The 72,089-nt window shown below is 38.6% G+C and overlaps 1 protein-coding gene and 2 non-coding genes across 3 annotated transcripts; all 3 read right to left on the minus strand.

Annotated features, from left to right (window-relative positions):
• Positions 1-684: 684 nt before the first annotated feature.
• Positions 685-7,826, minus strand: LOC100776831 (basic leucine zipper 9). Its single transcript, XM_006600975.4, has 6 exons — positions 7,619-7,826; positions 4,481-4,604; positions 3,417-3,579; positions 3,194-3,269; positions 2,288-2,413; positions 685-1,654 (listed from the first exon to the last, which is right to left on the minus strand). Exons 1-6 carry the CDS (start codon positions 7,772-7,774, stop codon positions 1,340-1,342), a joined length of 960 nt encoding a protein of 319 aa, XP_006601038.1. The 5' UTR covers positions 7,775-7,826; the 3' UTR covers positions 685-1,339.
• A 52,190-nt stretch (positions 7,827-60,016) lies between these two features.
• On the minus strand, positions 60,017-60,123 carry LOC113000049 (small nucleolar RNA R71). Its single transcript, XR_003265320.1, has one exon. It is a non-coding gene; the product is annotated as a small nucleolar RNA R71 (small nucleolar RNA).
• Positions 60,124-64,233: 4,110 nt separating this feature from the next.
• Positions 64,234-64,340, minus strand: LOC113000069 (small nucleolar RNA R71). Its single transcript, XR_003265341.1, has one exon. It is a non-coding gene; the product is annotated as a small nucleolar RNA R71 (small nucleolar RNA).
• Positions 64,341-72,089: the final 7,749 nt, after the last annotated feature.

Below are 72,089 nucleotides of genomic sequence, written 5' to 3' on the forward strand. Positions count from 1 at the left end.
TTTACCAGGACTTGGGAAATGTTCTAGATGTTGTCCTTGGTCTTCTATGCATTTTGGGCATTGGAAACAATGATACAGCCACACAATATAATCATAAAAAAATTATTGACATCAATTTTCTCAAGAAACCCATTTTAGAAGCTAGTGTTATCTAACACGATTTTCTCGTAAAAATTGTCTTAGAAAACACTAGATTTTAAGATGGTTTTTATAGGAAAATCGTAAGCTAGAGTTTTGTAAGATGATTTTCGCGAAAAATCATCTTTAAACACTGACTTCTTTAATATTATTTAAGGAAAAAATTTAACATTCTAAGACATTTTTTATGAGAAAAACGTCTTAAAAAATTGCATTTAAAGACGATTTTCGCGTAAAAATTGTCCTTAAATGTTGAATTTTTTTAATATTATTTTAAATAAAAATTAAAGATATGAAGACGATTTGTTATGAAACTAATGTAGAATCTGACCTTCTAAGACGGTTTACAAACTATCATGAAAAGTATTGAATTTTCATGACATTGATTACAAAGATAGTTCAAAATCATCGTCGAATGTGTCCAATAACCATTGTGGAAAATATTTTTTTAGTAGTACATGCAAATTAAGCAAAAAAAAAAAAAAAAGAAAAAGAAAGAAACTATTTAACACAAACCATGCTAAGTATTCTAGACGGGATCTGACATGTAGAAAGCCCTTTGTTATTTTCCACAATATAACCTAAATACAAATCTAATAAATTAAGGCATACATAATATTATATCTAACTGGACACTACTACAAGATGAGGTGTAATAAAAATTGGGTGATGCTAGGTGCAACCAGCATTATTGCTGGTGCACCCAACACTTAAGGGAAAAAGACTGAAATACCCCTGACATATTTTTAAAAATATTAGTGCACCCAGCACTTTTTCTTCCTTACGCACCTTGTCTCTTTCGTTTCGTTTTCCATCCGCGACTGCCCTTTGTCTTCTTTTGCGCGTTCTTCTTCAACATTATTGGCAGCATGGTGGTGGTGGTCTTCACCTCGACTTTGCGTATTCTTCTTCTGTTGGTGCTGCACCGTTGAAATTTTCTATAAGCTTACGGATCAAGTTGATCCGTAAGGCTTTTACGGATCAAGTTAATCTGTATGCTTAATATCAAGATATGGATCAACTTGATCCGTATCAACCTTGTGGATCAACTTGATTCGTACGAAAGAAACACTGCGCTAACATTTTTGCACACACAAAAAAAAACAGCTTTTAAAAGAAGAAGATAGCGGAGGGCAGTTTTGACATTTTCAAAAAATACTGAGTGCACCTAACATCACCCATAAAAATTACGTCAAGTTAATTAAGGCCACATGCTAGTCATAGAGCTCACAGCATTATCGCTATTGACTCCACTATTGAAATCGCTGCATGGAATATTATCCAAGTTTCCAAGCCCACCAAGCGGTGAATTTTGTCCACTAACTGTGATTCCACCACCATATGAAGCAGTAGCATCATTCCCATGGACGGTGAAGGTTGGCGAAACATATCCCATGCGGCGTAAATTATTCGTGTTGAGTTGAGGTGGGGTGTTTAGTGGACTCTGATTTTGAAGAATCTGGTTGTTGGTAGGGGTGAGTGTGCCACGAGTGATCATATCCTCAGCTAATTTCACCTAATTAAATGAAGGAAACAACTTCTTTAATTAGAAAGTGAATTGAAATCATTGATTTCACTGTTATTTTTTTATCGATAAATATTAATTTATTAATTTTTATTAAAAATATCAGTTACAAAGAGTTGAATCCGTGACTTTCCTCATCCTTTCTTTCTTCACGTTTTTTCTATCTCATTTTTTAGCTACCTTATTATAAGTTCCTCTAACTAAAAAATAAAATATTACATACATTGATAAACCACTATCATCTAATTAATCATAAATTTTCATATATAATAAATTGGTCAATTTTTACATTAAATAACTTAACCGTCATATCTATCCCTAGCTAACAAATTGTTTAGAGTAACTCCTGTAAATATTAATTATTAATAAAATCAATAAATACTTTATACCAATAATATAATAACAAAAAAATATCATATCTTTTGGAATTTATTTATTGCTTAATGGTGTAATTTTTTTTACTAACAATATATAAGAATTAAACTCTAAAAATGTGATCGAGATTAGCATGCTTTAATTAATTCTTTATTAAAAGGACTGACTCATTAAAAATGTTATTTTTCTTTCATGTGCTACTAGTCTTCCCTATACCATGTTGCTCATGTACACTAAAGGACTTTATACCTTAGCTCTCAAAGCTTCGACATCTGATTTTAGGACTCGATTATTTGTATCAGCTTCACGAAATTGTTGGCTGGCATCTGTAAGCTGCTTAAATAGGTTTGCGTTTTCAAGTCTCAACCGTTCGACCTGAGAAAGAAAATTAAAAAATTCCCAATGGAAATTGAATTACTATACCAAAAAAAAATGGTTACCAGTGCCATTATCAAAGATCTACATGATTAAATTTCTAAAATAAAAATGACGGGTCTATAAGGAAGACAGAAAAAAAAAACTTTAATGTACATTATTCTTTTAATAAATTATAATGATATATTATTTATATAAGAAATTAGAGTAAACGCATATAAGTTTTTTTTTTTTAATAAAAAACATTGAGAAAGAAGGGCAAGGACTAGCTTACCCCCTTCTACATCTGTTCTACCTGAAGAAAGAGAAGTACAATATTTAGATAAAGGGAAAAAATGCTTGACATCTTTTAGAAGGTGCTAGTAACATTTTTTTTCTTATACATTCTTTTTACTTTTTAATATACTCTAGCTCTAATCTCTATTGTATTAAGTAAAGCTTATAAATCATAAATGAAGATTATCATATAAGAAGTAATATCTACAAAATATTGCTAAATAAATTTCAATTAATAACATAGAGTGTTTAAAATAGTGTAATCGAATATGTTTAGCATTTCTCTTTTGATCAGGTTATATATATATATACCTAATGGAGAAAAGAGATAAGAGAGGGAAGAGAGAGCGCGTGAGAAATGTGTGGATTTTTGTTTTTTGTTTTTTCTTTTGGACAGACAGAAAGTGATGAATGAAGTGATAAGAGAAAAAGAAGTAAGAAAATAAGGCTGTAAAAGGAGGAAGTGTGAAAACAAAGAAAAGAGTTGTTAGCTAGATAAATTACTTGCCACTCCAGGTCAGCCAAATGGGCTTGTTTTCTCCTCCTGGACCTCCTTGCAGACTCTCGATTAGAAACCTTCCTGAAAAATCATGATATATATAATCACTTAAATCATCAGCATAAAGATTTATATATATATGATGCTCATTATAATAAAATATTCAACACTTTCTTATTATTAATCATTAGCTTCAAATGCTTAAGATATAGATATAAATATATGTACCTTCTTAGGCGCTTCACATCAATAGCGTTTGTGCTTTGTTCACAAGGACCTGCTTCATCATCCTCATCAGATGGCTCACGTGAGGAACCACTTGTAGTGGTGGTGGCCCCTTTTACTTGATTATCTCTCGCGTTTGGTTTATTAGCAGACAATGGGCTCCCAACTGCAAATTAAGCAATTCAATCATTAATGTTCAACTATATATATATATATATATATATATATATATATATATATATATATATATATATATATATATATATATATATTCATAAACTATGTTTTCTATGACCTATAATAATAATAATAATAATAATAATAATAATATATGCTTCCATTATTTTGTACCAAAAACACTCCCCAAAAATACAGCACGTGTTCCATTATTTCAACTTCAAATAATTGATCATACTGTAGAACAGGAGACAGATTTTATATGTAAAATAGAAAAGGGCACAATAATTATGTAACCCACAACAATGCTATTTAACATGAATGAGTTTTAATTAGGAACAATTTTTTAGGCTCATATGTTACATGTTTTTATTTAAGAATAATTCTATTTTAAAAATAATCACCTTTTTAATTTTTAATATGTTTATTTCAACTTTTTAAAATAACCAGAAGCTGAAATTTTTTAAACTTTAATTAATTAAATCATAAGCTATTTTAATAGTTTCTGACTGTTTCTTTTTAAATTAATTTTTATTATTACAAGTAAACATAAATTTATTAGCTTATATTTTTAAAAGAAATCTCTAAAAAATAATCACTAAATTATTTTTATATATCATATTTTTTTGAACCTGTAACTAGCTGACCCTCTATGCAATCAAGAGAAAAAAATACCAGCGAAAAATTAGTGTCATAGCTTAAATAAAAATTATAAAATCTATTTTAATTCGATTCAGTTTTATTTCCCCTAATGGTGTTGACACTATCAAAATTTTGTGTAGGTGATGAAAACTTTGTATGCATACTAAATAAAGTATTAAGTGTGATTAATTCGAATGGAGTGATTACGATTATTGTTAATAAAAAAAAAAATAGGGTATTACGGTTACCACAAATGGAAGACAGAGAATCAATAGTTGCAGAGATAGTGGATTGAATGGGAGTGAGGTTTTGGGAGTGGACAAGGGTATCTTCTGTTACTCCACCACATGTTGAAGATGCGGTTACTGCCTCCTGCATGCAATTATCAATGCCTACATAAGCTCCATGTTTTATTTTGTCACATCAATTTAATTCTATAAAGTTATTTAGCACTAGTAGCTTCTTGAAGGCTTCCCTTCATTGCCACACCATCTTTTACCCTTTCTATCCTTAACTCTAATTAATAGATTTTTCTTATAAGAAATATTGTTATTTGTATAACATTTTACAACAAATTATACAATAAGTGAGAGAGAAGAAATAAATTGTTAAATAAATTATTGTGTGCATTTGTGTATGAATATTGTTTGTTGTTTTTAACATGCAAAAGGTATAAACCAAAGATTGGCTAAACAAGGAAGAAACAAAACACTCCACCTCCACCACCCAAAAGCCTTATCAAGGGACCCATTTAGATCGTGGGCTATCAGGATGACTAAATAAATGTGTTATTCTCTCAGAAGCAATTGGCAAAGCACCTAGTGGATACAATTCGTGGAGGAAATAAATATAAGTATTTTATTTTCAAAAATTATTTTTAGTTTTTAAAATGCAACTAAAGACAGTTGCTTAGTGGAGAGTGGTACAATTATATAGAAGAGTGTAGAATTCAGGGAAAGGTTCAACAAGATAAAATAAAATAAGATAATCTGTAATTTCCGTTTTTTGGTTTTTATAACACTTGTTTAATTTTTTTAAAAAAATAAGTAGATTTAGGATGAGAATTTAATTGTCATGTAGTTTGAAATTATTTTAGAAAACAATTTTCAAAAATAAAAAGTGAGAAGAAAATTAAAGCAAGCCATAAAATATCTTATTTTTACACTCATTTTACATTTATCTTTATTTCTTTATTTTCAATATCACATCACTCATTATATTTATTAATTTGTTTCTTCTCTCTTTTTTCTTCAAACGGCGTATACATCAGTGTCAAAATGGATATCTATGTCGACGTCTATCTAGTATGTATCTATAATAGCAAGGAAGGTTTAATGCTTTCTAGCTATTTAACCAGTTGGAAAATTTCATATTTACAAGTACAAGTATGAAAAGCTATTAAAGGTTCGAGATTTTATTTATGAAACGATAAAGGAAAGACGCATATCGCTTTGTTTTATTCTTTTCCTCTTTAGCGGATAGAGAAAGAGAAACCGAAATTTTCTGTATCTGAAATATGTTATTAGAAAAGTGGATCAAAGTTAATCTATAGAACTTATAGAGAAATTATCCTTAAATCATTCGTGATATGTGCTCTTGTATTTAGTGAAATTAATTGGCAATATCACCATTAGTCAAATTCGATCTTTCGTCATATTTGTTATGTTTCTTTTAAACCATCTCTCTAGTTATTTTCTTGAAAATAGTCATTCGTGAATTTATAAATATTTTTTTTACTGAGAAAAGCAACTCAAATACATGAATAACATTTCAATATTATTATTTGTTATATGCGATGAACTAATCATAATTTTGTACCTACCATAATTTTCTACCACCAAATCAAACACACTAGTTTTGTGCCAATCATAATTTTGTATCCAATTTAAAAATTAACTAAGGGCTAAACATAAAATTAAAAAGACAATGACCAATATTGTGCTGAACTCTCTAGATAGAGAGATAAATAAAAGTACAATTCTTGTAAAAGTGAATAAATAGATAAAATAAAACAAAATAAAGACACGGGACTAACAGTTCTTCGTTTCAATTTTCAATTAACGGGTCCATACTCCATCCATATTGCAGCGTGCCAAATTAAAATATTGAAAATACATAAAGGAAAAAAAAATGCGTAGACCTAGATAGACCCTGAACTGAACTGAAGTACTGCGTTCCCACGAGTTCTGAAAGAAAAGCTAATAATAATAATAATAATAATAATAATAATAATAATAATGATGATGATGAAGCAGCATGTCTTGTGTTCACAAAACAACTCCCGCTGACGTGGCCTTTACCATTTTGATTTGACTTTTTTTTTAATCCTTCTGTTTATTAAAGAAAATAAATTTTGATTAATCTAAAGTTTAACAAAAAAGTAAATATAATTTGATTAATAATTATTTTTAATAAAAATTAAACTCAAATAATATTCAAATAATTTAACTTTAATTTCAACACATTAATGTTTGAGTCAAATTAATTGATTTTTTCATTTTGCCTTTTAGTTGAGCCAATTTCCCAAACGTTATAAGTTCCGCTACACGGACAGCGTCTATAAATTTTCTTTTTCAGTGTTAAATTTTGAGTACACAAAATAATAATTCATACTCCTCGTCGTACCAGGTTTCATGTCCTTTCATCAACATCGTTTCTTTTCACAAAAATTAAAGACTATTTTCTCAATTAGTTAGCTACAGAAAAGAAAATCAAGGGGGAAATATTTATAGGTACAACTTAGATCCAATTCTATATATATTTTTAACGTTATTGATTCCAGTTTGTATCAAATTTGAAGATAGATTATTAAGATGAAATTTCAGTTTTTGATTCAAGAATTATGAACGAAGTTTGAGATTGTTGATAGATAATTGAATTTTTTATGTTTTATTTATTTATCATGTATATAAAAAAAATACTTTGTTAAAAGAGAACAAAATATTTATTTTGATAATTTCTACGTATTGACTAAATTAGTCTCTCTGACAAATGATTTCAGAATATTTTTAGTGTAAGAAAAAACTATATCTAAATTTTGTCCAATAATTATTAATAATAATAGTTAATAATTATTGTTAGAATTTATTTTTTATCTATTAAATTTTTTTACTCCATAAAAACAATAAAAAAATCATCTTTAATTAATTAATATAAAAAAACCATTTAAGCTATGCAAGCACTACTTATTCTTTTTGTTTGTTATTTAAGGAAGCGTTGTGTACAAGCTGTGCTATTAGGGCAAAGTGCTTAACCAAATAAACAGCGATATTGGAAGAAGAACAAAGGTTACAACTTAAAACAACAACAACGTGAGCGAAGAAGAAGAAGAATAGTAGTTTCTGTATGTGTTGGTGTGTGAGAGTGAGAGAGCGTGCACTACTAACCAGGTTTTGGAAAGCTTCGTCGGTGAAAGGATCGAGCTTGCATGGCTTGACGTTGTCGTTTGCAACGTCGGGATAGAACATGGAGGCGATCCACTTGAAGTCGTCGAAGTTTGCCGCTATGATGCTGGTGGCGGCGGCGCCCCACTTGGACTCCATGGCCGAAAAATGAGAAAGAGGTGGGGAGAGTAGAGGGAGAGAGAAAAGGGAATAAGAGAAGCTGTTTGATGGGTATAAATAGAAAAAAAGAAAGTTCCTAAGCATGACAAGTGCATTGTGCCTTTGGCAACTCAGAAGATTTTCTTGATTAAAAAAATTAATAGTGTGATTCAATTATATATTATTATAAATTTCTTAATATGATAATTATTTTAAAATTATATATTAAATTATTTTCATTCATTAATAGTATGAAATTTTTTCTTACCATACATGAAAAATAATTAATTCTTAATATTTAGACTTGCATTTTTCTTGCTCACATCTTTTACAAAATAGTTTTATAACTTAAATTTGAATTTAATTCCTGAAAATATATAGCTAGTGTAAACAATTTAATTTATATGATCGATTAGTCAAAAATTATTGTTGACATGATTTTAAAATTAGTTATTCTGAAGAAAAATTATAATATATGGCAGTTCATGATTGAATAAAAGTTTAAAATCTTCTACGTTGTTAATGTATATACTATTTATTCTCTATACTTTCCACCAAATTATTTTTTATATATTTATTGTTTTTTTCTATTAGTTATAAAAAAATTGTGTAAGTGATTTTATAAATAGAATTTTCTTATGAAATTTTTTGTGATTTTTATTTCATTATTTTTTTAATTTAAAAATAATCTTTAAATAAAAAAGATTTCAATTTTCATACACTATTAATGTATAATATTTTTAATTTAATTTTTTTTTATACTATCAACTAATGATAAATTATTTTAAGTGATTCTCAACTTATTTACATACACAACAATATTTCGCAAGTTAAGAAAGAATAACTTCTTAATTTTTTATTTTGTAAATATGTTTGTTTTTATTTCTAAAAACAGTAAAAGAACAGAGACAAATGAGAAATAATTTGATTCCAGACTTCCAGCATTAATCTTTTAAAGAAAAAGGAATCAAACAATAAAACTGGACGGCACATGATGTCAAAACGTAGTAGCATGAAATTCGCAAAATGGTCCAGATTTGTCACGTGTGTTGAGCCCTTGAGAAAGTGGGAAGAATGCAGATTCCAGTCTACTGAGAATCATGCGTTTTTTGTATCTTTATTATTTACAAAAATATATTCTAATTTATGTAAATGTATGAATTGAAGATTTACGTGTAAAAGAAATATTCATGGGCCAAAATTATTTATCATAAAATACTAAGAAATTAATTACTTTATTTTTTATCTAAATAAAAAAGTCAATATATAATAGTTAGAAGTGTGGTTTAAAGCAATGGACAACCTGCCATGATAGTACGTACTATATAGAAATATGAATTAGGAGAAAACTTAGGTTACTTTTAGACCAAGTACACATCATGCTATGTTAAATTTTTGGCAATATATACTTTGTATAAAATCACATATATTGTTTACGAAACACAATCTTATTTGAACCAAAATCGTAAATAAAATTATTATAAACGTTAAAATTATTTATTCGAGTATTTGACATAATTATATATTAAAACTTTAATTATTTACATTTGAAAATCAATAATTAAATTTTTCATAACATATAATATTTTTTGTAAGATTACATTTTGTTTATGAAAGATAATCTTACTTGAATAAGATAGATCAAACTACTATAATGAGTAAAATTATCTTTCTAAGTATTTACGCATAACTATATATTTAAAATTTAAACTCGTGTCCCTTAACTAAGCAGAACAATTTTGTGTACCGGTTGATCCAAATGTTCCATGGCAACTCGTAATGAATTCAAATGACCAAAGTAGGCTAACATAAATAAATAATTAAAAAAAAAAGAGATACACAAGTAAGAAGCACATGCTTTATCTTTAGTTTTCCCTCTTTTGGAACATATGGCATGTCAAGAAATTATAAAGCAATATTTAATGAAGCATTTTGGTGCCAAGATCCATTAGGAGCCATATTTACCACAGTTGGCAATCAAAAGCTCAATCATGCAAAAGTTCACCCGCTTGTTGTGTGATAACAAAGTGAGAGTGGGGAAGCAACAACATACAATGGGTACAAATCTAAGAAAGTGTCGTGCCACTAAATTACAGCAGCCACCCAACAAACAAAGATGTGCAAACTTTTACTTTTGGAAAAGCATTAAAGGCATTTTGCTGCACCTTCATGTGACTTATGCAGCAATGGAATGTATCAAGGGCAAAGATACAACTAGGGTTTGAGCAAATTAAAATGATTAAGTTCTGGTTAAAGTAATGGGGATTGATTGGGACAAGCACCGACCCTAAACAAAAAAAAAGTAGGTAACGTAGTCGTGTTTAAAAAAGCCGGTTTACTCGTCTCAACTCTCACCCCCAAAAGTATGACTGGCAAGTTTGCTTTCTTTTTTTATTATTAATTATTATTCTAACTTCATCTTTTTTCCTGTTATCATATCACTCAATATTCTGAGCTAGATCGTATTCTTTCGCGTTAAAACCACAACTCAAATAGTTTATGCCGTCGTTGTCTTAATTTGTGCTATAAATTAAACTAGTGCAATATATATATATATATATATATATATATATATATATATATATATATAAACTAGTGGGGACAAATCACAAGGTGATGTGAGGCTGCTAATAAAATTAGAGGTACTGTAATAGTGTTTTTCATTTATCATAACTTTTGAAAAGTATGGCTTAGACCAAAAGAATTAAAGCTATTATTCTTTCATATACACAATAACTTTTTTTTAATTATAGTATGACCACATGATTTTTAGATATTGCATGCCCATGTGGAGCTAGCCTTATTAGGTTACGAATCAAGTTAAGTTGCAAAGCGTATTTTGCAATTATATGAGGATATTCACGTGTTATTGAAGGGTAATGGCAGAGAGATGGTTTTGTTTGGAGGGAGTCACAAATGTTGAGATAAGGAAAATAGTTAAAGGGTGTATGGTAATATTTTTGGCACAGGTGGTATATCTGAGGTTTGTCCATGCTCCTATTCTTGTTAAAGGATGGTTTCACCTGGGAAAACTGGGAAAGCAAAAATCACAATATGTTGGCATTGGTTTTTATTAATTTAATTAGCTGCTGGTCCACGCATTATGAGTTTTTATGCGGCAGGGGAAGTTATGTTGCGTTAGGGATTCAATTATTCTTGTTCACCAAAAAAAAGAAGACAGAATTATTCTTATGGAAATTAATGAGCATTTTTTTTATTTATGAAATTTTAGGCTTATAAAAAATTAAATGCTAAATCATATTATATGAGTTATTTTCTCCGGATTTAAATATAAGAAGAAAAAAAATATATATTTAATTTTAAATTTAAATATAAATAAATTTCAATTAATTTCACTTCATTGTGTTTATCTCTAAAATATATTTTATTTAATAAGGATTTTTAATTCTAATAACTTATTTTTAGTTGGGATTAGTGTCATTAATTATTGGTAATCAACCTATTTTTAATTAGTGTGAAATAAATTTTCTAATAATCGAATCCAAAGTAGTTTTGTTTTAGATGCCTTATGCCTCCATCTTCAAAGTAAACACGCTATTCCAAATGTAAGTAATTATTAAGGATAAACCAATTCAATCCCATAAAGTGAATCACCATGCACTTGATGCAGAATGGTACTCAATATACTTGCTATGCATTGGGTACAAATTAAAAAAAAAAAAAAACTCCTAACGAGGGCTAGAGAATCATGGAGGTCAATGCAAACAGAATTCATGCATTCAAATAAATGACACCATCCAAGTAACCAAAAATCAACGATAAAAGGCTAGCATAAAAGCACAAGATATCATTACTAGAAAAAAATACTTTTAATATGGGTTACTTTGGACATTCAATATCAATTTTGAATCGATGTTAAAACTATCGACATTAAAAATATAAACGTTAACATCAGTTATGAAAAAATCAATGTTAAAATATACAATACGATATCAGTTTTTATGAAAACTAATGTTGTATAGTAAGAAATATACAAAAAATTTAAAAACAACATCGATTTTTATGAGAATCAATGTTTTTGTATTTTTTAAAAAATATTTTGTCTATTTTCTTAATTAACCCATACCTGCAAATTGAAAAAGAAATCAATTCAGACAGTATAAAATATTATATTCAAATTATTATTGAATAATTACTATCAAATAAAAGAAATGGCTTAAAGTAATGAAACAATAATCTCAATACATAAAATCATCTATAACCTAAGCTAATTAAACATAACTCTACAATTTTAAAATTCCCTAAACATCTAGTGCTTCATTTTAACTCTTAAAAAATATCTTGTCCATGATAAGTGTCATATTTAAGTTATTTTTTAGATTAAAATGTTAGCACTTATCTTTCGATTGTAATAGTTTTCTTATAAACTACCATTAAATCTAGTTGTTTTATATATATTGTACATTTACTAATGTTTTTTTGTTTAAATATGAAAGATTTATCCATGATTTTGTAGGTTTTGATGGTTGTTTGTTAGATCCAGAAACAAAGTCAAAAGGAAGGACAAAATTGTCATTTTTTCAAGATTTAAGACATCCACTCGCTCAAGCTAGCATCCAGCTCACCTGGGCTAATAAGATTTCTTCAGCCATAAGCAATCAACTCGCCTAGGCGAGCTACATCTTGCCTGGGCGAATTGGTGCCTTCAGCAGTAAGTCACAAATTCGCCTAGGCGAGCTACAGCTCGCTTGGGCGAATTTCTCAGCACCTCTTGGCTCTTTTCTATAAATAGCCCTGTTTAGAAAGTTAAAGATCCTTCCAACTAAAGCAAATACCAGAGAAAAACACAGAAGAAGAAGGAGAAAAGGAAAAGTGGAGCCGAGGTGCTGCAGAGTTGTGACTGTGAATCACTTCATTCGTTATTTCTCTTGTTAATCTTGTGCTCTGCGCAATGATTGGTTAGTTTTTCTTAAGGATTGGATGTAATCTTTGTACCCTTATGTATCTCTTTTAATATTATATGCGTATGAATCTTTTCTACTCATTATTGGTAATTTCACTCTACTCGTAATGCTTGATTCTATTTGATCACTAGTGTCATGAAATTGGATTTTAAGTGAGATTGGAAAGTAATTTTAGAATTTGAACTGAATGATTTTACTCTTTACGTTACATTGCTAGGAATAGAGCATAACGTTTTGATTGCAAAAAGCACGAGAATACAATTGTAATGCTGGGGTATTTACTGCATATGCGAGGGATCAATATTTAGTAAATATTCTTAGGTTCCAAGTGTGAGGGATCGACTTGGGATAACTTAATGTGTGCATCAATAATGTTGGAAAATGATTCTTAGATGTTAATCTTATCAGGATACTAAAGGTATGAATGATGAAATCCAATCCTATGTTTTATTGAGTTAATTTAAGTCATTATTATTATTTCCATAATTTATGTATTTCCGATGCACTAAATTCTGTTATTTCCATATTTCTGTTATTCCCATGATTTCGTTATTTTCACTATTTTTTTACTTTAAGTTGTCTTTAGTTAATCAAACCAAAACCAATGACATTCGATTAAATTTGTACATAACTATTTGAACTGATAACCTTTATCCGAATGAATTAAGTAAACTCGAGTCCCAGTGGAGGCGAACTCTTTTATAAATGTGAAACCTACAACGACAATTGGTACACTTGCCAAAAGTTTTAATAGTCCACTCAATACAAATTACCTTTATTCTCTTTGCACAAATCAAGTTATATGGATAATGTCAGTTGTGTCAGTAGTATACTTGCCGACACAATTGACATTAAGAAAAGTGTATGGTTCAACCTAATTTTATAATATTGTTAACATAAAAAGTAGAAACTAGAAAGCAATAATTAGGTGGATAGTGCCACAAATTATAATATGTATATATGTTTGTGGTCCTAGATCTCACGTTTCATACCTTTGTTCCATGAAAAGTTATTAAATTCGAGGCCCTTGTTATAAGTGTCCACTAAAAATGAGCCAATCACCCGTGTAGCTTCATATCCCACAGAAGAGCACCCAAGACTTGTGATGTAGCTACATGTAGAGCTTGTAGATCTTGGATCTTCTTCATCAATGAAGTCCTTTGCTTCTTGAAGATAAATGGCAGCGGAATAGAGAAGGAGGAAAGGTGATTGGAGATGCCACTTCAAGGAGAAGATGAGTCAAGAACAAGCTCACTACCGTAGGAAGCCATGGATAAGAGCTTGAAGGTAGGAGATGAGTGGAAGGAGAGGGAGAGAGGGTGGCACGAAATTTATGCCTCAAATGAGGTCTGAACTTTGAAGCCTAATTTCTCAAATGATCAAAGTTTAAAAAATGCACACATAAGACCTCTATTTATAGCCTAAGTGTCACACAAATTTGAATTTCTATTCAAATTTCAGTTGAATTTGAATTTGTGGAGGCAAATTTGGAGCCAAAATTTCACTAATTATGATTAGTGAATTTCAGCTATGGTTCAGTCCACTAATCCAAGATCAAGTTCAAGATTCTCCACTAAGTGTGCTTAGGTGTCATGAGGCATGTAAAGCATGAAGAACATGCACAAAGTGTGACTATATGATGTGACAATGAGGTGTAGCAACCAAATGCTCACCTCCCCCTTAGGATGGTCCGAAATTTAATTAGATTGGACTTCTCACAATTTAATTAAATTTCTCTCCCAACACACATATCAAATAGTGCACTTAATGCATGTGAATTTAGAAAACTACCCCTAATACAAAAATTAGTCTAGGTGTCTTAAAATACTAGGGCTGAAAAATTTTACATTACTAGGGTATCCTCCCTACACTATGGAGCCCTAAATACAAGGCCCAAAAATAATGAAACCCTAATCTAATATGTACAAAGATAAGTGGACTCATACTTAGCCCATGAGCTCAAAATCTGCCCTAAGACTCATGAGAACTCTAGGACCTTCTCCTGCATCTCTGACCCAATTTTCTTGGAGTCTTCTATCCAATGCCCTTGAGGGGTAGGATTGCATCATTCCCCCAGAAAAGTATTTGACCTCAAATCCATAGGTTCTTGAAACTTTGGGCTTCCTCCCTCAACACTTGTAAAAAGATTAAAAACATACATATTAGTGGTGTTGGGTATGTTAGAGTAGGATAAGGTCTGAAAACTCCTTTCTTGGGCATCTTCCCATGAGGGAACATGGTTCCTCACCAACTCAATGAGTGGTGCTACAAGTATAGAAAAATATGGCACAAATCTTTTGTACAAGTTTGTTAAGTCATAGAAGCCCCAAATTTCCCTTATACTCGATGGAGTGAGCCCTCAGGGATGACCTTTATTCTCTTAGGGTACGTGGGAACCCATTGATCACTATTTAAAAAAATTAAGGACAGTAATGCAATAAAACATACATTTTTCTGTATTTTCATGTTAAGTACTCCTACCAAAAAGTACGACAAACCTAAGGTGTCTCATACGAGCACGTAGGTTTGTATTGAAACCAAAAATAAGAACAAACCTACCTAATGAGTTCCTATGTATACGAACCATGAAGATGTTGGGTGCATGGGTGATTTTACAAAAGAGGGTTGCAACACTCAACACATTCATCATACCACCTATCTTAAGGATTTGGTGCCCAATAATATCTATTTTGGAGACCAACAAAGCACAAGGATTTAAGCTCTTAAGAACCAAACCTTCATCCAACAACTCCTTTACTTGAGGAAGAACCTTAGGCTCAAGAGGTATGGCAGTGCTAACAAGTGTCCTTTTACAAATGAGAAGATGCGGAGGTTGTCTAAGAAGGAAAGTTTCTTTAATGTTTGTCTTTATTGAAAAATGACTTTCCTTCTTAGCTAACCTCTTGGATTAGACACTTACCTCCTTACACTCCTCCTTAACCATTAAAGTTTATTCTTCTTTTCTTTTTCTATTCTTTTCCTCATCCTATTTGAGATTTTTTGTACTTGATCTTTAGGTACCTGTGAAGGTGTTTAAGGATGCAACACAAATTTAGTGCCAAGATGGGTGAGGGTAATCTCATTAGTTAAGTCATTGTAAATGATCTTCCTATCAAATTGCCATGGTCTTCCTAAGAGAATATGCCATGCCTCCATGGGAACTATATCACAATTAACTTCATCTTTATATGTCCCAATGGAGAAAGTTACCTTTAATTATTGGTTAGCTCTTATTTCTCCATGCTCATTGAGCCACCGAATTTTTTAAGGTTTTGGGTGGGAAATGATAGTGAGGTACAACTTGGAAACTAATCTTGTGCTATAACAATTGCAACAAGATCCACTATCCACAATGAGAGAACAAGATTTATCTAAAATTTTGCATCTTGTATGAAAGATGTTCTGTCTTTGAGATTCAGATAGATCACAAGATTGGCCTCCAATGAGCCTTCTAACCATAGGAGGCCACCTTCTTCATGGGGGTAGACTTCCTCACTAGACTCTTCACCCCTTACTTCATCTTCACTTCCACTAGAGGAAGGGGAAGAAGTAGTCTCCTCTCCACTACTATAAATGTCTTGACCCCTCATAATCATGGTTTTCTTTGCGGGGGCATTAAGAGGCAATGTGACCTCTCCCAAGACATTTGAATAATTTAATGTTGCTAGTCTTTGCTTGGGAACTAGTCTTAGGGGTGGATTTCTCTATGGTCTTACTGTTATCTTCCTTGGGTTTTGAAGGTGCAGCCCCTAAAATTCCTTGGGCTTGGTCCTTCCTTGGATAAGAGTGAAAGCCATAAGATTTTGAAGAAGACTTTCTTTTAAGTTGTTGCTCCAATCTTATACAAAGTTGGACTAGCTCATCTAGGTCCCTATATGGAAGGAGTTCAACCTTGTCCCTTACTTCCATATTAAGGCCACCAAGGAACCTAGTTATGCTTGTTCTTTCCTTCTCCCTAAGTCCAACTCTTAAAAGGAGTAGTTCCATTTGTTGTCTATATTCTTCCACACTCATACTCCCTTTTCTAAGCCTTTGGAGCTTGTCCATAAGCTCCCTTTCATAGTAGGATGGAATGTGCTTCTTCCTAAGGGCACTCTTAAGATCATTCAAATACTCTACTAGAAGATCCCCATGAATCCTTCTTTCCCTAACAAAGGAAGTCCACCAATAGAGGGAATACCCTTGAAAGCTAAGGGTAGCCAATGTAACTTTTCTCTCTTCACTAAAATGATGACAAGCAAAGAGTTATTCAACCTTTATTTCCTAATCTAGGTAGGCCTCAACATTATCTTTTCCATGGAAATATGGGAGACTAATGTTAACCTCTTGAGGCCTTCTATCCTTTTCTCTTCTTTGGGAGTGATTTTTAGTATGTGACCTATGCCACCCTTTATAATAGTCGCTAAGTTCTTCACTTAAACTCTTGCAAGAGTCATGACTATTATAGGAGGCATGTTTTTCTCTTTTCATTTCTTTCATTATTTTTCGTCTTTCTTCCCCTCTTATTTTCTCTCTTTCATCTTGACTTATTTCTTCCAGTCTTTTTTTTCCTTTTTCTTTTCTCTCTTGTTTTTCTTTCCACAATTTAAGGGATCTCAACTCATATAATACCCTATAAAAGGGCTCCTTAGAAGTAGAACCATCACCATTAACACTAGTTGAAGAATGAATACTCATGTTGGTTCCAAAATTGTGGTTCTTCCTTGTTGGGGGTTTAAAAACAAAAAGGTAAAAGAAAATATGGTTGAAACTAGCCAAAATAAACACTAAAAGAGGTGTGAAAGATAAGGTAAAAACAAATTGGTAAAAAGCAAGCTATCTAGGCGGTTTGACAATGGAAGGTAAAGAAAATTTAAGCAAGCTAGACGGTTTCCTATGTGAAGGCTTGGATGATCCTTTGGTGGTCCTAACTGGCTCTTCACTTAGTCTACATGCTTTACACTAAGCTATTACTCACAAATAGAGGTTTGGGTGGTCTCTTGGAGACTCCCAATACACTCCCGAAGAATCTCCAAATACAAGGAATTGCAATAGAAAAAAAATTTCTACACTCAATTGTTCTATTACAACAAATTTAACAAAGAAATTAAGGTCTTCAAATTTGTCTGCAATGATTGTTTGTTTTCTCAAGTGTTTCACTCAAAATTTGGTGAGGCTTTGGTTGCTTCAAATCCAATGGTGCTCCTAGGATGGTTAACCTCCAAGACTAAAAAATCTTCCTTAAAAAATCTTCCTAGGATGGTTAACCTCCAACACAAAAAAAGAAGAAGAAGACAAGCAAGAAACCAAAAGATGAAATGAAAGTTAAACCAAAAGGAAATTTAACATGACATTAATTTAATGAGATTCAAGGAAAAATAAAGTAAAAGGACAACACCACAAGCCAAGGTGGAACACAAAGGAAGTCCTAGAATGACACTAGATTAGATTGACAAATTAAAAACAAGACTCAAAGCAAAATTCTAGTTATGTCAATTTGGAAACACATCTAAAAGATTAAAAACTCCAAGAAGTCAAATAGGCTTGTAATACAACTCAAAATAATGAACAATTTTCAAGCAAATCAAGCATACACATTTTTTTTTGCTGTTCTGGACTTGTATTTTGACATTAATCTTTATCACCTTTTCTTGCTCATTTCTTTTTCATTTTTTTTTCATTTTTCTTCCATTGTTTTCATCCAGATGTCTATGTTATCCAGTTAAAATTTCAGCTCAAAACTCAAAGTATTCAAGCCATAGCGGAGTTAAGAAGACAGTGTGCCAGAACGGATAGCAATCAGAATTGCAACCTAGAAATCAAGAGTAGTGTTTATGTTGCTTAAGGCTTGGATAGTTACAATTTTTATTTTCTTATGATCAATTGTCTTGGATAACAATTCAAGAGAGCTTAAGACTTATTTTGATTCACAAATCTGGCCATAACTCAGCACCACAACTCAATTTCTTCATAGTCATCATATAAGAAACTTAGAAAACAAAAAAAAGTTCAACAACAAGACTACTTCTAGGAATTGATTTATAACATGTTATGAACTAAATAACATGCATGAATTAGACTCAAAATTCAAATGATAGGCTAAGAATTGCAAGAATACATGAACAAATGTATTTAGAATTCAATCAACAAAATCAAAATTCAACACAAACTTAGAACATAATGTGACAATTATTATGACTAAACATGACTCTAAGACAACATGAATGAAGTGATTTATACTTAGATTTTTGTGTATTTTTTCTAATCAATGTTTTTCAAGAAAATTGAGATCTAAAGGTTCAGCACAAAAAGATTATGACTGAAAAATGATAGAACCTAAAATCAACATAAAAACATGATTCAAGAGTAGATCTATAAAATTTGAACCATAGAAATGCAAGAACAACTGTAGATCTAAGATTTAATCGGTTTATTTTTTTTAATCTACTCTAAACAGCACCAAACCACAAGACAATAGAGGAGATACATGGAGAAGACGATAAAGAACAAGGAATTAAAGCAAATTGACAGAACAAAAGATAGAGGAAACAAAAGAACATCACTTAGATGAAGATGCTCTTGATTCCACATGATGTAGCTCCATGTAGAGCTTGTAGGCCTTGGATCTTATTCATCAATGGAGTCTTTTGCTTCTTGAAGACCAATGGAAGCAAAATGAAGAAGGAGGAAAGGTGATTGGAGATGCCACTTCAAGGAGAAGATGAGTCAAGAACAAGCTCACCACCATAAGAAGCCATGGATAAGAGCTTGAAGGTAGGAGATGAGTGGAGGGAGAGAGACAGAAGGGGGGGGGGGGGGGGCACGAAATTTATGCCTCAAATGAGGTTTGAACTTTGAAGTCTAAAAAATTTGGAGCCAAAATTTCACTAATTATGATTAGTGAATTTCAACTATGGTTCAGCCCACTAATCCAAGATCAAGTCCAAGATTCTCCACTAAGTGTGCTTAGGTGTCATAAGGCATGCAAAACATAAAGGACATGCTCAAAGTGTGACTATATGATGTGACAATGGGGTGTAACAAGCAAATGCTCACCTCCCCCTTAGGCTTGTTCGAAATTTAATTGGATTATCTTCTCCCAATTCAATTAAATTTCTCTTCCAACACACATATCAAATAGTGCACTTAATACATGTGTGAATTTACAAAACTACCTCTAATACAAAAACTTGTCTAGGTCTCCTAAAATACAAGGGCTGAAAAATCCTACATTACTAGGATACCCTCCCTACACTATGAAACCCTAAATACAATGCCCAAAAATAATGAAAATCCTAATATAATGTATACAAAGATAAGTGAGCTCATACTTAGTCCATGGACCCAAATCTACCCTAAGGCTCATGAGAATTCTAGAACTTTCTCCTGCATCTCTGGCTCAATCTTCTTGTAGTCTTCTATCTAATGCCCTTGCGGGATAGGATTGCATCATCTTGTAAATTTTTTAACAAAAAATAAAGGCACGTTACCACCTTATCAAAGAACATATATATAAAAAAGAAACATCAAATGAACTGGGTTTAGGGTTTTAATGAAACTTGATTTTTTCTTTTGCTTTAAAGTAAGCTTAAAATAATACTACAATTTACGTTTGAAACTTTTTCCTAAAAACAAGTTTATAATATAATTTACTATAGTTTTTTTCAAGCCAATTACACAAAAGGTTTAATTGATCACGTTTACTCAAAACATAAGCTTAGAGGCTAGATCAATTTTAGTTTGAAACAATTAAACATAATGCTGGCACATTAGTTTCAACCAATCAAACATGTTGGCACAGTAATCAAAGCACAATATATTGCATCCATTCAACCTGATACCGGGATACAAACATGTTTGCAAACATGCAAGAAACCTGACAGCTGAATTTAAACTTTTCCAAATAAGCTAAAAGTAAAAGCCACCTCACACTCTCCTTACCCTCAACCCCAAAGGAAAATGAAAGAAAATGAGCTCAAATTTTGTTCACATATAAATTTAGAATAATTTTGCATTTTTATGACATTTTTTTAGTATTTTTCTTACTTACTAGATAAATGAAATAATGATTTTTTATCTAGTAAGTAGAATTTATATGACATTTCAAGGTGGAGACAACAAGAGTAAATGAATCTAGTATTAGGCCATTAGCATACCTGGAAAACAATTCCAAATGATCCAGTTCCTACAACCCATTCTGCCATGTAGCTAATAGCTATCACGCGGGTTGAACTACTGGCATGGCTCCCCAAAGAAATAATCCTACTAGTACTGGCATAAAACTAATTTAGTGTATCAAATGAATACGGAGTTACTCAGCAGAAGTGTATGAATGAAGGTAACATTAATCAACTGAGTTGAATTAATGAACGAACAATGCATTAATTCGGTGAATATTTACAGTGAAATATTCAACTATGCGCAATAGTCTTCAAATACAGATGTACAACAATTGTTTTGTTGTAGTCCTCTATATGCATATTTGAATCTGCACTGGAATTTAGCACTTTTAGATTACAGCAAGAACGTCGCTAAACTCTGAACTGGATCGGTGTGGCTACAGAATGTTTGGTCTCAACTAGGCCCATTTATGGCTATTTTTTCTTGTGTTTGAGTTTGGAGTGTTGTTAGGTGCATCCAGCAAACTTATTTAACGCCGAAATTTCCCTGTCTTACGGATCAACGTACGGATCACCTTGATCTGTAAGAAGAAAAACAATAATTTATTAATTAGTTTGTTATATATAGAAATCTTTTTTTAGTTGAGATTCTTGTAATTGAAAACGATTATGCAATACATGAATTCAAATAGTACATTAACTTCAACATAGTCGAACGAAATTAAATTTCCATCAAATACTACAACTAACTAACTCATGCTAATTTTGCGACAAGGACAACTCGTCTTCCATTTGCGGTACAGGTTTACTGAAAACAGCTAAAATTTCTATTGGCCCAATCTTTTTCCAGTAGTTAGACTCAATGAGCACCATCATCACGTCCTCGTTGGTTTTGAGTTCAATTATTTCAAATTTTATAACTTTTTCTGAATACTCATGGTGACTTGGTTTCCGAAAAAACAATCGCCTTACCATTTTTGTTTCATCAACACCATAAGGGGGAATCCCACGAGGCGCAACTTGTTTGATCAAATCCTTCAGTTCATCCATGGTACATCCGGTGGGAATGTCAAAGTTTTTGGGATTTTTTCCTGTGAACGAGTAACCAACAAACTTATTTTGGCATGACATGTTCCACTTCCTATTGTAATATAGCAGGGCATCATGAGTAGGGGTCATAGTAGTTTCAAGTAAGTTTAAAATACCATATGGGGTTCTAGCAATGTTACATAATAACTCAATCGGACCAATAAACGAAAATTCATGATTACACATTAACATTGTGTTAACATCAGCATCATCTTTTAGTTGCATACATTGAAACCAAAATTGATTACCTGCATACGTGAAAGGCTGCCGGTAGTAAATTTTATCCAAAAATTACTTGTCGGTTAGCTTAAGGGTATTGTGTATTCTGGTTTTTAACGTTTGAAAATCACACCCGTTAGGTACTCGAATGGGAACTGGAGTGGAAGCTTGGAAGGAAATACCACTGTCGTTGTGAACAATGGATCCATTTGGAAAAATAAAACCTAATGTGAAGTTCACAACTGTCTGACTTCTTGGCCAAGGTTCGCAAGCTACTTCGAACTTCTTCAGGCATTCATCAAACTGCTGTTCTGAAGGACAATTAGTCAGAGATCCCCAGCAATCCATGACATAATGCCAAGCATTTTTTTGCGCAATTAGTGATTTACATTTAGCCTTCACATTCTTGTTTATGTGAAAGATGCACAACAAATTTGTGCATTTAGGGAATACATCTTTCACTGCATTCATCAATGCTTGGTCTCTGTCAGTGACAATAACTCCAGGGAGGGCATCACGCTTTAAAAAAGGCCTCGAAAGCGTTGTAATGCCCATACCAAATTATTAACGCGTTCACCCTCCACATATGCAAAACCGGCAGAGAATGTCATCCCAGTCGGTGTCACCCCAACAAAATCGAGCAATGGGAGTCTATACCTGTTTGTTTTGTAGGTGTTGTATATCAAAAAAACCAAATTGCATGCGTTGACTAACTTCATTGAATCAGGGTGACACCAAAAGATATCACGAACCACGTCTTCATCCTTTATTTTGTGCCAATAAATATATTGATCACGTTCAAGAAGCTTCATCAGATGTTGCATTTCAAGATCGCTTCCTCTTATGGAAGAATGGAATGCACTTCTTGCATTGTATATTTGTTTAATAGTCGTACAGCTATTGACATTGTGTTCCTTCAGAGTTAGCAAAATGTTTCTTGGCTTCACCATGGACTTCGTCATATCAACAATAAGTGTTTTTTCAGCTTTAGTCAATCGCTCCGCATATGGATGTCCAACTAATGACTTGGCCAATTCATGATTATGCACTCCACAAATCAACTTCACCATCCAGCCTTCTCCTCCAACCACTGGCTTGCAACGAAGCTTGAAGGGACACCCACATTTCCTAGTCCCAGTGTCTCTTCTGATAAATTCTTTTTTCCTACACTTATACTCGCCACTCCTTTCACAGCCAATTAACACAAACGTACTCCTTCCTCTACTACATGTGTTTGTGTCCGACCTTAAAATCATCGCCACAAATCCGTTTTCATGAGCCACGGATCGAGCCCACCGCTAAACATCCTCTCGACACTCAAACAACTACAAAATCCACATAATTTAGGTTTTCTACCAGTATTCATTTTATTAAATATGTGACAAACATTAACATTATAACCTGAGAAGTTTTGAACGCATCCGAACAATCAACATGTGGTTCATTCGCACCACATGATTATGCATTTTCATAATCCATATCCGCTCGTTCAGACATTATTTCATACATCCCTCATCTTCATCCATCTAACCAAATCAAACAAAAAATGGCCATACAAAAAAATTAGTAATTTAAAAGAAAAAAGGAAAATAAATGGAAAAACAGATGCAAAAATGCAAAAACAGCAAATACCAAAAATAATACACTTACAGATCAAGTTGATCCGTAAGCTTTTTACGGATCAACTTGATCCGGAAGTCATCCGTACGTCCGCGACGAACAAACACCATCTGCATACCTCGTTTGCCGCCACCGACCACCGCAAAGCTTGACGTCGGAAACTTTACCTTCACCGCTGCGCTCAACGTTGCTACCCCCATGAACCAGAGGCAATGCCACACGAAAAAGAGAAAACGAGAAGCAAAGCTTTTTGAAAATGGAGGTAAGAAGCTTTTCCGAAAAAAAATGGCATTTTTAAGGAAGAAAGGTGATAGGGGCAATTTTGACATTTTAAAGGTTTGCTGGGTGCACCAGCAAAAACGCTGGGTGCACCTAGTAACACTCCCTGATTTGGACTCGAAATAGTAATGATGTCTTCGGTTTCAATAATGTTGGCTTCGGACCAGTAAAATAACTAAATAAAATTACAGGGATAGCATTGCTTACTTACCTAACTGGATCATATAGGATCATCATTCAAAATGTTGGATTAAGGTAATTAAGATTCAAGATTCCATATATGTTTAAATGCTCAATAAAAAAAATGTACTACCAGCTACTTTATGTCACCCCCAATGAAGACATTATATAGCTCATTGCGGATGTGGCAAACATTATTAGACTCGTGTGACAGCATATGGTTTTGCATTTCAGAAATTATATATTATAAATAGAAAATAGATAAATAGATTTCTTGATTAAAATGAAACCAAAATTAGAGAGCCTTTATGAATTTAACTAATGTCAGAATATATTTTCTTGAAAATATTGCGATTTTCATCACACACATATAAAGGCATGAAATTAAGAGAGGAAATATAACGTAAGACAAATTAAAAAATTAAACGACAGGTATGAAATAATGTCAGGACAATAATAGTTTACTTTCTAGTTTCTATTTGTAGAAAATAATAACAGAGCACGAGCATTTCTTCTCACCTTATTAACAGAGCTTCCGAGGCAACGAATTTTCACTGTGCATATTGTTTTTATGTTTGATAGTTGTAGATCCTGTTCATATACCCAACGATAACCAAATAGTTCTTGCTTTCACTTCAAAACTTCCATCTCTTATGCCAGTTAACTGAATTTGGATCACCCTCTAAAGTCTCAAGTCAGAAAAACATACTTCAACAATATATCACTGATAGAAGCAAACTTCTCTATCTGATCAAAGTGAAAGATAAGATCTTAAACAACTTTTATACAATTTGTTAGTGAACATTTTGATTCATAATTTTTTCATAAAATCCTTTTAATGAGAATTTTGATTAGCGCAATAGGAAGACAGTATAAAACTCTTATGGAATACGCTAGTCCAAAAAATCCCAACATTCAAGATAGATAGAGGAATTCAAGTTCCTAAATACCATAAAATAGTCCAGAAGGAGCAATTAAAGCATTTTTAATTTTTCTTGATTATTATGAACCCAAATCAATGCAACAAATCATGCTAATATGAATAAATTACCAGGTCCTGGTCGAGAACATGAATGAGGGCCTTAACCCGATTTTCATCCAAGGAGTGAATGTTTTTCTCAACCCATTTTTTGAGGACCAAATCCTGTTCCAAGAACCCTCATTGTTTGCTTCTACATAATAGCCTCTTGAGAAATTAGAACAAATTAAAGAACATTAAAAAAATAAAAATTTCGCCATAGAAATCAAAAAGGGTAAAGCTCAAAAAAAAAAAAAAAAGGAAGAAGAAGAAAGAAAGAAACGAACTGGTTAAGGTTACCTTGTGGTGCATGCGTTCAATTTGAGGGAAACAGAGGGCTGGGCTTGGGCTTCTTGACAATGTCGAGAGGCTTGGAGTTGGATCAACGCGTTGCATCACAATTTTTTGCTGAGAGACTGAGAGTGAGAGTGAGAGTGAAAGACCGAGAACGGGAGTTGCAATGCCAAGAGGAGAGTGAGAGTGAAAGACCGAGAACTGGAGTTTCAACGCGACGAGGAGAGTGAGAGTGAGAGACTGCGAATGGGAGTGTGAGTGGCAGCATTGCGAGGAGGGTGAGACTAAGAGACCAAGAACGGGAGTGAGAGAGACAAAGGGTTTGGACACTAGAACTTCTTTTATAAAATACCCAACAACATCAGTTTTTAAATAAAACCAATGTTATCGACGAGAAACTCAACATCGATTTTCCAAAAAATAATGTTACTAGCATAAAATCAACATCGGTTTATGAAAAAATCAATGTTGAGGAACTAATGTTATTTACGAATATGCCACCGTGTTTTTGTTAACATTGGTTTTACCAAAAGCTGATGTTAACGTAGCGATGTTAAAATCATTATTTCTAGTAGTGTATGCACATAATCTATAATCTTATTCTGGTTAAATTATATTTTTCGTCTCTATAAAATAATTAAAGTTTGTTTTTAGTTTGTGTAAAAAAATTGTTCATTTTTAGTTCTCATAAAATTAAAATGTGTGACTTTTTGACTTAGAGCTAGACTCGGTTTTAACCGAACCTACTTGGTGGTGAGTTGCACAACGCATGTCATGGCTTTTTTCACATGTCACTCCCTTGGTGGATACTCCCTCTATTGTCACATCCAACACACACCTTCTCATCTATTCCCACCATCTTCTTCCTTGTAGCTAGGTTTTAGTGCTATTATGGTGGATCTGGTAAGCGTGGCGATTTGGGCGTGTTGCTACTGATGGAGGTTGATGGTAGTGGTATGTGATGGTCATACAACTCGGTGGATTGGTAAGTGTGGGGGTTTGGGTGCCCAAGACAACCGGCAAAATCTACCTCGATGGTTGCTTCCTCTTACTTCCTTCGCTACTACAACTATGTGTTCTTCCACTAGAGCAGGGACCCCACTTGCGACATTAGTGTCTGCCATTCGACAGGAAATCTACCTCAACAGATTTTTGCAAGGATTAAAAACTTTGAGTATTTTACAAGGACGGAAAACATATTTTAGCCTCTTATTTTTCTCTCACTATTTACAATCAATTATTGAAGCATCAGAGTCCTAGCAAGAAATCACACTTGGGCATGACTAAGAAAGCTTTATGATGACCCTATCTGAGATTATATTTTCTCCAATGAATATTCTTTTCCTCTAGACCAATGCAAAACATTTGGTATCATTTATGAGTATTATTTCATTTGTCAAATTAGTTTCGTTCTTCACCAGTTCATGTCAATCATACAAGTTCTTCACAACTATGACTAGTTTCTCTAAAGTTAGCTCCCTTAACCACAAAGTAATTACGATCTCCTAATCACAACCCAAACTAAAAAAAACTCATTTTTCTATTAAATGAGGATTCTTTCACACAACCTTGGCCTATACAAATTATGAGCGAAAATGTGGGTGTGTGGGTGTGGGTGTGGGTGTGTGTGTGTGGGTGTGTGGGTGTGGGTGTGTGTGTGGGTGGGGTGTGTGTGTGTGGGTGTGGGTGTGTGTGTGTATTACATGCTTGTCAGGAAGGGATGGAGATCTAAATGTATTACTTCTAGATTTGTAGTGGGATATGGCAGTTGGTCTTGTCACAGAGAATACTTGTTGCTTTCCTTTAGTGAACCTACAAATTTGTTAAATAAAAAAGGTTAGGGACAACTTTTTCTTAATTTTCACGTGTCATGGTTCTAGAAGTTCTTGTTGCTTAGATCTTTTACTAAGACGTTTCTCTTTATATTTGCTTTATGAATTTCAAGTGTGAACAAGTCTTGAAGTGAAGTAGTAGGTGTTTCTTACTACACATTTGTTATGGTATACACCTAGGCTATGGACTAACCCATTACGAAGGAAGGCCCAAAAGCACTCTGTGAGACAAACACACATGGGGCAAGGTTCAAAAGGCTTATAAAAGGCCCTATGTCCTACAAATCATTTGGATTTTATTCTTTCACTCACCACGAATTAACCAACTCACTTTAAAGATGATTTCAGCAAGAATTCACCCTCAATTCTCACATTCGCACCACTGTATTAGATTTCATGTCATCACATCGAAGCTTCAAGTCCAATTACTCTTGAATTCAAATCACATCATTGACTTCGTCTATAGGAAATCAATATAGAAATCTCGATTCAATTCATTGAACATCTTGAGTGATCCATCATTTGAGTTAGATGTCTCGATTTGTGATGGTGAGCACAAGGAATTGAAAGAGAGACTTTGCGGCTTCACAACAGGTTCAACCACAACCTTTGCAAGTGGAGGTAGTGAAAGCTTCTGTCACGCTAGGAATAGGAAGGTTGAGCACCATATTGTTAGAGATAAGGGGAGCAACATGAGTAACATGCTGAACAATCTCTCAAGGAAAAGCTTGAAGAAGTGTTGAAGATGCTTTGACTTTTACATGCCTAACTCCCTTGAGTGGCATTTGTATTGGTTGTTATCTTGTATCTTGCATCTGAGTACATATGATATATGTATTGCATCATTCATCATCATGGTTAACATGAAGACAAGTTTCTAAGTTAGAAAAGTTTCTTCCAGAGGCAAAAACTCTATGTTTTAATCGGTTACAGGTCCATCGTAATCAATTATGACATGTTGTCTGAAGCTTGAAGAGTTGAGTCTCATATCGATTTAATCGATTACAGTTATTTCATAATCGATTACATTTTTGTTTGAGACAATGACTGATTTATTCAAGAGTATTTGTGTTAATCGATTACCAAGTGGATTATCTATTACTTTTCTCTCATTTAGTTGTTCAAAAGTTAACAAGAACACTTTAATCGATTACTTTGAGTATCTAATCGATTACATTGTTCTTGAGTTATTTCCAGATGTTGGGAAGAACACTTTAGTTGATTACTTAGATAATCTAATCGATTACTTTGTAGATTTAATCCATTACAGGCGGTTATAACTGTTTTCTCTATAAATTATCAGCTTGTGTTCCCCTCCATATGATGTAGCTCCATGTGGAGCTTGTAGGCCTAGGATCTTCTTCATCAATAGATTCTTTTGCTTCTAGGAAGATGAATGGCAGCGGAATGGAGAAGGAATAGAGAGAGGAGATGCCACTTCAAGGAGAAGATGAGTCTAGAAGAAGCTCACCACCATAGGAGGCCATGGATAAGAGCTTGGAAGAAGAAAGAGATGAATGAAGGGAGAGGAAGAGAAGAGCACGAAATTTTGTGCTCTAAAAGAGCTCTAAAATCTAAAGTTTAATTTTCAAATGATAAAAGTTGAAAAAAATGCACACACATAACCTTTATTTATAGCCTAAGTGTCACACAAAGTTGAAGGGAAATTTGAATTTCAATTTAAATTTCACTTGAATTTGAAATTGAATTTGTGGAGCCAAATTTTGGAGCCAAAATTTCACTAATTATGATTAGTGAATTTCAGTTATGGTTCAACCCACTAATCCAAGATCAATTCCAAGATTCTCCACTAAGTGTGCTTAGGTGTCATGAGGCATGTAAAGCATGAAGGACATGTACAAAGTGTGACTATATGATGTGCCAATAGGGTGTAGTAAGAAAATGCTCACCTCCCCCTTTAAAATTTAATTGGATTGGGCTTCTACCAATTCAATTAAATTTATTTCTCAACACACACATCAAATATTCACTAAGTGCATGTAAAATTACAAAACTACCCCTAATACAAAAACTAGTCTAGGTGTCCTAAAATACAAGGGCTGAAAATCCTATATTTCTAAGGTACCCTCCCTACATTATGGAGCCCTAAATACAAGGACCAAATATAATGGCATCCTAATTGTCATACCCTAATTTCGTCCACGGACCATTGTTTGATGGCATGCAACCTTTGCTTGACCACTTCGAGATACTTGGCACCCATTGTTGCATGATACATGAAGTTCCATAACGTGCCAGAAGTCAAAAGAGAGCATTGTTGCACGATCCGTGAAGTTCCGTAACATGCCGGAAATCAAAAGGAAGCATTGTTACACAATCCGTGAGGTTCCGTAACATTCCGAAAGCCAAAAAAGGGATGATTACGTAATCTGTAAGGTTCCATAACATTACGGAAAGAAAACAAGTATCGTTACGGAATTCGTAAAGTTCCGTAACGTTACGGAAAAAGAATCAGCAAAAAAAGGCAGGGGTGTATTTAGTAAACAGGGGGGTGCAAATAGCAACCAGGTCCACTTGGGCCTTCTAGGATGTTCCTCCAGAAGGCACCAGAAAGAAAGCGGTGCCTTCTGGAGGAAGCAACTGGCAAGCTTCTCCCTCTTTACCCTATAAATAGGGGAAGGAGGGAAGAACAAAAATGTTCAACCCTCCTGGTATCTGAGGTTCACTTAAAATTAGTGAAAAAAATCATTTCCGTGAAGAAAATCCAAGGCGAGGCGCTTCTGTAACGCGTCTGAAACATTTCAGTGGGTGATTCCGTGAAGATTTTCCGCCGTCTTTCGTTCGTTCTTCGTCGTTCTTCGGTCTTCAACCGGTAAGTTCCCGAAATCGAACTTTTCAATTCATTCTATGTACCCTTGGTGGTCCCCACTTGTTTCGCGTACTTTTATTTTCATTTCATTTACTTTCCGTACCCCCTTTTGACGTGCTTTAGTCATTTATTTAAGTCATTTTCTCGCCTAATCAAAAAATAAAATAAATTTCCATTGATCATTTGAATTGTAACATCTGTTAATTTCAGTTAAAATGAAATCCGACCGTTCGGTCATGCCTTAACCACGTTGGAAACCAAAAAAGAGGTAAAATAATAATATAATAATAAAAAAATATCTTTTAGTAAAATAAAACAAAAAATCAATCGGACGTTTCTCTTTGGGATTTTTTCTTTCTTAATTGAATTGACTAATAACTAAAGTGAAACTAAGGCTAAAATCAACTCACAAAATCAAGCTTTGTCCGCAAAAATAATTGAAAAAACGTTTTAAGGTCAAACGCCTTAAACGGTCCTCTTTGCTTTTTATCGATTAACATGGACCGTTCGAAAGCGTAAAATCAACACATCACTGCCTTTTGAAAGAACTACGTAGGTCTGATTTCCTCTTCGATGGAGGGTATGTAGGAGCAAGAGCCCTGCTTTTGTCGACCTCAAAAATAAAAAAGAAATAAAAGTTTAGATATATAATTTCACACAATTCTAATCTAAGGCTGTTGTCCTTTGAGACAAACGTGAGAGGTGCTAATACCTTCCTCAAACGTAAAGATAACTCCTGAATCTGGAATATTCTTCATGACCGGTTTCCTTTGGTTTTTCTAACATTTTCCTTTTAATAAACGTTGGTGGCGACTCCATGCATTTTCCTCCTATGGAAGACGCACCCGTGAGCCTCGCCTCGCTCACCCGCAAAAGGGTAGGTTGCGACAGTTGGCGACTCCACTGGGGACTGTTTTTGTGAGTTAGGCCTATTTTAGGAAAGTGTGGAATTATGAAACTTTGTGTGTACATTTTTTCTTGAACTGTGTAAAAATAATAAATGTTGTCTTTTCCACATTTTTACACCGCATTCTAAGCACCCACGAGTTTGAGTCAAAAAGGGGCCCTATACCTGGGTTCATGGAAATCTAAGGAGTGGAGGTGGATCTATGGTCATGCTAGGTCTCCGACTTGCTTGATAATAGTGAAACCTCGTCTAGAGCTTTCTCTCTTTATAAGGCTGTTGTCCTTTGAGACAAACGTGAGAGGTGCTAATACCTTCCTCAAACGTAAAGATAACTCCTGAATCTGGAATATTCTTCATGACCGGTTTCCTTTGGTTTTTCTAACATTTTCCTTTTAATAAACGTTGGTGGCGACTCCATGCATTTTCCTCCTATGGAAGACGCACCCGTGAGCCTCGCCTCGCTCACCCGCAAAAGGGTAGGTTGCGACAGTTGGCGACTCCACTGGGGACTGTTTTTGTGAGTTAGGCCTATTTTAGGAAAGTGTGGAATTATGAAACTTTGTGTGTACATTTTTTCTTGAACTGTGTAAAAATAATAAATGCTGTCTTTTCCACATTTTTACACCGCATTCTAAGCACCCATGGGTTTGAGTAAAAAAGGGGCCCTATACCTGGGTTCATGGAAATCTAAGGAGTGGAGGTGGATCTATGGTCATGCTAGGTCTCCGACTTGCTTGATAATAGTGAAACCTCGTCTAGAGCTTTCTCTCTTTATAATGTGTTGTCGCTGGTATTCCATACCGCCGCAATATTATTATCTTGAGTGATGATACCTCTAGAAAACAGCCATGTGAGATATGGATCGTTGGGAGTAGTTATTAGAGACCCCTAGATATTATCCTATAGGTCCCCAAATAGGGGCATGGAGCAAACACGCTCTGTACCATTTGTTCTCATGCATTCTTCTGCGAATAGCACATAAATTATAGTTTTGCTATATATCTAGTGATATCTTGTCTCTTTAGAGTAACACGCCACTTTTTAATGCATACGTTGGGGCGCCGCAATGCCTAGAGTGTAGTATTAAAAGGATGGATCTTTTTCGGTCTCGTATATGTAAATTACCACTTGTTTTTCTTCTTTTTGTTTCATGCATGTATTATGATCAGCCATTTCCTCCCTCGCCCAGAGGCCATTGCCTCCCTCGCCCAGTATTATGATCAGCCGTTGAGATGCTTTACCTTTGGGGACTTCCAGCTGTCACCCATGGTGGAAGAATTTGAAGAGATCCTAGGATGTCCTCTAGGAGGAAGGTGACCATACCTCTTCTCAGGGTTCTATCCCTCATTAGCTAGAATTTCAAAGATAGTCCAAATCTCGGCGCAGGAATCAGACCATGGAAAGCAAGTAAAAAATGGGGTGGTTGGAATACCGAGAAAATGTTTGGAGGCAAAAGCAAGAATCTTGGTAGGTAGAGGCGAATGGGCCCCGTTCATAGACATTCTCGCACTGTTGATCTTCGGATGAGTCCTCTTTCCGAATGTGGATGGGTTGGTGGATCTAGCAGCGATCGACGCTTTTCTTGCCTATCATAACCACAAGGAAAGCCCGGTTGTCGCTATGCTAGCCGACCTATATGACACCTTCGACCGAAGATGTGAGAAGAGTAGTACAAGGATTGTTTGTTGTACTCCAGCTCTTTATGTATGGTTGGTTTCACACCTTTTTCTCCAAGAGGTGAGGCATGCTTGCCCGCTAGAAAGCCACCGTTCGTGCACAGAGAAAGGAGGGGCAAATTGGGACCGACTCTTAGCAAACAAAGAAGGAGCGTCTGTCAACTGGTACCCTCGATGGAAAGAAGGAAGAACCGGGGTTCTTATTTCGTGCAGAGGATTTCCGAATGTTCCCTTGATGGGGACAAGGGGTTGCATCAGTTACAATCCCGTTCTTGCTATAAGGCAACTTGGCTACCTTATGAGAGGGGCACCGCTAGAGGAAGAGCTCGCGCCTGTCATTTCATGAGATTTCAATAAGACCAGCGTGGAGACACTTCAGAAGGTCCCCAAGGCATGGGAGGTGGTGCAAAGGAAGGACAAAGAACTTAGGGGCAGTAACAATGGGCCCCTCGGTGGCTACCGAAGGTGGTTGAAAGCCCACGTGCAAGGTTTGTATTGGCTCCCGAGTTTGAGAACCGTTAAAAGGGAGGAAGTTGAGGCACCGGAGGAAGACGAAGAGGTGCAGGCCCTTAGGGTAGAACTCGAGCAAGCCCAAGCAGTCAAAGAAAGGTTCAAATTAGCAGCTCTTAAAATCCGAAAGGAGAATGCCGAACTAAGAGATATAAATATAGCTACCACCAAGGCCTTGGAACAAGAGACCAAGAGGGCTCGTAGGGAAGAGCACAGCCGGAACAAGTTCCGAGGGGCTCTCTGGGGCAGCAACTGCGAGCTTAAGCTCCGGAGAGAGAAAAAAGACCAATCACAAGTACATAGCATGATCTTAAAGGAGGAGTTAGCTGCTTGCTCAAGATCCAAGAAGAGTTTGGCCCAACACTTAGAAGCCACAGAGCAAAGCATGCTAGCTATAATAGGGCAGTACAAAGAAGAGTTAAACCAGTCTTTGACCCATGAGCAAAAGCTAGTAGAGGACTTCGCACAAGCATATGCTGAGAAGGAAGCAAGAGGGAGGGTGATTGATGCATTGCATCAAGAAGCAGCCATGTGGATGGATAGGTTCGTCTTAACCTTAAATGGAAGTCAAGACCTCCCGCGACTACTAGCCAAAGCAAGGGCCATGGCCGAAGTGTGTTCAGCACCAGAGGAAATTCACGGGCTAATCAATTACTGTCAACACATGATAGATTTAATGGCCCATATAATTAGAAACCGTTAGGTTCTGTTGTAACACTTTTGTAAAATCTTGGCTAGATGAAAGCTTTTGTTCCTTTTTTATAAAAAGAGAAGTTCTGAAACTCATCACGTTGTCTAAATAGGCCTTGAGGTGGATCTAAGTGCTTTTATCATTCATTAGCATATTCATGATTTGGTGGCATGCTCACCACTGTTTGTTTCTTTAGGAAACTCACCATAACTAAAAAAGCGCAAAGGCACCCCTATAACACCCGATCCAAAAGTAAGATGGATAACGAAGAGGGAGTGCAAGAACAGATGAAGGCCGACATGTCGGCCTTAAAAGATCAGATGGCCTCTATCACGGAAGCCATGCTAAAAATTCAAAAATCAATAGAAGACAATGCTACGGCGGCCGCTTCCAATACAGCTAGGGAAGCAGAACCGGTGCTACAACCCGCATTGAACTTGGGTCGGGATAGAAGCGCGACGGGTTTCAATCGGAGGTATAGTCCTCAAGCCTACCCTTATGGTTTGCCTCCAGACGATTTGAGCCAAGCCCCTACCTTCGAGGGGCAACTCCCTCCTCATGCCGACTATCCTCTGCAGGAAGATGATGAAGGAGATGCCCATTTAGGCCCTCTACTTCCCCCAAGGGAACCGGCCCCCCATGAGTTGCCCCAACCAAACATAATCCGCCATACCCCGTCTCAATCCGCACCCGTTAAGGAACTCATTCCCATTTCAAAAGACAAGGGAAAGATCGATCTGCTTGAAGAGAGGTTGAGAGCGGTGGAAGGCCTCGGCAACTATCCTTTCTCGGATTTAGCCGATCTGTGTCTGGTACCTGACATTATCATTCCTCCCAAGTTTAAGGTACCAAACTTCGACAAGTACAAAGGGACGACGTGTCCAAAAAGTCATCTTCGGATGTATTGCCGAAGGATGGGGGCATATTCCATGGATGAAAAGCTATTAATGCACTTCTTTCAAGACAGCTTAGCCGGAGCAGCAGTGGCGTGGTACACAAATCTGGAAGCCTCTCAGGTCTGATTGTGGAAAGACTTGGCAACTGCTTTCATTAGGCAGTACCAATACAACACAAATATGGCTCCCGATCGGAACCAACTTCAGAGCATGAGCAAACGGGAACATGAGTCCATCAAGGAATATGCTCAAAGGTGGAGAGACCTAGCAGCCCAAGTCATCCCACCTATGACTTAGAGGGAAATGATCACGATTATGGTAGATACGCTGCCTACGTTCTACTATGAGAAGCTGATAGGATATATGCCGGCCAACTTTGCAGACCTCGTCTTCGCCGGAGAAAGAATCGAGTCCGAACTGAGGAAACGAAAGTTTGAATACGCCTCCAACACTAGCCCCAACAGCAATAGAAGAGCCCCAGTGGTGGGCACACGGAAAAAGGAAGGGGATACCCACGCGGTCACCACCGCCCCAACGTGGATGAAAATGCCCCAAAATGCTCAAAACTCATACCAACACAACCACCCGAACTTTTCGATCTGAGCCGGAAGTTCCCTCCCAACTCAAGTAGAAGGGCCTGCCACAACAGAAAAAACGCTTGCACAACACGCGGCTCTAGCCACACCCTGGCCAACCAATAATACGACTCCTGGCACGAGCTATGACAATCCACGACGCTCCCCGAGAGACCAGTTCTCTCCTATTCCCATGGCGTATTCCAAGTTATGGCCCTCATTATTGGAGAACCATTTGGTGGTGGCCATACCCGGGAAGGTCTTCCAGTCACCATACCCCAAGTGGTACAACTCAAATGCCACGTGCGCATACCATAGTGGAGCCCCCGGACACAACATTGATTCTTGCCTGCCATTCAAGTATAAGGTGCAACACCTAGTAAATACCGGCTGGCTATCATTTCAAGAAGAGGGCCCCAATGTTAAGACCAATCCACTAGCCAGTCATGGAGGAGCTAGCGTAAACACCATCGAAAAGGATAGGCCATCAGGGTCAAAGAGATTAGAAGATGTGACTATATCCAGAGGATTCATCTACCAGTCGCTGCAGGCAGCATGCATGGTCTCTCGTGGCGGAGAAAAAAGCGATGAATGTCTATTTCATCTCGGGGAATTACACGACATGGAAACCTGCCCCGTAGTGGAAGAGCTACTTCAACGGCTCATGGACTGGGGGCAGCTCGAAGTGTCTAAGAGAGGTAGGGAAGAACCGCAGATTTGCACGCAGTCGACAGAAAGGAAGGCTCCCCCAACCCCCAAAGCCCTAGTAATATGTTTCACTAGGAATATGACCAGCCCCAGGTCCGAGTACCCCCCGACAGTGCCCAAGCTGACACCATTTTCCTATCAAAGCAATAAGGCCGTCCCATGGAAATATACCCCTCCCGCTTTTGGAGAAAGGGCTGCAACCGAGGTTGACTCCTTGTCGGCCAAGGTGACCAACATTACCGGCCTTAGTGGCGTAACCCGCAGTGGTTAGGTGTTCGCTCCCCCTCACTCGGCGGAATTGCCCTCCAAGGGGAAAGCACCCATGACCCAAGAGTCCGTAGGCGCGGCCACCCCCTCAAAAGAAGTGGATCCCCCGGTAGTAAAGGGAGCTGAAAAGAAGGAAGGTCTCCAAGGAAAGGCGGTGACCTTGGAAGAGGCTCATGAGTTCCTTCGTCTCATCCAACAAAGTGAGTTTAAAGTAGTTGAGCAATTGAATAAAACTCCAGCAAGGATCTCCTTGCTCAATCTGCTCATAAGCTTCGAGCCTCATCGTGCACTATTGGTAAAGGTCCTCAACGAAGCCCACGTAGCACACAACATCTCAGTCGAGGGTTTTGAAGGCATTGTTAATCACATAACTACCAATAACTATATCTCGTTCGCGGAAGAGGAGATTCCAGTTGAGGGGAGAGGGCACAACAAAGCTCTACATGTGTTTGTCAGATGCATGGACCATGTCGTCGCTAAGGTACTCATCGATAATGGTTCAAGTTTAAATGTGATGCCAAAGACCACCTTGGAGAAACTTCCTTTTAATGCGTCACGTCTAAAACCGAGTTCAATGGTAGTACGAGCTTTCGACGGTAGTCGGCGGGAGGTGATGGGGGAAATTGACATCCCCATTCAGATAGGCCCCCACACTTGCAATGTGGTTTTCCAAGTGATGGACATAAATCCCGCCTACAACTGCCTTTCGGGGAGGCCATGGATTCACGCGCTAGGAGTGGTCCCTTCGACGCTTCACCAGAAATTGAAATTCGCGGTTGGTGGAGTCTTGGTGATAGTGTCGAGCGAAGAGGATATGTTGGTAAGCTGCCCCTCTTCAGCACCATATGTAGAGGCAGCAGAGGAATCCTTGGAAACAACTTTCCAATCCTTCGAGCTGGTAAGTTGTGCCTCTGTGGAAACAAGTCCATTGCTACCTTGTTTCTCTAATGCAGCCCTGATGATGGCGCGGGTAATGCTCAGGCACGGTTTTGAGCCCGGAATGGGTCTGGGCAAGGACAGCCACGGGAATGCCGATGTGGTTGACGTTAGGGGTAACCCGCACAAATATGGGTTGGGGTATGAGCTCGGGAAACCTGGAAGAAGGAATGCACCATCAAGACTCCGGGCAGATAGGGCATGGCCCGATCATGTTAGCCAGTGTTTCACAAGTGCCGGGATAATGTTCGAGGAAGAGGTGGCGGCAATAGGAGAAGAGGCTCCACAAGATCCGCCGAGTTTCGTGCGATCGTGCCATCCTAATTTCCAACTGGGGAACTGGCACGTGATGAGCCAGTCGGAAGTCTATACCGCTGATTCAATGTAATTGAAGGCTATAGATTCCTTTCTCTTTTGTTTTGTGAAACCTACCTTATTAAATAACAAAGAGATCTTGTTTCATCTGTTCTTGCGATTCCACCTTTTCTCATATCATTTTGCATGTTTTTGTTTTTTTGTCTTGAATGGTATATATGTGAGGATCGATCCTTTGAGGATCCTAACAACGAGGGTTTGATAATCGATTTTGACCGAGAAGTAAGTCAAAAAATAAATGAAGATGAGGAAGAGGATGTCCTTTCACCAGAGTTAGAGAGATCGATCGCTCAGGAAGAACGCGAAATGAAGCCTCACCAAGAGGAAACCAAACTGATAGACTTAGAGACCAGAGAGGGAAAGAAAGAAGTGAAAGTAGGAACCGGTATGACCGCACCTATCCGCCAAGGTTTGATAACCCTTCTTGAAGAATATCAAGACATCTTCGCATGGTCGTACCAAGACATGCCAGGTCTGGACCTCGACATTGTGCAACATAGGTTGCCATTGAATCCTGGGTCTTCCCCGGTTAAGCAAAAATTACAAGGGATGAGACCCGAAATGTCTTTGAAAATTATAGAAGAAGTGAGAAAGCAGTTCGATGCGAGTTTCTTGGTTGTGGCTCGATACCCGGAGTGGGTAGCCAACATTGTCCCTGTCCCAAAAAAAGATGGCAAAGTGTGAATGTGCATAGACTATCGGGATTTAAACCGAGCCAGTCCTAAAGACAATTTTCCCTTACCACACATTGATATACTAGTAGATAATACAACTAAGTTCGCCCTTTTCTCATTTATGGATGGTTTCTCAGGGTATAACCAGATAAAAATGGCACCCGAAGATGTGGAGAAGACCACTTTCGTCACCCTATGGGGAACATTCTACTACAAAGTGATGGCCTTCGGGCTAAAAAATGCTGGGGCAACCTATCAACGTGCCATGGTAGCTTTATTCCATGACATGATGCATAAAGAGATAGAAGTCTATGTAGATGACATGATTGCCAAATCTCGGACCGAGGACGAACACCTCATCAATCTGTGTAAGCTGTTTGGAAGGCTGCGGAAATACCAACTGAAACTAAATCCCGCCAAGTGCACCTTCGGGGTAAAGTCGGGAAAGTTGTTGGGTTTTATCGTGAGCCAGAAAGGGATAGAGATAGATCCCGAGAAAGTGAAGGCCATTCTTGAAATGCCAGAGCCACGCACGGAGAAACAGGTTCGAGGTTTCCTGGGCAGGTTGAATTACATCGCGAGATTTATCTCGCAACTCACCCCTACCTGCGAGCCCATCTTCAAATTATTACGTAAAAACCAGGCGGTCCTGTGGAATAGCGACTGCCATGAGGCCTTCGAAAAAATCAAACAGAGCCTCGCGAATCCCCTGGTGCTCATGCCACCTGTGACAAGAAGACCTCTTTTCCTGTACATGACTGTGTTAGACGAGTCTATGGGGTGCATGTTGGGTCAGCACGATGACTCTGGCAAGAAGGAACAAGCCATTTACTATTTAAGCAAGAAGTTTACCGCCTGTGAGATGAATTACTCAATGTTGGAAAGGACGTGCTGCGCCTTGGTATGGGCGCCACATCGTCTTAGGCAGTACATGCTCAATCATACCACTTGGCTTATTTCCAAGATAGATCCCATGAAATACATCTTTGAGAAATCGGCCCTCACGGGACGAATCGCTAGGTGGCAGGTACTACTATCTGAATTCGATATTGTGTATGTCACCCAAAAGGTGATAAAGGGAAGCGCCTTGGCAGATTATTTGGCCCAACAACCCCTCTAAGATTATCGGCCGATGTACCTTGAGTTCCCGGATGAAGGCATCTAATGCTTTGGGCCATGGAGTAGGGGCAGTCCTTGTATCCCCAGATGATCAATGTATCCCTTTCACGACCAGGCTGGGTTTCGATTGTACCAACAATATGGTCGAATATGAAGCGTATGCCCTTGGGATTCAAGCTGCCATTGATTTTGACGTAAAGCTACTCAAAGTATATGGAGACTCGGCTTTGGTAATACGTCAGTTGAGAGGAGAATGGGAAACTAGGGATCAAAAATTGATACTCTATCAAACTTATATCTTGAAGTTAGCCGAATTCTTTGACGACATTCTTTTCCACCACATACCTCGGGAAGAGAACCAAATGGCCGATGCATTGGCCACCATGGCATCCATGTTTCAACTTGCCTCACACGGGGATCTGCCGTACATTGAATTCAGATCTCGGGGCAAGTCGGCACATTGTTGTGCGATAGAGGAAGAGCGAGATGGGAAATCGTGGTATTTCGACATCAAACAGTATGTCGAGAACCAAGAATATCCACCAGGGATTTCAGACAATGACAAAAGAATGTTAAGGAGATTGGCTACTGGTTTCTTTGTGAGTGGTACCGTCCTGTACAAACGAAACCATGACATGACCCTCCTACGATGCGTAGATGCCAAAGAGGCGAACTACATGATTGAGGAAGTCCATGAGGGTTCATTTGGGACACATGCCAATGGGCATGCTATGGCCAGGAAGATCCTTAGAGCAGGTTATTACTGGCTCACTATGGAAAGCGATTGCTGCACCCATGTAAGGAAATGCCATAAATGTCAAGCGTTCGCAGACAATGTCAATGTTCCGCCACATCCTCTGAATGTCATGTCCGCCCCTTGGCCTTTTTCCATGTGGGGGATAGATGTCATATGGGCCATCAAACCCAAGGCTTCAAATGGTCATCGCTTCATTCTCGTGGCGATAGATTATTTCACCAAATGGGTCGAAGCGGCTTCCTATACCAATGTCACGAGGAGTGTGGTGGTCAGATTCATAAAGAGGGAACTGATTTTTCGATACGGACTCCCTAGGAAAATCATTACTGACAATGGCACTAATCTGAATAACAAAATGATGCAGGAAATGTGCGAGGATTTCAAAATCCAGCATCATAACTCCACCCCTTACCGGCCAAAGATGAACGGGGTTGTGGAGGCTGCAAATAAAAATATTAAGAAAATTATTCAGAAGATGACAGTGTCGTACAAAGATTGGCATGAGATGTTGCCTTTTGCCCTGCATGGATATTGAACCTCGGTACGAACTTCTACTGCGGCAACGCCGTACTCCTTGGTTTATGGGATGGAAGCGGTACTCCCATTTGAGGTAGAGGTCCCTTCCCAGAAGATACTAGCAGAATCGGGCCTAGAAGAATCAGAGTGGGCTCAAACACGCTACGACCAACTCAACCTTATTGAAGGTAAGCGTTTGACGACCATGAGCCATGAGCGCCTGTATCAACAAAGGATAAAGAACGCGTTTGACAAGAAGGTGTGCCCCTGCAAGTTCAATGAGGGGGACCTTGTGCTGAAAAAGATATCCCACGTTGTTCAAGATAATCGAGGGAAGTGGGCCCCGAACTACGAAGGGCCTTTCGTTGTGAAAAAGGGATTTTTCTGGAGGGGCTCTGGTGCTCACCAACATGGATGGCGAGGAGCTACCCTCACCCGTGAACTTCGATGTTGTCAAGCGATACTACGTTTAGGATCTGGGGCAATTGAGGAAATCACTGCATGTTCTTTTATTTTTGTGTGTTCTCCTTGGTTTTCCCTAGGGATTCCTATCCGTTGTAATTTTCTCGTCACAATTCTTTAAAAGAAGAGAACATGGGTTTGAGGCTTCAGTCCTCACTTTGGTTTTAAACCATGTGCAGTTTGTGATAACCTGAGCCTTTTTGCTCAGTTCATGGGGTGCCCCAAGTGCTTAATTAAAACTGAACCTAACCAGCTTTCGCTAAAAAGATTGTTGCATTTGAAAACACTCATGCATACGCATACGCATGCATATTTTGTGATAATAGGGGCAGAATCGTCTTAGGCAGTGGTCAGATGTCGGGACGAAGCTGAAGGCAGAAACCAATCAAGGTAAAACGGTAACGCGGTCACAGTTTGCCACGCAATGTCGTTTCCTATTTTCAGGTACTTAGGGACGGACGCAAGTAGAGACTAGGGTCACGACCGATAGATCGTCGTCCCTTGCCCAGCTCTGGACAAATGGGAAGCGCCGCTGCAAGGCAACCTAGTATCCTTTAGATTCCCAGCAATTATTATCGTTGTGTCTTTAAAATATTGGATGTTTAATCTACCCTGAGGGAGGTTCGAGTAAGCGAACGCCGACCCATAGGAAGCCACACTTATTTGATACCCAAAAAAAAATGCAGGTTAACTCTCGCCTGGGCGAGCATCCCCTGCACGAAGAGGGTTAAAAAGGGGGAGGGGGAAGGTTTCTGCACCCAAAAACTCTCCCCCCTCATTCAAGAAACAAAGGCTCACGGGATTCACGAGTTTTGCAGCCCTTAGGTCACCATTTTTCGCGTTTTTGATTCCATTTTGCTCTATTATTCATCTCTAATAAGTAAGTGCCTCATTCTTGGGCACTCTAGCTTTCCATTGATGTATTTTGGTGCTCTAAGTTGCATGTATTTGCTAAAAAACGTGAGGGATTTATCCTTGGATTGTTTCTTGTTTTTGATGAATTAAGGGGTTGTAAGGGATGACCCTAGGCGTATGGTGCATTCTGAGAAAATGGGGCATGCCACATTGCCCCCATTCCCTTGATTTTCATGCTTAAACATGCGCCAACCAAGTGTTTGGTGAAATGCCTCAATGGCATTTGCACATGATTTTGTGAAACTTAGCTTGTGAAACAAATTGTGCGCATATGGCTGCCATTGTGAGTATGTGGGCAGTTTTGTAGAAGCTAAACTAAAGTGCCAAAAGCATGACTTACACCTAGGAATCTAAGTTTTTGGTTTTGAATGTAAAAAATGCATGAATATTAGAACATGTTTGAGAAGTTTTTGACTAGAATTTGAATTTGTTGCCTCATGAGGAATACCTTGCACCTAGGTAGCATGAAAAATACCTTTCAATAGTATGTATATATGTAAATATATAGCATGAAAATGCCTTGCAAAGTGTGTAAATATATAACATGAAAATGCCTTGCAAAGTGTGTGAATATATAGCATGAAAATGCCTTGCAAAGTGTGTGAATATATAGCAAAAATGCCTTTCAAATTTGTATATGTTGGATAGGTAGCGTAAAAATGCCTTTCAAAATATGTATATTTGTGAGTAGGTAGCATAAGGAGCCTTTCAAAAAATGTGCATATATGTGGGATGTAGCATGAAAAGGCTTGTCAAAAACATACATGGATGTGTGTCATAAAATGCCTTTCACCAAAAAATTTTTATGTGTGCGTGTGTAAATGCATGTATATAGATATGTGTCATAAAATAGCACATGCCCCAATGTGATTATTTTGTAAAGCGCATGTTGACACTCGCGCCATATAAGTGTTGTTTGGCTCTTGTTCGTAATGATTGGTATTTTTCTTGTAAACTAACTTTCCAAATGTTTGTCCTCGCAGGAAATGGCTCCGAAAAAGCTTTCCGCGAAGAGATCAAGGAGGGACGCCGCGGCTGAAGGGACCAGTGCCGCCCTCGAGTTTGATAGCCACTGTTTCAGGAGCGTCGAGCACCAGTAGCACTTCGAGGCCATCAAAGGATGGTCGTTCCACAGAGAGAGACGCGTCCAGCCCAGGGACGATGAGCACACGGATTTTCAGGAAGAGATAGCTCGCCGACATTGGACGTCGCTGGTCACTCCCATGGCTAAGTTTGACCCAGATATAGTCTTGGAGTTTTTTGCTTGGCCCACAGAAGAGGGAGTGCAGGACATGCGGTCATGGGTGAGGGGTCAGTGGATTCCCTTTGACACAGATGCCCTTGGCCAGTTCCTGGGTGACCCGCTAGTGTTAGAGGAAGGCCAGGAGTGCGAGTTTAGTCAGAGGAGGAACATGGCCGATGGGTTCGACGAAGAGGCCATTCCCCAGCTATTATGCATACCGGGTTAGGATTTTGCTCGGACAGCTGTAGGGAGGCGGGTGCGGATCATGCGCACCAACATGACCACCTTGACCCAGATGTGGATGACATTGCTGCTCAGCAATGTCTTGCCTAGTGATCATAACTCTGACCTTCCTCTGCCGAAGTGTCAGTTGGTGTATGCCATCCTGACACGGATGAGTGTCCATGTGGCTCAGTTGATTGCTGACGCCATCTATTTATTTGCAGGTATGCCACCCACCAGGCACCCTCTAGACCCGGATAAGTCTAACAGGGCCCTGGGGTTTCCAGCATTGATCACGTGCCTCTGCCAGTCATTCGGGGTTCCCGTCACACCTAGTAAGGTGATCCGACCGCCGATCACCCGAGCCTTCATTGAGAAGTATTGCATACCTAGGCAGGCACAGGGTGATGCACCACAGGCCACAGATGCACCGCCGCCACCTCATCAGGTTAATCCTGCTGGGTCATTAGGCATGGAGCGGTATCTACAACACTTGGTTCGCCAGCAGGTGGCCAACCATCGGGGGCAGGTGCAGATACATGAGTGTCTCTACCACCGGGGCCAGGGTTTCGTTCCTTTTGTATGCCCTACTCCAGATCAGTTTATGGCTGAGGTCGCATGGCCCGGAGATTGGCCTGAGGCCCAGGTAGGGGAGGCGCCTGCAGGATCCCCGGGCAATGCAGAGGAGGCCTGCATGGATGAGGAGATGACTAATTTGCTCGATTTATTGGGAGGGAGCGAAGCCACATGACCATGGGATCCCCAAATTCATATTCTTTTTTTTATGTTTCATCCTTTATTGTAGAAGCAAAGCTTCATGGTGAATCAAAGGTGATTCAAAGGTGTTTTGATGATAACAAAAGATGATGACAAAGGTGATGACAAAAAGCTCAAAGATCAATCAAAGAACAACTCAAGTGAATCAAAGATCAATCAAAGAACAACTCCAGTGAATCAAGAACAATTCAAGAGCTCAAGATAAGAATCAAGAAGAATTCAAGACTCAAGAAGAAAGTTTAGAGTCAAGAATCAAGATTCAAGGTTCAAGATCTCAAGAATCAAGATCAAGATTCAAGACTCAAGATTCAAGAATCAAAAGAAGGCTTAATCAAGATAAGTATGAAAAGTTTTTCTCAAAAATTGAGTAGCACATGATTTTTCTCAAAACATGTTTACCAAAGAGTTTTTACTCTCTGGTAATCGATTACCAATAGCAAAATTGTTATGAAAAAGTTTTCAAATTGAATTTACAACGTTCCAATTAATTTCAAAATGTTGTAATCGATTACAATGTTTTGGTAATCGATTACCAGTGCCTTTGAACGTTGAAATTCAAATTCAAATGTGAAGAGTCACATCCTTTCACATAAAAGCTTTGTGTAATCGATTACACTTATTTGGTAATCGATTACCAGTGACTGTTTCTGATAAATCAAAAGATGTAACTCTTCAAAAAGGTTTTTACTTTTTCAAATTGGTTTTAAGTTTTTCTAAAAGTTATAACTCTTCTAAATGGTCTTCTTGGCCAGACATGAAGAGTCTATAAAAGCAAGGCTTTGATTTGCTTTTCAATACACTTTTACACTTATTCTATCAATCTTTTTCAAGCCCTGAATCTCTTTGAACTTCTTCTTCTTCTTTGTACCAAAAGCTTTCTGAAGTTTTCTGGTTTCCCAAACCTTGAAAACTTGTGCTATTCATCTTTTCATTCTCTTCTCCTTTTGCCAAAAAGAATTCGCCAAGGACTAATCGCCTGAATTCTTTTCGTGTCTCTCTTCTCCCTTTTCCAAAAGAACAAAGGACTAACCGCCTAATTTCCAGATACCACCCAAGATACATAGCTGACCAGCCGTCTCACAAGCCTCCTTGCTTTGTGGACTTTGTTCTTTTATTGGTTGACTACCAGGAGCTCGCTTGTTTAGGTACGTCACAGGTTCTCACTGACTGACTATGCCCAGGTTGGGTCGGGATTAGTCAAGCTTGGTTTTGGGCAATAGCACCCCACCTGACGTCCCCAAGGTCTCCTGACCCCCGCGACATATCTCCAGGTACCACTTTGTGGTCAACAAACAAAAGTAGGAAGACTGACTCTTCCACGCTTTCTCACATCAAGCTTAGTGGATTATCGGGTACTCGTCATATGTGGTACTAGGTGGCGATCGGGCGATGGTGCAAATCGACTCTCCCACTTCCACAAGTCAAACATAAACACACCATCCCCAGTTGCCCACCTTTCAACTGAGCTCACGCACTCCTACGTAGCCCTTATCCTCGTTCCTCTCGGCACCGGGTCCCCATCAACCCCTCCAAGCTTCCACAATATCCAAGCAATTCAATTCCAAATATCATGAAACTACCCTAAACCAAGAAAACAGGGTAGAGGCAGAAAACTTTGTCCAAAACTCACTCAAATACCACAGCTTTCCTTACTCTTATACCCCAGTAACATTCTCTTCGTTCCGATTCGTTAACCATTGGATCGACTTGAAAATTTTACTGGAGGTTCCCAGTAAATAAATCTACATTTTGACCGTTGGGATCTGCTACAAAATGCCTGTAACCCGAAATGCACTACTCTTCCCATGACTAGCAATGCACAAGCATTTTTCTGCACATTTGGTCAAGTTGGCTGCACAATTTGACAGCATTTTGCTGCATAATTTGGCAGATTTCGAAATCCAACTTGCCCACATCCAATTTTGCTCAAATTGGATCCTACAAGTCCTAAATCATGTATAGATCATATTTAAACCAAAAACAAGCTTTAGATCAAGGTAAATCAAAATCTAGGTATCCAAAACCCATCAATTTAGTGGATTTTCAAGGTTTGAGAAGTGAAAATGAGAATGGGGTAATTTTGGGGTAAACTCTCATCTCAAACAAGTCTATAACATTAATTTAGACTTGGTCAAACTGGTTTTAAGGTGAAAACCCCAGCCATTCAAAATTTGACCTCTCAACACCCAATTTACCCTAGAAATGGCTCTCCTTTTTAACATTTGTCACTCATTTTTCTCATTTGCTCTGCCCAAGCTTTCCTACAAGTCCTAATTGACATTTTAAACTAGAATCAACCCACTTTAGACTCCAATTTCCACTAACCCCAAATTTAGCTTTTCAAACCCTCAAAATCTCACACTTTTCCACTCACATCACTACTATTTTCACATTTAACCCTAGGTTAACTCTCCCCATCATCTCTACCTGTTTTCTATCAACAATTTCAGCATACATACATCACAAAGCATCATCATAAAACCCTAAATCAGCATGGGTAATTTTACTCACATCAAACATGTCAAGTTTCGCATGATTTCAACACATTCCTTCACAAATGGCTACCCATCATATCTCCCAAAAGCCCAACACCCACGAATTTCATGTGAGAAGAAGTCCACCCATACCTAAAATTCGAAGCCCCACAACGTAGAGGCGTGCTTCACGACTCCGAAAATGGATTCTCCTTGCGATTTGGAGTAGAAATGAGGAGGGATTTTGGAGCTTCATTGGATAACAATGGTGGAGGAGAAAGGAAGAAGGAAAGCAACGTGGAAGATGAGGAAAAGCTTCTGAATTTTTGCTGAAGGAAGAGAGAGAATTTGGCTTTTATAAAAAAAATGATTTTCTCTTTCCTTTTTCTAAAAGCAATGCCACATGTCTCATTTTGAGTGGAGCAAAAGGCGCCCACCTTTTGCCCTTGATGTGACTTCATACTCAGCCACAAGGAGAGAAAAATTTGACCTTTTGAATGCTAAAAATACTGCCTCGGTTTGCGTGTCACTTCTCTGGTTCCAGTTCCTCGCGTTTCTCTGCACCCGTCGAGGCCCGTTTTCAAAAGTAGGCAATATATATATATATATATATATATATATATATATATATATATATATATATATATATATCAAAACGCTCAGAATGAGACCCTGAGCGTGGTTCAGAGGTTGGTTTTGTTAAATTTTAAGTTGCACGCAAAACGATAATTTTAGACTAATTAATTGAGGATTAATCTATAACTGTCCAGTTATGTATTACTCTTCGCTAATTAGTCTAACCCGCGTATCTTTCCCCCAATGTACATACTTCTACCAAGAATATACATATATATACACTGAATAATATATATATATATATATATATATATATATATATATATATATATATATATATATATATATATATATAATTATTTAAAATGTAACACTTACAATATTCCGGGTAGAAATTCTAGGATGTCACAATACTCCTACCCTTTAAGGAATTTCGTCCCCGAAATTAACTACTCTAGGAACAAACTTGGGTATAATTCTCTCACCCTATCCTCTAACTCCCAGGTTGAATCACCCTCGCCAGGTCCCCACTGCACTTTCACCAACGCGATCTCCTTTCCTCTCAGCGACTTCATTCTTCAGTTAGTAATCTTCTGAGGTTGTGCTTTATAGGTGAGGTTATCCTTCACTTGTACTTCGTCCAGTGCAAGTACATGTGATGGATCCGGGTTGTATCGTCTCATTTGAGAGACATGAAACACAGGGTGCAAATTCGATAAGCTCAGAGGTAAAGCGATTTGATAAGCTACAGGCCCAATCTTCTTCAAAATTTGATACGGACCTAGATACTTGGGCGTCAGCTTCCTAGATTTGAGAGCTCTCCCGACTCCAGTTACAGGAGAAACCTTCAAAAACACATGTTCTCCTTCCTGAAAATCTAATGGCTTTCTCCTTCTGTCATAATAACTCTTCTGCCTATCCTGGGATGCTTTTATTTTCTCTCGAATCAATTTCACTTGTTCGGTAATTTGTTGTAGCATTTCAGGCCCAAGGAGTACTGCTTCCCCATCATCGTACCAACAAAGAGGAGTTTCTCACTTTCGTCCATATAGAGCTTCAAAAGGAGCCATACCAATGTTGGCTTGGTAGCTGTTGTTGTAAGTAAATTCAATCAATGGCAAACATTCCATCCAACTGCCTTGTTGCTCTATAATACACAAGTAGATCTTCTAGAGTCTGAATGGTTCGTTCAGTCTGACCATTTGTTTGAGGATGATAAGTTGAACTGAGCTTCAGCTTTGTCCCCAATGCTTCATGTAAGCTTGTCCAAAATCGTGAAGTAAACCTCGGGTCCCTGTCTGATACAATACTGGAAGGAATTCCATGTAACCTTACTACTTCTTTGATATACAACTCTACTAACTTCTCCATTTTATATTTCATATTTACCGGGATAAAATGAGCAGATTTGGTGAGTCAATCTACTATGACCCACACAGCATTGTGTCCACGACTCATCTTGGGTAAACTAGATACAAAATCCATAGATATACTCTCCCATTTCCATTTTGGAATTTCCAGTGGCTTTAATTCTCCTGATGGTCGCTGGTGCTCAGCCTTGGCCTTTTGACATGTCAAACATTTTGCTACATATTCAGCTACATCCTTCTTCATGCCATGCCACCAAAAACTTCTCTTCAAATCTTGGTACATCTTAGTCATTCCTGGATGGAAACTAAGACGACTTTTATGTGCTTCTTCCAAGATCTTAACTTTCAAATCATCTAAAGGCGGTACACATATCCTCCCCTTGAATCTAATTATCCCGGTTGTATCCTTTTTAAAATCTACATCCTTACCTCCCATTGCATCTAACACTTTGCCTTACAGAAACTGGTCATCCTGTTGAGCCTCGCGTATGTGATCTACGAATTCATTGGTGATCTGCAACGCTCCCACGAATAAGCTCTTGGGTCGCATCTCGATTGCTAGATTTAGATCTCGAAATTCCTCTATCAATCTCTGTTCCAGAATCATCATGGTCGCAACATATAAGGACTTCCGGCTCAGTGGGTCGGCTACTACATTAGCCTTTCCTGGATGGTAGGAAAGACCAAAATCATAATCCTTGAGGAACTCCATCCATCTTCGTTGCCTCATATTGAGTTCCTTCTGATCGAACAAGTATTTGAGGCTCTTGTGATCGCTGAAAACTTCAAAACGAGTACCGTATAAATAATGCCTCCAAATCTTTAAGGCAAAGACCACAGCTGCTAGTTCCAAATCATGGGTCGGATAGTTAACTTCATGAGAACACAATTGATGTGAAGCATAAGCCACTACCCTTCCCTCCTGCATCAATATGGACCCTAAGCCTTGCCCGCTCGCATCGCAATACACTTCAAATGGTCTCTTAGGGTCGGGCAAAATTAACACTTGAGCTGTTGTCAACCGCCTCTTCAACTCTTGGAAGCTTTGATCACATTTCTCATTCCAGACAAACTTCTCATTCTTACGATTCAGTTTAGTTAGGGGTAGCACTAACTTAGAAAATCCCTCAATGAATTTCCTATAATAGCCGGCCAACCCCAAGAAACTTCGAACTTCTGTTGGAGTTGTCGGTTGTTGCCACTCCATAACCGACTCCACTTTAATCAGATCCACCGCAACCCCGTCTTTAGAAATCACATGCCCCAAGAACTGCACTTTCTCTAACCAAAATTCACATTTCGACAATTTGGCGAACAATTTCCTATCCCTCAGGATATGCAACACAATTCTCAAGTGCTCTTCATGCTCCTCCTTATTTTGTGAATATACTAGGATATCATCAATGAACACAACCACGAACTGATCTAAGTAATCATGGAATATACAGTTCATATAGTCCATGAAGATAGCCGGAGCATTAGTCACTCCAAATGGCATGACTAAATACTCATAATGTCCATACCGAGTCCAAAACGTAGTCTTTGGGATATCTTCCTTCTTGACTCGGATTTGATGATACCCCAATCGCAAATCTATCTTCGAAAATACCGTCGCTCCCCTCAATTGATCAATCAAATCATCTATCCTCGGTGGAGGATATTTGTTCTTGATAGTGACTTTGTTCAGTTGCCGGTAGTCTACGCACATCCTCATACTTCCATCCTTCTTTTTAACCAGTAAGACCGGCGCTCCCCACGGTGATACACTTGGGCGAACAAATTTTTTACTCAAAAGATCTTGCACTTGTGCCTTCACCTCTGCTAGTTCTACTGGAGACATCCTATAGGGCGCGATCGACACTGGATTCGCCCCAGGCACTAAGTCAATAATGAATTCCACCTCTCTCTCAGGGGAAAATTCACAAATGTCATCAGGAAAGACCTCTGGAAATTCTGACACCACCGGTATACTGCTAACTTCAGAGACCTCCTCCACATTCATGGAGAACAACATCATGTAGGTTCGAACATCCCCCACTCCATCGTTGGCAGCATTCTCTTTCAATGGTTCATTTGGAATTACATTTCCACCAAATACTAGCATCTTCTCTTTGCAGTCTAGAAAGATATGGTTAGTAGATAACCAATCCATCCCCAAGATCACATCTAGATGAGCTAAAGGTAGGCAAATCAAATCCGCCATAAAAGATCGACCCTCAACAGTTATAGGACACTTCAAACACACCCGAGAGGTGGTTACAGGCTCGTTAGTCGGAGTAGACACCACCATATCATATGGTAACTCCGTCGTACATAACCCCAACCTCTCCACACATGCATGAGATATGAACGAATGCGTGGCACCCGAATCATAGAGTACATCTAGCAGTTTATCAGCAATCAAACACTTACCCTGTATCAAATCGCCGGAGGCAGCAACTTCTGATCCACTCATAGCAAATACCAGGGAGGGTACCTTTGGTCTTCCACCACTAGTGTTGTTGTTGTTGCTAACATTACCGCTCCTTATGGGATTAGTAGATCCACGATTGACTGTGTTAGAATTGGCAGTTACCGTCGGTCTCCCAGTCATCCTACACTCTCGAGCATAATGGCCTACCTTGCCACAAATATAGCAACGATTTTCCTGCGCTTGTTGGAGTTGTGGGCAATTCCTCCTAAGATGCGGTCCTCCGCATTGAAAGCACAGTACCCCAGTCCCCCTTGACAAGCTCATGTTGGACGTAGCCATAGGTTGTTTCCCCTTGTTGCTAGAATATGGCTTCATCCTCTTATTACTGTTTCCTCTAAAAGGGTGGCTTCTCTGTGGTCCTCCAAAGCCTCTAGCTTGCCTTTCTTTCATCTTGTCCTCAAATATTCGACACTTCGTCACCAGCTGATTGAAATCTGTGATCTGCATGTAGCTAACTGCCTGTTGAATCTCCAGCCGAAGCCCATTCTCAAATTGAGCACATAAGTCTTCTTCGTTCCGAGCATCTTGGTATTGAGGCCAGTACTGTAGAAGTTCATTAAATTTGGCTGTGTATTCTCCAACGGACATGTTTCCCTACTTCAAACCCAGAAATTCCCTCGCCTTTCGATTCCTGAGATCTCGTGGAAAATAATTGTCTAGGAATTTGTCCTTGATGGCATTCCAAGGAATCACGCCTCCAGGTGCAACTAATGTAGGTCTCACGAACTTCCACCAGTTCTCAGCTTCTCCTTGGAGCATGAACGTCGCATAAGGGACCTTATGCTCCTCGAGACAACCCATCGCTTCGAAAATCTTTTCAGTCTCAGCTAACCACAACCTAGCACCTTCTAGATCATAGTCCCCACTGAACTTCGGCGGGTGGTTCTTACGGAAAGCCATGAGTCCTCGATACTCTGTCGGCTCCACATCACGTTCCTGCACTAGAGTTTCCAGCACAGTTGTGATGCGGTCTAGGACATCACGGTTCTGATCCCTACCACGTCCTGCCATACCTAACCTGTAGGGAAGCTATTAGTATCCAAGAAATTCTACTGAGAGAGTGTACCATATGGGTTATGAGAGTTACAACAATATATCTCTCTCTCTCTCTATATATATATATATAACAATTCTACCAAATCAATTGCACATTCCTGCTTAAGACAAGAAAGTAGAATCACACATAATTTGTGACTTAACGTCACTCCCCGAAACCTACTTCCAAGTTTTAGAGATACACAACATTCACACAGTAAGACCATGAACAGGTTCACTAGAATCCAACTTTTTCTCTGATACCACCAATTGTGGCGTCCCTAAATAATCACTGGTTTAATAGTAATAAATTAAATAGCAGAAAACCATGGGAAATTTTTTTTTCTTCTTTTTCTCTCTTTTTTTTTCGCACTGTTACTCATTTCACGACAATTAAATTCAGAAGGAAAATTATCACTATAGAGTCCTGAATGGCCAGTTCACTTCGGATTCATTTCTTTCTGATCACTCATAACCTCTAAACTAGTTTGCTCTTTCAAAAAGAAAATATACCAGCCATCATTTTAGGTTGTCACGTGAAAAATAATAAGATACGGTCAGTAAACTCTTTTCAAATAAAGTTTGTTAACACTTCCTTTTCAAATAACAAGATTAAACATAATTACATTCATCATATAAAACTGTCCAAAATATGGGAGTTTGCAAAATACATAGTGACATCCAGAGCAAAGGTATCAACTGTGGTGGCTTCAGCCACATATATACAATCATCAAAATTTCTATACAATAGGTCTACCCACCCAAAAATCAAAAGAGTAAACCTAGCAGTCTGAACTAGATACACCCACCCACAAAAAGTATGTACACTTAGTCTAAGGAGTCGTCTGCTACGATGAAGAGTCGTCACTATTCGCTGTCCCTCCAGGGCCACTCTCCTCTGTAGAGTCTGCCTCAGATGCTGACAAAACATCCTCTGGAAAATCAACATCAGGGAGTGGGTCTTCATCATCCTCAGGTACATCCACAGGCTGCTGAAGTGTGCGTGCGGGTTCCCCCTTGACAAGCTCATGTTGGACATAGCCATAGGTTGTTTCCCCTTGTGCTATTCATCTTTTCATTCTCTTCTCCCTTTGCCAAAAAGAATTCGCCAAGGACTAACCGCCTGAATTCTTTTTGTGACTCTCTTCTCCCTTTTCCAAAAGAACAAAGGACTAACTGCCTGAATTCTTTTGTGTCTCCCTTCTCCCTTGTCAAAGAATTCAAAACGACACAGTCTGAGAATTCTTTTGATTCTTCCCATTCCCTTATACAAAAGTGTTCAAAGGATTAACCGCCTGAGAATTCTTTTGTATCCCCATTCACAAAGTATCAAAGGTTTAACAACTTGAGATCTTTGTCTTAACACATTGGAGGGTACATCCTTTGTGGTACAAGTAGAGGATACATCTACTTGGGTTTGACTGAGAACAAGAGAGGGTACATCTCTTGTGGATCAGTTCTAGTGGAGGGTACATCCACTAGGTTCAAAGAGAACAAGGGAGGGTACATCCCTTGTGGATCTTTGCTTGTAAAAGGATTTTTACAAGGTTGAAAGAAATCTCAAGGACCGCAGGTCGCTTGGGGACTGGATGTAGGCACGGGTTGTTGCCGAACCAGTATAAAAACTCTTGTGTGTTTGTTTCATTCTTCCCTACTCTTTTACTTTCCACTATGCATTTAATTTCCGCTTTTACTTTCTGTTAAGTTTCTCTTCTACTCCTCATTCTCTTAAAAATTTAGTAAAAGCCTTAGAAGAGTAATTTTTAATTAGTAAAGGTTTAGGAATAATTAATTCAACCCCCCTTCTTAATTATTCTGAGGCCACTCGATCCAACAAGTGGTATCAGAGCGGGTTTCTTGTAGAAAGTCTAACCACTTCAAGATAAATGGCCTCCTCAAATCCCTTGTTTCCTGAAGGAAATTCCATTCACAGACCACCCATTTTCAATGGTGAGGGTTACCATTATTGGAAAACCCGCATGCATATATTCATTGAAGCCATAGATCTAAATATTTGGGAAGCAATAGAATTAGGACCACATATACCCACTATAGTAGATGAAAGCACAAGCACTACAACCCAAAAACCTAGAGATCAGTGGACAGAACAAGATAGGAGAAAAATCTAGTACGATCTCAAAGCCAAAAACATCATCACATCAGCCCTAGCGATAGATGAGTACTTTAGAGTGTCAAATTGTACTAATGCCAAGGATATGTGGGATACTCTCCAGTTAACCCATGAAGGAACCACAGATGTAAAAAGGTCTAGAATAAATACCCTTACCCATGAATATGAATTATTTAGGATGAACCCAAATGAAAAAATCCATAGTTTGCAAAAAAGATTTACACATATAGTAAATGTGGCGTCCCTAAATAATGGCTGGTTTAATAGTAATAAATTAAATACCCACCCAAAAATCAAAAGAGTAAACCTAGCAGTCTGAACTAGATACACCCACCCACAAAAAGTATGTACACCTAGTCTAAGGAGCCGTCTGCTATGATGAAGAGTCGTCACTATTCGCTGTCCCTCCAGGGCCACTCTCCTCTGTAGAGTCTGCCTCAGATGCTGACAAAACATCCTCTGGAAAATCAACATCAGGGAGTGGGTCTTCATCATCCTCAGGTAAGTCAAGGTCATCCACAGCAGGTTCAGGAGGTAACTCCTCTGGGTCCTCTTCAATATCCTCTTCAGAGGATGACACCTCTATCACTTGAACTGGCTCCACTAGTCGATATAGAGTAGGTGTAGGTAGTATCCACTCCACAGGTTGCTGAAGTATGCGTGCGGGTTCCTCCGGATGTACTAATGATGTATTAGTGAGTCAGATTGTGCCACGGAATTGGCACCTCTCATTGCCTTCGAGGGTCTCCCAAACTCCCTCTAGGCACTCCATCACCACGCGATCATGGATCAACTGCGCTGCCATCGCGATCTACAAGAGATAAAAGGAAGAGGGTAGACTCTTTCACAAGAAATCTAACTACATGTAACAATACAATGCGTCCCATAACGGCTACGCATAGTCAGAATGTCATTCTCAAGGGATTTCCTCTCTGGTAATCGATTACCAAAGTATGTAATCGATTACCAGTGCCCAAACACGAATTACACAACTTTTCCACATGGAAATCTACAAATTATACTGTGTAATCGATTAAACCTAAATGGTAATCGATTACCAGTGCCCTATCTCCCTGTGTAATCGATTACACCCAACTGGTAATCGATTACCAGTGCCATGTTACTCTGTGTAATCGATTACACACAATTGATTACCTACGAATTGTAATCGATTACCAGAGGCTAATTTCCAGATACCACCCAAGATACATAGCTGGCCAGCCGCCACACAAGCCTCCTTGCTTTGTGGACTTTGTTCTTTTATTGGTTGACTGCCAGGAGCTCGCTTGTTTAGGTACGTCACAGGTTCTCACTGACTGACTATGCCCGGGTTGGGTCGGGATTGGTCATGCTTGGTTTTGGGCAATAGCACCCCACCTGACGTCCCCAAGGTCTCCTGACCCCCACAACATATCTCCAGGTACCACTCTGTGGTCAACAAACAAAAGTAGGAAGACTGACCATTCCACGCTTTCTCACATCAAGCTTAGTGGATTATGGGGTACCCGTCATATGTGGTACAAGGTGGCGATCAGGCGATGGCGCAAATCAACTCTCCCACTTCCACAAGTCAAACATAAACACACCATCCCCAGTTGCCCACCTTTCAACTGAGCTCACACACTCCTACGTAGCCCTTATCCTCGTTCCTCTCGGCACCGGGTCCCCATCAACCCCTCCAAGCTTCCACAATATCCAAGCAATTCAATTCCAAATATCATGAAACTACCCTAAACCAAGAAAACAGGGTAGAGGCAGAAAACTCTGTCCAAAACTCACTCAAATACCACAGCTTTCCTTACTCTTATACCCCAGTAACATTCTCTTCGTTTCGATTCGTTAACCATTGGATCGACTTGAAACTTTTACTGAAGGTTCCCAGTAAATAAATCTACATTTTGACCGTTGGGATCTGCTTGAAAATGCCTGTAACCCGAAATGCACTACTCTTCCCATGACTAGCAATGCACAAGCATTTTTCTGCACATTTGGTCAAGTTGGCTGCACAATTTGACAGCATTTTGCTGCATAATTTGGCAGATTTCGAAATCCAACTTGCCCACATCCAATTTTGCTCAAATTGGATCCTACAAGTCCAAAATCATGTATAGATCATATTTAAACCAAAAACAAGCTTCAGATCAAGGTAAATCAAAATCTAGGTATCCAAAACCCATCAATTTAGTGGATTTTCAAGGTTTGAGAAGTGAAAATGAGCATGGGGTAATTTTGGGGTAAACTCTCATCTCAAACAAGTCTATAACATTAATTTAGACTTGCTCAAACTGGTTTTAAGGTGAAAACCCCAGCCATTCAAAATTTGACCTCTTAACACTTAATTTACCCTAGAAATCGCTCTCCTCTTTCACATGTGTCACTCATTTTTCTCATTTGCTCTGCCCAAGCTTTCCTACAAGTCCTAATTGACATTTTAAACTAGAATCAACCCACTTTAGGCTCCAATTTCCACTAACCCCAAATTTAGCTTTTCAAACCCTCAAAATCTCACACTTTTCCACTCACATCACTACCATTTTCACATTTAACCCTAGGTTAACTCTCCCCATCATCTCTACCAGTTTTCTATCAACAATTTCAGCATACATACATCACAAAGCAACATCATAAAACCCTAAATCAGCATGGGTAATTTTACTCACATCAAACATGTCAAGTTTAGCATGATTTCATCAAATTCCTTCACAAATGACTACCCTAAGGCAATAACCTAGTAAAACTACCCATCATATCTCCCAAAAACCCAACACCCACGAATTTCATGTGAGAAGAAGTCCACCCATACCTGAAATTCGAAGCCCCACAACATAGAGGTGTGCTTCACGACTCCGAAAATAGCTTCTCCTGACAATTTGGAGTAGAAATGAGGAGGGATTTTGGAGCTTCAATGGATAACAATGGTGGAGGAGAAAGGAAGAAGAAAAGCAACATGGAAGATGAGGAAAAGCTTTTGAATTTTTGCTGAAGGAAGAGAGAGAATTTGTGATGTGCCATCATTTTCTTCTATTTTCTAAACCCTTTTTGCACCATTTTAATTACTGATTGGTCATAATTGTCAATTAATCAGGCAGTTTTATTATTTGGGCTCATTTAGCTAATTTGATGTTTTTTTATCTAATTTCAGGAATTAATGAAACATTGGGCTTAATCCGGATTTTGGTTATGGACTTGAAATGGGCAAATTAAGCAGCGCTTACCTTAGTTAATTAGGAAATTTCGCAATTTTATTTCATGTTGTTCAGTGTTTATTTCGTTTTGGGCCAGAGTATTGTAAGAGGGCCCAGTGACTTTGAGTGACTCTTTTTAAATAGCAGCCTTGGGATTCGTGCAAGGCATTCTGTTATGCTATTCATTATTCAGAGCTTTTGTTTTAGGGTTTTCGTTTTTCTGCTTAATGCTATTGTTCACGTAATGCAATTTTACGTTTTCTGTTTCTAATTACAATTTCGTTCTTGCTTCTTCTTTTACTCTCATTTACGTTTCTGTTTCATCTACATTTCTGTTCATTTACGTTTCTGCTTCATGTTTCATTTGCGTTTTCTATTTGAATCCATGGAAGGCTAGATTTTCTGGTGTTGTTTCCTTTTGAGGACGAAGCCCAACTCTCTTTGAGGTTTCGCTTGTAATGTGGTTTCCTGGCGGTTTTCCCTTCACCAGTTATCCCAAATTCGTGAATATTAATCAGTGCACGCTTCGTGTTCGATTAATTGCCTCTGAGCCTAACTTGCGTTCATGCTTAATGGACGAAGGGCTAACTGGTGTATGTGGTGCCTAATCACGTATTGAAAACCCTAAGTTGATTTTCGCTTAGTAAATTGAAATAGGGTTGGATTAAGTGGTTGACTGTTAGGGACAATTTCTCCATAACCCAGGATAAGAGAATGGCTTCTGAATCAGAGGAAACAACCCGTTTTTAATATTAGTAGTTTTGTATTCCAGTTTACTTGTTCTGCTCTTTAATCACAAAACAAACAAACCCCCCCCCCCAATCGTTACTGTTACTGCAAGTATATTATGAACATTTGGTTTGTCACTGCTCGTTGGGAAACGACCTAGGATCACTTCCTAGTTACTGCATTTTCATGTTTATTTGATTCGGGTACGGCCTCGATCAAATTTGGCGCCGTTGCCGGGGAGCAGTGCCCAAAGGTTCATAATAGCTAGCTAGTGTTGTGTGTTTAATCCTTTAATGTTTTATGTTTAAATTGTTAGTATTGTGATAGTATGTGTGTTAGTGTTGTTTAGTGTCCTGGTATTTTGTTTAATGTGTGTTCTATTTCAGTTTTCCCATTAAGCGTTTCCCCTGTTTCAGTCTTGGGTGTTTTGCTGTGAAGATTGTGCTTGCGGCAAAACAGAGTAGTAGTAGAAATCAATTAGAGACGGATTTTAGCGACCACCCATGCTGAATTATTTGAGATTTTTTGTTTTAGTAGCTAGGGTTGTTATTTTTGGCTGAATTTTTTTGTGGTAACTTCTTTTAATCCATATTTTGTGGGAAAAATAGCTAGAGCCTTTAGTTTGGTCAGATTTGAATGTTCCAAAAAACTAGCAAATTTTGTGTTTGTCAAAACTTCAAACGGCCATAACTTTTGCTCCGGTTATCAGAATCGCAATTATTATATATGCATTTGGGGTAGAAAAAAATTTCCTAAGCCGTGGCAGTCTGCGGTAGGCCGGCTGAGATCTCCATCGTCCAAAAAAAGCGATTCTGTCAAAAGTTTTTTATTTTTCAAGTTTTATTCACTAATTTTTCTTAACTTACCATTTTTAGCTTTCATAGTTAGACTTTGAATTTTTGTCTGAAATTTTTTGTGCTATCTTCTCATCATTTTATAAGGTTGCTCACAAAATTTCAAGTCATTTGGATATCATTTGAGGGTAGCTGTAGTTCAAACCTACACCTTTATTTACATGACAAGGCAACTAGTTGTGTGCATGCTGAATGTAGTGTATGACTAGAGGCAATCCATCTGACTTACAACCCTTTGATCCTGAGATAGATAGGACATTTCATAGATTAGTTAGGCATCATTTTATACCTTTTGATCATTCTAAGCATTCCATTACTGGTGAATCTGTGCATTCTGTTATTGGTGATTTTGAACATCCTGATCTTGAGCATTCTGATTCTGAGCATTCTGATTCTGAGCATTTTGATTTTGCACATTCTGAGAACATGGCACAACCTCCACCCCGTGAGAGGACTCTAAGGGAAATGGTTGCACTTGATTTCACCTACGAAAGCTTGTGCATCCAATACCCTTATGAGGATGTCCCATATGTTCGTAAAACTGGACTGATTCATTTGCTTCCAAAGTTTCATGGCCTTGCAGGTGAAGACCCGCACAAACATTTGAAAGAATTTCACATTGTCTGCTCCACCATGAAACCCCCAGATGTCCAAGAGGATCACATATTTCTGAAGGCTTTTCCTCATTCATTAGAGGGAGTGGCAAAGGACTGGCTGTATTACCTTGCTCCAAGGTCCATCACGAGCTGGGATGACCTTAAGAGAGTATTCTTAGAAAAATTTTTCCCTGCTTCCAGGACCACAACCATCAGGAAGGATATCTCAGGTATTAGACAACTCAGTGGAGAGAGCCTGTATGAGTACTGGGAGAGATTTAAGAAACTATGTGCTAGTTGCCCCCACCATCAGATTTCAGAACAGCTTCTTCTCCAATATTTTTATGAAGGACTCAGTAATATGGAGAGAAGTATGATAGATGCTGCCAGTGGTGGAGCCCTTGGTCAACTTGGTAACCCAGCTGGCCTTGAATCAGAAATCTGTACCTGTTGCAAGGGTTTGTGGTTTGTGCTCCTCTGCTGACCACCATACAGACCTTTGCCCTTCCATGCAGCAACCTGGAGCAATTGAGCAGCCTGAAGCTTATGTTGCAAACATTTACAATAGACCTCCTCAACCTCAGCAGCAAAATCAACCACAGCAGAACAATTATGACCTCTCCAGCAACAGATACAACCCTGGATGGAGGAATCACCCTAACCTCAAATGGTCCAGCCCTCAGCAACAACAACAGCAGCCTGCTCCTTCCTTCCAAAATGCTGCTGGCCCAAGCAGACCATACATTCCTCCACCAATCCAACAACAACAACAACCCCAGAAACAACCAACAGTTGAGGCCCCTCCACAACCTTCCCTCGAAGAACTTGTGAGGCAAATGACTATGCAGAACATGCAGTTTCAGCAAGAGACCAGAGCCTCCATTCAGAGCTTAACCAATCAGATGGGACAATTGGCTACCCAATTGAATCAACAACAGTCCCAGAATTCTGACAAGCTGCCTTCTCAAGCTGTCCAAAATCCCAAAAATGTCAGTGCCATTTCATTGAGGTCGGGAAAGCAGTGTCAAGGACCTCAACCCGTAGCACCTTCCTCATCTGCAAATGAACCTGCCAAACTTCACTCTACTCCAGAAAAAGGTGATGATAAAAATTTACCTAACAATTTATGTGCAGGTGAATCTTCTTCCACAGGTTATTCTGATTTGCAGAAGCAGCACATTCCCCCTCTTCCATTCCCTCCAAGAGCAGTTTCCAACAAAAAAAATGGAAGAGGCAGAGAAAGAGATCTTGGAAACGTTTAGAAAAGTAGAGGTAAACATACCTCTGTTGGATGCAATAAAGCAAATTCCAAGATATGCCAAATTCTTGAAGGAGTTGTGCACTAATAAGCGGAAGCTTAAAGGAAGTGAACGGATTAGCATGGGCAGAAATGTCTCCGCATTGATTGGTAAATCTGTTCCTCAAATTCCTGAAAAATACAAAGATCCAGGTACATTCAGCATACCTTGTATTATAGGGAATAGTAAGTTTGACAATGTCATGCTAGATTTAGGAGCTTCTGTTAGTGTTATGCCTCTGTCTATTTTTAATTCTCTATCTCTAGGCCCCTTGCAGTCAACTGATGTGGTAATTCATTTAGCTAATAGAAGTGTTGCCTACCCTGTTGGTTTCATAGAAGATGTCTTAGTTAGAGTTGGTGAACTGATTTTCCCGGTTGATTTTTATATTTTGAATATGGAAGATGGATTTTCTCAAGGATCAGTTCCCATCATTCTAGGCAGACCCTTTATGAAAACTGCTAGAACTAAGATAGATTGATGTGCCATCATTTTCTTCTATTTTCTAAACCCTTTTTGCACCATTTTAATTATTGATTGGTCTTAATTGTCAATTAATTAGGCAGTTTTATTATTTGGGCTCATTTAGCTAATTTGATGTTTTTAATCTAATTTCAGGAATTAATGAAACATTGGGCTTAATCCGGATTTTGGTTGTGGACTTGAAGAGGGCAAATAAAGCAGCGCTTACCTTAGTTAATTTCTAATTAGGAAATTTCGCAATTTTATTTTATGTTGTTCAGTGTTTATTTCGTTTTGGGCCACAGTATTGTAATAGGGCCCAGTGACTTTGAGTGACTCTTTTTAAATAGCTGCCTTGGGATTCGTGCAGGGCATTCTATTCTGTTATGCTATTCATTATTCAGAGCTTTGTTTTAGGGTTTTCGTTTTTTTGTTTTGATGCTTCTGAGTTCGTAATGCAATTTTACGTTTTCTGCTTCTAATTACAATTTCGTTCTTGCTTCTTCTTCTACTCTCATTTACGTTTCTGTTCCATTTTACATTTTTGTTCGTTTACGTTTCTGTTCATTTATGTTTCTGCTTCATGTTTCAATTGCGTTTTCTGTTTGAATCCATGGAAGGCTAGATTTTCTGGTGTTGTATCCTTTTGAGGACGAAGCCCAACTCTCTTTGAGGTTTCGCTTGTAATGTGGTTTCCTAGCAGTTCTCCCTTCACCAGTATCCCAAATTCGTGAATATTAATTAGTGCACGCTTCGTGTTCGATTAATTGCCTCTGAGCCTAACTTGCGTTCATGCTTAATGGACGAAGGGCTAACTGGTGTATGTGGTGCCTAATCACGTATTGAAAACCCTAAGTTGATTTTCGCTTAGTAAATTGAAATAGGGTTGGATTAAGTGGTTGACTGTTAGGGACGAATTCTCCATAACCCAGGATAACAGAATGGCTTCTGAATCAGAGGAAACAACCCGTTTTTAATATTAGTAGTTTCGTATTCCAGTTTACTTGTTCTGCTCTTTAATCACAAAACAAACAAACCCCCCCCCAATCGTTACATTTACTGTTACTGCAAGTATATTATGAACATTTGGTTTGTCACTGCTCGTTGGGAAACGACCTAGGATCACTTCCTAGTTACTGCATTTTCATGTTTATTTGATTTGGGTACGGCCTCGATCAAATTTGGCGCCGTTGCCGGGGAGCAGTGTCCAAAGGTTCATAATAGCTAGCTAGTGTTGTGTGTTTAATCCTTTCGTGTTTTATGTTTAATTGTTAGTATTGTGTTAGTATGTGTGTTAGTGTTGTTTAGTGTCCTGGTATTTTGTTTAATGTGTGTTCTGTTTCAGTTTTACCATTAAGCGTTTCCCCTGTTTCAGTCTTGGGTGTTTTGCTGTGAAGATTGTGCTTGAAAACAGAGTAGTAGTAAAAATCAGCTTGCGGAAAAACAGAGTAGTAGTAGAAATCAATTAGAGACGGATTTTAGCGACCACCCATGCTGAATTATTTGGGATTTTTTGTTTTAGTAGCTAGGGTTGTTATTTTTGGCTGAATTTTTTTGTGGTAACTTCTTTTAATCCATATTTTGTGGGAAAAATAGCTAGAGCCTTTAGTTTGGTCAGATTTGAAAGTTCCAAAAAACTAGCAAATTTTGTGTTTGTCAAAACTTCAAACGGCCATAACTTTTGCTCCGGTTATCAGAATCGCAAATATTATATATGCATTTGGGGTAGAAAAAAATTTCCCACGCCTTGGCTGCCGGCCATAGGCCGGCTGAGGTCTCCATCGTCCATAAAAAGCGATTTTGTCAAAAGTTTTTTATTTTTCAAGTTTTGTTCACTTATTTTTCTTAACCTACCAATTTTAGATTTCATAGTTAGACTTTGAATTTTTGTCTGAAATTTTTTGTGCTATCTTCTCATCATTTTATAAGGTTGCTCACAAAATTTTAAGTCATTTGGATATCATTTGAGGGTAGCTGTAGTTCAAACCTACACCTTTATTTACATGACAAGGCAACTAGTTGTGTGCATGCTGAATGTAGTGTATGACTAGAGGCAATCCATCTGACTTACAACAATCCATCTGACTTACAACCCTTTGATCCTGAGATAGATAGGACATTTCATAGATTAGTTAGGCATCATTTTATACCTTTTGATCATTCTGAGCATTCCATAACTGGTGAATCTGTGCATTCTGTTATTGGTGATTTTGAACATCTTGATCTTGAGCATTATAATTTTGAGCATTCTGATTCTGAGCATTCTGATTTTGCATATTTTGAGAACATGGCACAACCTCCACCTCGTGAGAGGACTCTAAGGGAAATGGCTGCACCTGATTTCACCTACGAAAGCATGTGCATCCAATACCCTGATGAGGATGTCCCATATGTTCTTAAAACTAGACTGATTCATTTGCTTCCAAAGTTTCATGGCCTTGCAGGTGAAGACCCGCACAAACATTTGAAAGAATTTCACATTGTCTGCTCCACCATGAAACCCCCAGATGTCCAAGAGGATCACATATTTCTGAAGGCTTTTCCTCATTCATTAGAGGGAGTGGCAAAGGACTGGCTGTATTACCTTGCTCCAAGGTCCATCACGAGCTGGGATGACCTTAAGAGAGTATTCTTAGAAAATTTTTTCCCTGCTTCCAGGACCACAGCCATCAGGAAGGATATCTCAGGTATTAGACAACTCAGTGGAGAGAGCCTGTATGAGTACTGGGAGAGATTTAAGAAACTATGTGCCAGTTGCCCCCACCATCAGATTTCAGAACAGCTTCTTCTCCAATATTTTTATGAAGGACTCAGTAATATGGAGAGAAGTATGATAGATGCTGCCAGTGGTGGAGCCCTTGAAGACATGACTCCTGCTGAAGCCAGAAATTTAATTGAGAAGATGGCCTCCAACTCCCAGCAGTTTAGTGCCAGAAATGATGCCATAGTCATTAGAGGAGTGCATGAGGTAGCTACAAACCCATCTGCATCATCTGAAACTAAGAAGCTTGAAGGCAAACTGGATGCGTTGGTCAACTTGGTAACCCAGCTGGCCTTGAATCAGAAATCTGTACCTGTCGCAAGGGTTTGTGGTTTGTGCTCCTCTGCTGACCACCATACAGACCTTTGCCCTTCCATGCAGCAACCTGGAGCAATTGAGCAGCCTGAAGCTTATGCTGCAAATATTTACAATAGACCTCCTCAACCTCAGCAGCAAAATCAACCATAGCAGAGCAATTATGACCTTTCCAGCAACAGATACAACCCTGGATGGAGGAATCACCCTAACCTCAGATGGTCTAGCCCTCAGCAACAACAACAGCAGCCTGCTCCTTCCTTCCAAAATGCTGCTGGCCCAAGCAGACCATACATTCCTCCACCAATCCAACAACAGCAACAACCCCAGAAACAGCCAATAGTTGAGGCCCCTCCACAACCTTCCCTCGAAGAACTTGTGAGGCAAATGACTATGCAGAACATGCAGTTTCAGCAAGAGACGAGAGCCTCCATTCAGAGCTTAACCAATCAGATGGGACAATTAGCTACCCAATTGAATCAACAACAGTCCCAGAATTCTGACAAGCTGCCTTCTCAAGCTATCCAAAATCCCAAAAATGTCAGTGCAATTTCATTGAGGTCTGTCATACCCTAATTTCGTCCGGGGACCTTTGCTTGATGACATGCGACCTTTCTTTGGTCCTTGTGAGGTGCTTGGCATCCATCATTAGGCAATTTGTGAAATTCCAGGACATGCCGAAAAACCAAAAAAATATTGATGCACAATCCGTAAGTTTCCGTGACACACCGGAAATCAAATGGAAGCATCGTTGCATAATTAAGTGAGGTTCCGTAACATTCCGTAAGTCAAAAGGGGGATGATTATGTAATCCGCAAGGTTCCGTAACATTACGGAAAGAAAACAAGTATCGTTACGAAATTCGTAAGTTTCCGTAACTTTACGAAAAAAGAATCACAAAAAAAAACAGCAGAGGGGGTGTACTTAGTAAAAATGGGGGTGCAAATAGCACCCAGGCCCACTTGGGCCCTCCAAAATATTCCTCCAGAAGGCTGTTGCTTCTGGAGGAAGCAACCTGGCTCGCCTGGGCGAGCTGAGCTCGCCTGGGCGAGCTGGGCGGCAACCACCTCCCCTATTTTGCTATAAATAGGGGAGGAAGTGAAGAAGAAAAGGGTTCAGCCCCTTTGGCACTTCTCTCTCTTTCGAATTTGCTTGGAAAAATTGTTTCCGTGAAGAAAATCTAAGCCGAGGCGCTTCCGAAACGTTTCCGTAACGTTTTCCGTGAAGAATTTCGCAAAGGTTTCAACCGTTCTTCGACGTTCTTCATTCGTTCTTCATCGTTCTTCGATCTTCAACGGGTAAGTACCTCGAACCAAGCTTTTCGATTCATTCTATGTACCCGTAGTGGTCCACATTGTGTTTCGTGCATTTTTATTCTCGTTTTGTTTACTTTTTATACCCCCTGTTGACGTGCTTAAGCCATTTTACTTAAGTCATTTCTCGCTTAACTTAAAAATAAAATAAATTTCCACCGAACGTTTGAATTGTATTATCCATTAACTTCGGTTAAAATATATTCCGACCGTTCGGTCGTGCCGTAACCACGTCGGAAATCAAAAAGAGGTAAAAAATAATATAATAATCAAAAAGACATCTTTTAGTAAAATAAAGCGGAAAATCAATCGGACGTTTTCTCTTTGGGATTTCTCATTCTTAATCGAATTGATTAAATAACTAAAGTGAAACTAAAGGCTAAAATCAATTCGCCTAGTCAAGCTCGTCCATAAAAATAGGCTTTTGAAGTTTGTCATTTCATTTTCTCACTAAGTAAAATGGATCATTTTTAAAGTCCAACGCCTTAAAATGATCACCTCTTAAAGTAAAAAAGAATCACTTGATAAGAAAGAACTACGTAGGTCTGATTTCCTCATCACAAATTGAGGAATACGTAGGAACAAAGGGAAACACCCTTGTCGACCACAAAAAAGAAAAAAATATAAAAAGGGTATAAAGGATATAAGAACATAAAAGGGAACATAAAAATCAAAGTCATGTTTGCACATTCGATTAAAGGCTGCCGTCCCTTGGGACGGGCGTGTGGGGTGCTAATACCTTCCCCGTGCGTAAATACAACTCCCGAACCTTTCACTAAAAAGTTCGTAGATCGCGTCTTTTCCGGTTTTTCCGACGTTTTCCTCAAATAAACGTTGGTGGCGACTCCGCGCGTATTCCTTTCGTGGAACACGCATCCCGCGAGTCACGCGTCGCCCTCCCGCCGAAGGGTAGGTTGCGACAGTTGGCGACTCCACTGGGGACTGTTTTTAGAGAGTTAGGCCATTTAATTTTGTGCAATGTTTTACCGTGACTTACCCCTTTGTTGGTTTCCTTTCATTATGTTCTTGTGTATATAAACTCTTTGTTGCTTTTAGTGCGTTTTAAATGTATGCATGAAGTAAATATTTGTTCATTTGATGCACACAAACACCAACACTATTTGCACACACTGTGAGTGAAAAAGGGCCCTATACCCGGGTTCATGGGAGCATAAGGAGTGGAGGTGAATCTGTGATCATGCTAGGTCTCCGACTTGCTTGATTACAGTGAACCCTCATCTAGAGCTTTTCTCTTTGAAAACCTATTGTTGCTAGTAGTCCCTACTGCTACAATATGTTCTTCAAAGGGGATGATACCTCTAGAAACCATCAAGAGAGATATAACTACCTTGGGGATTATTGCTAAAAGCCTAGTTAGTTCTCTCCCTTATAGGTCCCTTAAATAGGGGCACGAAGCAAACACGTTGCGTGCCATTTTTTCACACTGCCATGCATGAGTATCATATACCCTTTTGCTTATGTTCGGTAAATATTGTCATACTGTGCACATTCCCGCATTGTGTCTGAAATTCTGATACAGAGGTCAGATGTCGTACCAGATGTCACGACATCACGCTTCAGAACATGGAGATTATATTTGACTGTATGAACAGATTAAACAAGTAAATAACACAAGAGAATTGTTAACCCAGTTCGGTGCAACCTCACCTACATCTGGGGGCTACCAAGCCAGGGAGGAAATCCACTAAAATAGTGTTAGTTCGAAGATCTAACAGCCACTGTTTACAACCTTCTCACCTAACCACTACCCGTGCAATCTCTACCTAAGAGCCACTCTTAGATATGAGAACCCCTCTCACTCCCTCTCAATCACTCTCCCGTGTTTACAATTAAATCGAATACACACCAGAGATTACTCTCTGAACAAAAGAGATCAACTCTACACACTATAGAGATCAACTCTACACACTCTAGAGATCAACTCTACACACTCAGGTCCAACACTTGATGTTAGGGTGACATCAAGGTGGCTCACAAAACACTCAAGTCCCAAAACTCACAAAATAACTCTTCAATCCCGGACTTGGTACAGAACTCGTGCAGCCTTCATGTTTATATAGCAGTGTGCGTTTCTGGGCTGCAACTTCTTGTGCTGGATGAGATCTATCATTTTCCTGAAAATCTGCACTTAAAGATCTAAAAGATACAGTTTGATCTTTTAGTTTTTATCTTTAATCTTTAATCCCTGAACGAACTATTCAAGTTTGTAATTCGAACTTTAATTATCTTTTAATTCGTTCCTAAAGATAGATCGCCAAATCTGTTGCTAACTGCACATTAATCTGTTAAAGATATAACAGATTTATGTGTCCAGTATTTTCGGGCCAGATGTCAGGACATCGTGTCCGACATCGTGGATCCTGCAGCTTCATTTGACTTTTATCTTGCCTTGTGCATTGTGCAGCACCTCCAGTATTTTCGGGCAGGATGTCCTGGACATTGTATCCGACATCGTGGATCCTGCAGCTTCAATTCTTCATTTGACATTTTATCTTGCCTTGTGCATTGTGCAGCCCGATCTGATTCCTTGACATAACGTTGGACATCATGTGCAGCAACTCCAGCTTTCCTTCATTGTCTAAGTGCTTATGTTTTAACAAAATTTTAGCCAATCTTTTAAAGCTCAGTAGAGCTAAGCACTAACAATCTCCCCCTTTGGCAAATTTTGTCTAAAACATACTTAGACACTTCTTGAGCAGGTACGAGCAGTTATGCAAGTGGGATCAGCAACTTGCATTATCAGAGTAATCAAGCACAGCGGAATTTGTAGTGGTGACAGCAAAATTCTGCAAGTTGCAAGTCGTTTCCAGGATGTCAAGACATCTCACGTGACATCAGCTTTCTGCTCCCCCTGTCTCCATGCTCTAGCTGCAGCATCTTCTATCAGCTACTCGTAGTTACAGTAGCTTACATCAGTCATCATTAGCAGCAGCAGTCTCCCCCTCAAAATCATGAATCATGCATACATCGTATCATACAACTCCCCCTCAAAATCATAAATCATGCATACATCGTATCCTACTACTCAAAATCATAAATCATGCACATAATACTATTACTCCCCCTTTTTAGACAGAATTTGACAAAAGTAGAATGCATGCTAATATTAGTGTGCAAATATTACAGACCAATAACTAGTAAAAGTAAAAACAAAAATAAAGGTCTGATGGTCATGGGGTGGCTTCAGAATCATCATCATCTGATTCTGTCTCTTCTGCTGCATCTTCTTCTTCCTCAGCAGCTTCTTCTTCTTCCTCAGCTGCTTCTTCTTCCTCAGCTGCTTCTCCATCATCAATGCCAGTTTCTGAGAGTCTTTTGATCAGCCGTTCCAGCTCCATTTTCTTCTTTGTGGTGGCTTTGATGGTTGCTTCCAGCACCTTGCATGTGTCCTTGAGTTCAGCAATCAAGGCATCCTTGGATACAGCACCTGAAGCAGCAGCTTTCCCTGATGTCGAGACAATGTCTGGGACATGTGTCCCCTCAAACAGTTTGTAATGCAGGGATAGAGCAGATTCTCTCTTCATCACAGAGTCAATGTTGTTTAAAATATTTGGATGTTGACTCAACATAATGCCACACAATACAGTTGGGAAGGCAATGGGTAATTTGACAGCAAAAGATTCTGAATGCTTAACAGTTTGATCAAAAATATAGTTTCCAAAATTAAATTTGGACTTGGTTCCAACAGCATACAGAAATTTACCCAAACCTGTGGCAACAGTGGAAGTATGATTGGTGGGAACCCAGTTTGCAGCGCCAATCCTGTGCAGGATTGCATACTTCACACTTAGCTTCCCTGCAGAAAGCTTCCCTTTCTTTGGCCAATGCTGGACTCGTTTGGCAGTGATTTCCTTGGCAATCTGATGCTCAGAAACATCAATATCCACCACTCCTTCAGTTGGTCTGCCCAGGTATTTTTTTATCACAGCAGGGGAGAATCTAACACACTTTCCTCTGACAAACACTTTCTGATAATCATCACTCTTTCTGTTTGTTATGTCAGAGGGAATGTTGACAATGAATTCCCTGACTAGACCTTCATAGCAATCTCCCAACTTGGTGACAGTTTTCAGCAGTCCAGCAGCCTTGATGAGGTCCATGATCTCCTTGCAATCCAAGGCATCTCTTCCCAGTTCTCTTTCAACAGCAAGTCTGCGTTGATATACAAATTTCCACCTTTCAACATTGCCAATGGAGTGGAATGAAATGTTGTCCAATGGAGCATCAGGGACATTTCCAGGCACCTTTTTCCCTGATTTCTTGGCTTTCTTGATGTCGAGAACATCTAGTTCGACATCATCATCAGAGTCAGATGAGGAAATTTCTTTCCTCTTCTTGGAGGGGATTGCAACTTTGCTCCATCTGGATGTGGTAGGAGTGATTGGTGTGCTCTTCTTCTGTGCCATCGTTTTGATTCGTCCAGACCTAGTAATGGGGGTTTTTCCCTTTCTGCTTTGTAATCTTTCTGGAGCAGGTTCTGGTGCCCTTGGTGCTGGGGTCTCCTCTGTGGCTTGTTCCTCTTCCTCTGTTGATCTCTCTTTGCTGGATGAAGAGAGGACTTCAGCATTTGGGATGGAGGATGTTGGAACATCTTTATCAGCTTCAGGCACAGAAACATTTGGGGTGGAAGATGTTGGAACATCTTCATCAGCATCAGGGACAGAAACATTTGGGGTGGAAGATGTTGGAACATCTGTATCAGCATCAGGGTCAGAAGCATTTTTCAGAATGCTACTCACAATACTGCGGATCTTCTTGTCCATCTCCGTGTCTACTTCCCTAGGACTTGCTGCAAGGCTAGGGTTTTCAGAAGTCTTCACTCCCTGTTGTCTCTTGGGAACCAGTTTTTCAGGAACAGGGGCTGAACCAGGAATCATTTGGATGGGTTGTATATTGAATTCAGGTCGTTCCTGGTTTGATGGTGCTTTGGTGGATGATGGAGATGATGGTACAGAGGGTGAACCAGGAGCTGAGGTTTCTTTTGGTGAGGTAGCCATGGAGAAGCAGAGCTTTTGAAATGGTTTCGTGAAATTCCGAGAGGTGTTGGGAAATGCTGATGAAAACAAGAATGCCACGAAAATATAAATTTGAATGAAGAATGTAGAGGGGCGTGTGAAGCAACGGTCGAATCTGTTTTGGCCCAGTAATGAATGTGCTATTAACGTTTGAGCACATTCAAATAGAAGTAATTGCTATAAGTCTTCTAGCAGACAAATGCCCAGCTTGCCCCTCAGTTTTTCAAACTGATTTGCATCCAATGCCTTTGTGAAAATATCTGCTATTTGTTCCTCAGTGTCAACATGCTTCAGTGTGATCACTTTATCATCAACAAGATCTCTAATATAGTGATGTCTAATGTCAATGTGCTTGGTTCTGCTGTGTTGAACAGGATTTTTAGAAATATTAATAGCACTCAAGTTGTCACAGAACAATGTCATGACATCTTGTTCGACATTGTACTCCTTGAGCATCTGTTTCATCCAAACTAGTTGTGAACAGCTGCTTCCTGCTGCAATATACTCTGCTTCTGCAGTAGATAGGGACACACAGTTCTGCTTCTTGCTGAACCATGAAATAAGATTGTTGCCCAGATAGAAGCATCCACCAGAAGTGCTTTGTCTGTCATCTGCACTTCCAGCCCAATCAGCATCACAATACCCAACCAGCATTGAATCTGAACAATGACAGTACATAATCCCATAGTCACTGGTGCCATTTACATATTTCAGAATTCTCTTTACTTGATTGAAGTGACTTATCTTGGGATTGGCTTGATATCTTGCACAAACACCTACTGCATAGGTGATGTCAGGTCTGCTAGCTGTTAAATATAGTAAGCTCCCAATCATGCTTCTGTACAGACTTTGATCAACACTGGTGCCAGCTTCATCTTTTGTCAGCTTCAAGTGAGTAGGTGCAGGTGTTCTTTTATGGCTGGCATTTCCCATCCCAAACTTCTTGACAATGTTCTTTGCATACTTGCTTTGTGAGAGGAATATGGAGTCTTCCATCTGCTTCACTTGGAGTCCCAGAAAATAAGTCAGCTCTCCAACAAGACTCATCTCAAATTCAGATTGCATCTGTTGGACAAAATGTCGAAGCATCTCATTC

The sequence above is a fragment of the Glycine max genome, chromosome 17, assembly GCF_000004515.6.
Source record: "Glycine max cultivar Williams 82 chromosome 17, Glycine_max_v4.0, whole genome shotgun sequence".
Lineage (NCBI taxonomy): Eukaryota > Viridiplantae > Streptophyta > Magnoliopsida > Fabales > Fabaceae > Glycine > Glycine max.

What these genes read in the sequence shown, in the direction of transcription:
- LOC100776831 (XM_006600975.4), bottom strand. Translation starts at nt 7,774, where the DNA reads ATGGAGTCCAAGTGGGGCGCCGCCGCCACCAGCATCATAGCGGCAAAC. An exon ending in TTCTCTGTCTTCCATTTGTG is followed by an intron (nt 3,580 to 4,480) that starts GTAACCGTAATA and finishes CTTAATTTGCAG; the next exon opens with TTGGGAGCCCATTGTCTGCT. An exon ending in GATGTGAAGCGCCTAAGAAG is followed by an intron (nt 3,270 to 3,416) that starts GTACATATATTT and finishes ATGATTTTTCAG; the next exon opens with GAAGGTTTCTAATCGAGAGT.